Below are 71,659 nucleotides of genomic sequence, written 5' to 3' on the forward strand. Positions count from 1 at the left end.
GAGGTGTTCAGCAGTGTTAGCTGCTTCAGAGTTAGTCCAGAGGTAGCCAGAGGTGAGTAGAACTGAACTTTATGTTTAAAAATTAAATCAAATATTTTAAGCATGTTCATGCATCATGAATACCATGTTGTGTAATAGGTGGTTTGCATTAGAATTCACGAATATGATGCATTGCATAATACGATGATGATGATGTGGATGAATATTGAATGATCCTCTAGCCCTCTGTACGATATGACATGATATGATATGACATGAGATAGAAAGACCAGGTGTAGCCGTATCGCCCCTGACAATATGTTATATGTAAGAGAAGACCAGGCGTGGTCGTATCGCCCCTGGCATAGTTGGACACATTATGATATGAGCTATGTAAGAGAAGACCAGGTGTGGCCGTATCGCCCCTGGCATAGTTGGATATGTTATGATATGAGATATGTAGAGGGCTATTGGTGACAAGTTCATCCTTGATGTGTATTGTTTGTGATGTGATGCATTTCATGATGGCAAATGTTTAAATGTTTTCTTTATATAGTTCTGCTCACTGGGCTTTATAGCTCACCCCTCTCCCCTAACCCCAGGTTTACAGGGACAGAGATAGTTCAGGAGGTCAGCAGGTTATGGCTATGGTCGTGTTTATGTAATAGAATAGTAGTGGACATGATGTAATGTAAAGTTATGTAATGATGTAAAAGTATGTATTGTAATGTAAGGATATGTAATGACATGTCATGGTTAGAGTTGTGCTTTGCCCTAGTCATGTATGGTTAATCCCTTTTGACACATGATCTTTATGTATGTTTTATGATGAGATTTGTTGAACCAAGCTTGACGTATGATATGTTGACCCAACTGGAACATTTGATGAGGGCTCCAGTAAGGGGTTTTATGTTTACAGTTTTTGTGCATGCACAGGTTAAGTTTGGAAAATGAAAGAAAAAGTTTAAAGTTTTATGTTTTGTTGATCATGTACGGGATTATACCAGTTGTACAGGATGTATGTTAGGCTTGCTACGGGTCCCGGCGGCCTTAAACCGATCTGGATCCTAGCGCCGGTAGCGGTCTGGTTTCCGGATCGTTACACCAATGGTGCCAAGGGGCGTAGAATGGGCCTCACTGGTCTTTCTCTTAAACATAACATAACATAGCATATCCAATATACCAGGGGCGATTAGGCCACACCTGGTCTTTCTCTTACTCGGTGCCAAGAGCGATTAGGCCACACTTGGTCTTCTCTTAATCTGTGCCAGGGGCGATTAGGCCACACCTGGTCTTTCCATCTTGTATTATATCATATTACATCGAGGGCTAATGGGTCATCCAACATCCATCCACATCAACATCATAATATGCAATGCAACATATTCGTGAATTCTAATGCAAAACAACCTAATACATATCATGGCATTCGTGATGCATGAGTCATGCTAAAAAGGATTCATTGCTTTGAAAATAAAAGAAGTTATGTTCTACTCACCTCTGGCTAACGCTTTACTGACTCTGTAGCAGCTAGCTCACTGCTGACCTCCTCGGTCTCTCAGGTCCGATCCTACACAGGTGGACTCAAATGAGGGACCAAACATACTCTAACATAACTCTAAACATCTCTCCAAAAACCCCCTAAAACATCACAAAACATCCATAGAAAACATGCGAAGGAAGGCTGGACAGGGCACTTTCGGCGGCAGGTTCGGCGGCCGAAAGTCCCTCCAAAGCCAAAACTCAGGCACCTTCGGCGGCCGAAAGTCCCTTCCAGATCTAAAACTCATGCACTTTTGGCGGTAGGTTCGGCGGTCGAAACTCCCTTCCAGAGCCGAAAGTCCAACTTTCGGGGGCGAGTTTAGGTGGCCAAAACATGCCACCACAGGCAGGTTCGGCGGCCGAACATGGCTTCGGCTGCCGAACCTGAGTTCTTCCAGAATGGGAGAACTCAAGTCTCACATGCACATTTGCCTCCCAAACTCTCCAAACTCATACTAACTCATGCATAAACATACAAAAACACATTCTCAAGCATTTAGGGGCTTAAAACTAGCCTAAACCCCAACAAACATCACATTAAACATGCATTTACCAAAAAGGGTACATAAACCCTAACACTTTAAATATACTCTAAACATGCATCATATACCCTTAAAACCCCTCAAAACTTACTTAAAACATAAGAGAGGGTGAGGATCTACTCTTACCTATTGAAGATCGAGAGGAGAGGCGATCCAAACTTGGAGATGTAGAGAAACAAGCTCCTGAGGTCTCCAAGCTTCTAAAACCTTGATCTTAGCTTTAAAATCTTCAAAACATGGTAAAAACTCATAAAACCTCTGGGAGATTTGAAGGAAAACATAAAATCAACCATGGAGGGTCAAGAACTCACCTTTGCCCGAAAATGGAGAGAAAAACTCGCCCATTTTCGAACATGGGGCCTTTTATAGGTGGCTGGCCAGACCACCTTTGGAGGCCAAAGGTGCTTTCAAAACTCCACCATGTTCGGCAGCCGAACTTGACATTCGGCGGTAGCAAAAGGGAGCCACTTTCGGCGGCCGAACATGAGGTTCGGCGGCCGAACCTGGCATTTCCCTTCAAAACTTTCTTTTCTTTCAAAACTCAATTTTTCTTTCTTAATCAAACCATAAAACATGTAAAAACATTTTTGGAAAACCTTTATTTTACCCTTCTAGAAAATTCCGACATCCGAGAAATTCCGAATTCCAACGAAGAATTCGCCGGAGGTAGGAATTCCGGTGCTGGTGTCTAGCCGGGTATTACAAACATTATCCACTATAATAAGTAAATATCTAGCCCTATCAAGGGAGACTACTTTATAAGGACCCCAAACATCCACATGAAGTAAAAAAATATATGCAGCTTTAGTGGCTTTGTTAGGAAAATTTAATCTGCATTATTTAGCTAGAGGGCATATAAGATAGTATAGGTTTTGATTTTTAATAGCTAGAGAACCAAAATTAGGTAGATGTTGTAATTTTTTTTATAGAAATGTAGCCAAGTTTGGCATGTAGAGTATGTATGTCTACTTTGGCCATTATATACAAACAAGAAAAAAAAATCTCTTTATTTGTAATATTGGTAAAGAACCTGGTATTTACAGAGGTATTGTAGAGACTAGATGAATGCAGAGTTCCTAACTAAGCATTGATAATAGAAGGTAAGAATCCAGACTTATCTAACTTGTAGAGTCCATTCTGCTGCTGCACCACAGCCACAACCTTCCTTGTAATACCCGGCTAGACTCCGGTATCGGAATCCCTACCGTCCGGTGGGACCTCGGATGTCGGAAACCTCTAGAAGGGTAAAACTATGATTTTATGAAATGTTTTCATGTATTTCATGTTTTTAAGTAAGAAATTAAATGAGTTTTTACATGAAAAGTCTTTGGAGGAAAACCCAGGTTCGGCCGCCGAAAGTCAAGTTCGGCCGCCGAACATGCAGGTGTTTTGGAGGCACGTTAGGCCCCCGAAAGCATGAGTGAGGGAAGTCCAGGTTCGGCCGCCGAACCTCATGTTCGGCCGCCGAACCTTGCATGCATGCGGAGGCACTTTCGGCCCCCGAACGTGGTCTGGCCAGCCACTATAAAAGGGTCCCTTAGCCGAAAACGGGCGAGTTTTTCCCCATTTTCGGCCAAGGTGAGCTTTCCGCCGCCCCTCACCCATTTTTGATGTTCTTCCTCTAAATCTTTCAAGATTTTCACTTGTTTTCCCTTGGTTTTGAAGATTTAAGCTTTTGGAACAAGTTTGGAGCTTGGAAGTCTTGGAGCTAAATCCCTCCATTTTCCGAGCTAGGGTCGTCCTTCCTCTCGATCTTCAAGAAGGTAAGCTTCGATCTATGCTTCTTTTATGTTTTATGAAAGTTTTATGCAAGTTGATGGGGTAGAATGCATGTTTAGGTTTGTTGTTAGGTTTATGGGTTTATGTTGTGATTTGAGCAATGTATGTTGGAAATGTGTTGTTTGAAGTGTTGTAGTTGGGGTATATTATAGTTTGAGACCCCTAGGTGTGATGTATGATGTGTATGCATGTGTAGAAACAAGTTTATGCATGTTTTGAGGTGTTTTGGAGGCTGTGGACACAAGGAAGCCAAGTTTCTGCCCTTCGGCAGAAACTCAGGTTCGGCCGCCGAAGTGACTTTCGGCCGCCGAACCCCCTTGTGGAGGCAGTTTCGGCTGCCGAAGCCTGCCCCCGAAACTCGAGTTTCGTCTCTGTCTGGGAGGTTCGGCCGCCGAAAGTGCCGCCGAACCTGCATGACTTTCGGCTGCAGAGGGACTTTCGGCCGCCGAACCTGCCGCCGAAAGTGCCCTGTTCAGCCATTTCTTGCATGTTTTCAGGTGATGTTTTCAGGATGTTTTAGGGGGTTTTTGGGGAGTATTTTAGAGTCATTTTCAGGTATGTTTGGTCCCTCATTTGAGTCCACCTGTGTAGGTTCGGACCCGAGGAACCGAGACCCCCAGCAGTGAGCCAGCTGCTTCAGAGTCTCTTCAGAGCTAGCCAGAGGTGAGTGGAATAAACTTTCAGTTTTAAAGCAAATTAATGAAATGTTTTAGCATGATTCACGCATCATGAATGCCATGAGATATATCAGGTTGATTGCATTAGAATTCACGAATATGTTGCATCGCATACTTTGTTGTTGATGTGGATGAATGTTGAATGATCCATTAGCCCTTTTATGTCATGATAGCCTATGTGAGTCCAGGTGTGCCTGCTACGGCTCTACGCCCCTGGCACTATGACTGATTATGGAAGTCCGGGTGTGCCTGCTACGGCTCCACGCCCCCGGCATGTATAAGTAAGAAAGATAGGGGCTAAATGGTGACAAGTTCATCCTTGTTGTGAAATGTTTGTGTTATGGCGCATACATGAAAGCATGATTTAAATTGATATTTTATTATTCTGCTCACTGGGCTCTAGTAGCTCACCCCACTCCCTTTATCCCCAGAGTTGCAGGTACAGGATAGATCGGGAAGTCGGCTAGAGTGAAGTTAAGTCATGTATGTTGTAATAGATAGTAGTGGACATGAACATGATGTAATGAGTATTTATGACCATGATTATCCAAGCTGATATGTATGATGATGATACCCCATTGGAGTATTTGATGAGGACTCCAGTGTGGGGTTTATGTATGATTATGTGCATGCACAAGTTTTGCTTGGATAAGAGAAAAGAAAATTTTTTACAGATCATGTATATGTTGTTAAGTATGGGATTCCACAGGTTTACAGGAGGTATATAGGCTTGCTACGGGTCCCGGCGGCCTTAAGCCGACCTGGATCCTAGCGCCGGTAACGGGTCGGATTTCCGGGTCGTTACATTCCTAGTTTGAAGGTCCTGGAACTAACAACAAGTATATAAAAAAAATGTGAATAGCAACTGTTTTGTGCAATTTACTAACAAACAGCAACTGTTTTGTGCAATTTACTAACAAACAGCAATTGTTTTGTGCAATTTACTAACAAACAACAACTGTTTTGTGCAATTTACTAACAAACAACAACTGTTTTGTGCAATTTACTAACAAACAGCAACTGTTTTGTGCAATTTACTAACAAACAGTAGGTTATATTTAAACTTAGGTATAAAAAACATCATATAAAGGCATATATTCTAAGTGGATAGTGCTTATTTGAGAAACAATGTTAGTGGTACCATCAGATAGGAGAACAGGCAGAATTTAAAAAATGAAAAAGATTCTTAGCGAGAGACATGACTGTTTCTATGATCTAATATAGTAAAGCATCTTCATTTGAATAATGAGTGATAGAGTTACCAACCAAGGAGGTTGAATTCTGATAAAGAATTGGTGCCAAGGTTGTGGCTGCCATGGGAGAAGACATAGGAGACTTTCCTTTTGAGAGCCTCATGAGATCTTATTGTATGGAATCTAATATGACAGTCATATACTCAATATTTGCTCCTTGAGTCTTAAGAATAGTCTCTAGAGGAGAGTCCATCATATTGCTTGTAGATTTAAATTTGCCTTGCACAATATTTACAAATGGTTGTCTAGACTGATGTTGAGGCTTAATTTTTCTCTTCCACCAGTCTGGGTAACCAATCAATTTGAAACAATCTTTTTTTACATTACCATCAGTTTTACACAATAGCAATGTCATTTCTTAGGATTAGATTTTTTTAATGGCTTTAAGACCTTATCCTTTGGCCAGTAGAGCTTGTCCTTTGGCCAATAGGGCCATAGATCCAACGTTTTCAGAAAAATTGGACATGATTAACTTCTGAGCTTTAAATTTAAGTACCATGGAATAGGTTTTGTTAACAAAGGGGAAAAAATCCAATAAAAGAATCTGGTTCCTAACTTGTTCAAAGTTCTCATTGTAATACCCGGCTAGATTCCGGCATCGGAATCCCTACCTTCCGGAGGAATCTCCGTTGGAATCTGGAATTTTCGAAGATGCCAGAGGCTTCTAGAGGGGTAAAATGTGTTTTCTAAAATATTTTCACATGATTTCATGGTTTTAAATGAAAAAGAATTGAGTTTTGAAAAGAAAAGACCAAGGAGGCGTTTGCCAGGTTCGGCCGCCGAAAGTGAAGTTCGGCCGCCGAACATGGAAAGGCTTCGGGAGTGCTTTTGGGCCTCCGAAAGTCTTGTTTGAACGAGCCCAGGTTCGGCCGCCGAAAGTCAAGTTCGGCTGCCGAACTTGCATGAGTTTAGGGGGCACGTTAGGCCGCCGAAGGAGGTTTAGCTGACCGCCTATAAAAGGCTCTCAGACCGAAAATGGGCGAGTTTTCTCCCCATTCTCGTGCTCAGGTGTGTTCATGCCCTCCTTAAGTCGTTTTCATGCTTTTTCTTCAATCCTTCACGTTTTCATGAGTTTTATTCTTGGTTTTGAAGAGTTTTCAAGCTTAGATCGAAGTTTTGGGAGCTTGGAGCTTTTGGAGCTTGGATTCTCCACACCTCCGAGTTAGAGATCACACCACCCTCGATCTTCAAGAGGTAAGTGTAGATCTTTGCTTCCCTAGTGTTTTTATAAAGTTTTATGAAGGTTTTAATGGTAGAGTATGGGTAGATATGCATGTTAGGCTTTATGTGGGTTTTATGCCTAATGTATGTCAATGTATGATTATATGTGTTTATGTGATGATATGTTGTTAGTTTATGCTCCTTTATGCTTGTGGGAGTGAGTATGCATGATGGGAAGAGAGTATGTGAGGATTTGGGTTGTTTTGATGGTTTTGGCCTATGTGGGTCATAAACTATCTAGGTATGTTTTGATGTTGTTTTTGGAGTTTAATCAAGTTGTTAAGCTCCTTTGTGCATGGTTAAGGGTCTATGCATGTTTTGGTAAGGTTGGGTGTTTGTTTTGGGGTGTTGGAAGGTTTGGGAGGCTTAAATGCATGAGAAGCTGAGTTCTGCCCTTCTGGGAAGAACTCAGGTTCGGCCGCCGAAAGTGGCTTCGGCCGCCGAACCTGCCTTTGGATGCATGGATAGGCCGCCTAACCTTGCCCCCGAAAGTGGAGTTTTGGCTTGAAAGCAGACTTTCGGCCGCCGAAGGAAGGATTCGGCCGCCGAAAGTGCCTGACTTTCGTCTCTGGAGTGGGACTTTCGGCCGCCGAAGGTGCCGCCGAAAGTGCCCGAGTTTCGTCTCTGGAGAGAGGGTTCGGCCGCCGAAGGTGCCGCCGAAACTGCCCTGTCCAGCCTTTTCATGGTTGTTTTCTATGCATGTTTAAGTGATGTTCTAGGGGGTTTTTAGGGGTATGATTATGAGTTGTTTAGAGTGTGTTGGCACCTCATTCGAGTCCACCTGTGTAGGATCGGACCCGAGGGATCGAGGAGGCCATCAGTATTAGCAGTTGCAGAGTCAGTTCAGCGTCTGCCAGAGGTGAGTAGAACTAAACTTAATCTTTTATATACAAAATCAAATGCCTAAAGCATGTTCATGCATCATGTTTATATGTAATAGGGTTGATTGCACTAGTTTCACGAATATGGCGCATTGCATTATTTGATGTTGATTCAGGAGGTTTGGACCAAGGCGACTTCAATAGCCCATTTCTGTCATTGAGTCTTGGGTAAGTCCTTTGAGAGCCGGACAAGTACATATAGGAAAGTCCCTGTGAGCTCTCTGTGGACTAGGTACCCCGTCATGTATGTGAAAGTCCTGTGTGAGCTCCTTTGGGGGAGCCGGGCACCGACAGAGGGAATTTTGAGGTCATGTCCGATCCTTGAGAGTAAAGGATGCTAGCAAAAAGGGAACTCTCAAAAACAATCCGTGGGGAATATTTATCTGCTTGAGCCCCGAGACGGACCAGGTTATGTGATTTCTTTGTGTTCTGACGCATTTCATGAGAGCATGTGATTAATGAACTGTTTTCTCTGTTTCTACTCACTGAGCTTTTTAGCTCACCCCTCTCCCCTAACCCCAGTGTTGCAGGTTTGAGGTTGATCGGGAAGTCTCAGAGCAAAGGTTAAGCTTATGTAATAGTTTTAGATTAGCACTTTTAGTGTGGACATGTATTATAATTGAGATAATGCTTTGTAAGAGAATGTAATGTAAAGTTGAGCAGAGTTATGTTCATGGATTAGTACTGTGCTTGGCCCTAAGACTTGGTTAGTCCCTGTTCAATACATGATGTATGTTATGCTAGATGTTGAGTGGAGTTTGAACTAATCTTGTGGCATGTGTTGTTTACCACGTTATGTTATGGATGAGGACCCTAGTGGAGGTCTTATGTTTGTGGTTTGATGCATGCACAGGTTAGGTTCTAGTTCTTTGGATGTATCCCAGCTTGATGTATGTTATGTTGACCCGGCTAGAGTTTTGAGGGCTCTAGAAAATGGGGTTTCTTTATGTTTCCAGTTATGTTGCATACAGGACAAGCTCGGTTTATACACCATATGTTTCAGTTTTTATGTTAAAGTTTTGATCATGTATGGGATTTGACCAGGTGATAGGAGATATGTTTGGCTTGCTACGAGTCCCGGCGGCCTTAAGTCGATCTGGATCCTAGCGCCGGTGGCGGTTCGGGCCGTTACAGAGGGGTATCGGTTTCCGGGCTGTTACACTCATCTAGTCCTATAAGGAACTGTATGAGTTTGTTCCTAATTGTTACATCAATATATTCTTTAGTTGCACCGTAGGTGCAAGTAGTTAGACACTCAAAGGAGGCCAATTTATCCCATAATTTCTTGATGGTGGTAAAATAAGAAGAAACAAAAGCACTTTCTTGGCCAACTATGTTTAGTTTTTATCCCATAATTTCTTGATGGTGGTGAAATAAGAAGAAACAAAAGCACTTTCTTGGCCAACTATGTTTAGTTTTCTCTAGATCTAGATCTGGTAGATCAATAGTCCATTACTTTCTCTGTACTACTTAGTTATTTCATCCCATAGCTCTTTGGCAGAGGTAGTGTAGATGAAAGTATCACCTAACTCCTTTGAGATGGAGTTAAGAATCTATAATATGATCATATAGTCACATTGTTTTCATGTCTCATAAGTCTCAGATTTGGCATCCAGTTCTAAGGAAGAACCGTTCACGAAGCACAGCTTCTTTTGTGCGCCAAGTGCTATTTTCATAGCACGAAGTGATAAGAAACATATCTAGATAATCAAATCGAAGCAGGTTAAGAGATTTAGTAGTGATTTGACTATGGAGTGTTTTTTTTTGGATAGTAATTCCCATGATAATGTTTTGAAAGGTTACTAAAACAAATCCTGACTCGCTCCCTCTTCCTCTCCGATTCCTTTTCTCTCTCAATATCCTTTCTCCATCAATAAGGGATTGCTAAACATTATTCTGGTGAGAAATATATATATGTATTAGTATTATGCGCGGTTGGGTCGCCATAACAATGAATTTCACTTCTGAGATGTGTTTTCAATACTTATTTTTTAAAGTAAGAATGCTCAATTCCCTTCCAATATTTATTGCAAAAATTCAATTTAGCTATTTTGAAATTTTCCTCAACTTAGACTATAAATTTCAGTATAATATTTTAAATAAATAAACTTTATTTCAAATCAAAATTCATTCTAAATCATTTAAACCAGTTTTAAATGGATTATTGTAAAAAAAAAAATATTTGAGACTGATATAATTTTATATATTTTAGTTACTAATTTATATAAAATATAGTTTTAATGATAATTTATAAAGTTTAGAAATTTTACTTTAATAAAATATTTAAATTACGTTATTATAAAAGTACATTTTACATTTAAACAATTATCAATATAAATAATTGAATTAAAAATAGACAATTTACATTTAATATGAATATTATTTATTGGTTCTAAATTTAATCTAGACCCAATTATATATTATATAAATTTATTTTACCTTCATTAAGAAAAATAATTCAAATAAATTTCTACAAAATATCTAATTTTTTAAAATAAAAATTTTTAAATTATAAAAATATATTTTTATTTTAAATAAAAAATTATTACAAAAAATAATTGAATTTGACGTTTATAAACTTTTGAATTTGCGATCTCTTGCCTTACCTGGTCACGCCCATAGCCAATCAAATGTCCGTTTCCCTGGAATATGTAAAAGTTTCTAGATTGTTCCTGTATAACAAAATCAAAACGGCTTTGAGTTCTGATGAACGGTCCAGATGCAGCGGAACCTTCAAGACCAACTCCAACGATGATCACCTGATTAACCTAAACTCCAAACACTGATAGAGAGACTGCTCTGCTCCTCCACTTCAAGGAGAAACCTGCGCCTCTTATCCAGCCCTCAATTCTAAAACCCTAATCCATCTCTGCCTTCTCACTTACCGGTCAGCTCCTGAAACCCTGTAACCCTCCTTTTTGTACCCTAGTGTGCTTAGTGGGTGTATCAATGTCGCATGTGTTTTTGTTTTATGGTTGATGGGATATAAATTAATGGTTTTTTTAGCTTGGGAACTTCATTTGTTAATCCATCAAGTGAAACGAATTCGATTGAAGCTTGTTACTTTACAGCTCTTCTTTGGGTTGTTTATATTTGGGGAAATGGGTACAATGTAATTTATTTTGTTTTTATACTTCTACTTTGTGAAGTTTCGTCTGAAATTGAGTTGTTTTGCTGGTCTTGTTAATGGATGCTTGTAATGAGTTGTTTATATAGGGTTCGTTCCTCCATTTCTCAATTGAGTTTTATGCCTTTTTAGTTATTTGAATTGAGCTTTATAACGTTGGAAGGAAATTGCTCTGTGTACTGTAGCATAGAGTTTAATTTGAAATCTTGATAAGTCAATTGGTTACTAGACCAATTTGAAAATCCAGTTATTGGTGACTAAACTCCATGCGTTGGTACTTGAACTTATTGATAATTAATCAGTTGAATCCTCTTGAAATGATTCTTGTATTGTTTGTACTCAATCAAACCTTCAGCCATTTCTTTAAGGCTTAATAGGGAATAAATTATATACAAGAACAGAAATGAATTAGATTATCATACAGTGATGCTATTTTGGGCTTGATTTCTGTTTCTTTTAAAATGAACTTTTTAAATGTTAAAATAATTGGATTCTTTCACTTATAATGTTTATCTTCCCAAATATGAGAACTTGACCCGGAAAAAAAAAGAAAATTGAATTGAATCGAATTCTTGCAAATTTGTAGTTTCGAAAAAGGCAGTGGGAAAATTTCACTTCTGTTTGATCTAGACTTTCTTTTGAGGTTCCTTGATTATCACCCTCTCATATCTTTTATGTAATCACGCTTGTTATTATTGTGTTTTGAGAACTTTTGTCCTCTTCTGCCAAAGTTGAAGCTTTTAATTGGTTGTTCTCAGATATCAAACAGTAAATGGCCTTCACCTTTGCTGCCATGTCATCAGTTGGATCCTTGGCTGCAGCTAACGGCTGTGTGATGGATAAGAAACTTGCGTCTTCTTCAAATAGGTTGTCATCTTTTGCCTCCATTTCTGGGAGCTCATTTAGTAGGAGACAGAATGTAGTCTTACATAGATCACGGTCTCCTAAGATCTGTGCCATGGCCAAGGAGTTGCATTTTAACAAGGATGGAACAACAATTAAGAAATTGCAAGTGAGTTTTTGGATTGTGGTACTGCTGAGTTTCTGGCTTATGATTCTTGGTCCTTCTTTCTTTTTAATGTAATAATAATTTTTGTTCTTGTGCCACAGACTGGTGTGAACAAACTAGCGGATCTAGTTGGGGTTACACTTGGACCTAAGGGCCGGAATGTTGTACTTGAGAGCAAGTATGGCTCCCCAAAAATTGTTAATGACGGTGTTACTGTTGCTAAAGAGGTATGATATTTCTTGATTCTTGTAGTGTTTTGTTTTCTAGACAAATTGAAGCAAATGTTAGTTATCTAAGTTGGATATTTTGTGTGAATGCTAATATGAATACAGAAGTAGGTATTTTCCTTCTGACTTGTTTGATGGTAATGACATTTTAATTCTTCCATATATTCTCATCATTACAACTGTGGATATTTTTTATTCTGTGAGTTTCTTTCTTTTACTATCTTTAGGTGAAAATTCTTGTTTGAGATTATTGACCAAATGCTTTACCCAAATCTTATAGGTTGAATTGGAGGATCCAGTTGAGAATATTGGTGCCAAGTTGGTGAGACAGGCAGCAGCCAAGACAAATGACCTGGCTGGTGATGGTACTACAACATCTGTTGTTCTTGCTCAAGGTCTTATTGCTGAAGGTGTCAAGGTTTGTAGGATGACTTGTGATTTCTTCTGTATGAAGACTTGAAAGACATGGTAATTATGTGTGTTTATGTTCATTTTGATTTCAGGTTGTAGCTGCTGGTGCAAACCCTGTTCTGATTACTAGGGGTATTGAGAAGACCTCAAAGGCTTTAGTGAATGAACTCAAGTCAATGTCAAAGGAGGTATATATGAATGTTAACAACTCTTCATTCTAAATTTAACATTGCCATTGTGGTCTCTTCCGGTTATTAAATTTATGTTGAAGGTATTAACTTCAGTTTGCTATTGGCAGGTCGAAGACAGTGAGCTTGCTGATGTAGCAGCTGTCAGTGCTGGGAACAACTATGAAGTAGGGAATATGATTGCTGAAGCCATGAGTAAAGTGGGACGTAAGGGTGTGGTGACTCTTGAAGAGGGCAAAAGTGCAGAGAACAGCCTGTATGTCGTTGAGGGAATGCAATTTGACCGTGGTTATATATCACCTTATTTTGTCACTGACAGTGAAAAAATGGCAGTTGAATATGAGAACTGCAAGGTATGCTATCCATGAGGTCTTCTCCCTCTCTCTCTCTCTAAAAAAAAATCTCATGCTAATTTGAAATTAATTGTGTTTATATTGCCTGCAGTTGCTGCTTGTTGATAAGAAAATAACAAATGCAAGGGATCTTATTAACATTCTGGAAGATGCAATCAGGAGTGGATACCCAATTCTGATTATTGCTGAAGACATTGAGCAGGAAGCTCTGGCAACTCTTGTTGTGAATAAACTTAGGGGTGCTTTGAAGATTGCTGCTCTCAAAGCTCCTGGTTTTGGAGAGCGGAAGAGTCAATACCTTGATGACATTGCTATTTTAACCGGAGGTTAGTGGAAACGATGTACATCTTTTGCACTCTGAAAATTTGGTTCCTTTTTTCCTGTGTACATTTCCTTTATTATTATTGTATAATGTTTGAAAAATTTAACCTTTTTATCCCCTGCATCCACTCATCATTTTTTCTCACTTCATCGTCAATGAATTGCAGGAACTGTCATAAGAGATGAGGTGGGTCTTGCCTTGGACAAAGTTGGTAAGGAGGTCCTGGGTCATGCTTCCAAAGTGGTACTTACCAAGGATACTACTACAATTGTGGGTGATGGAAGCACCCAAGAAGCAGTAAACAAGAGAGTTGCGCAAATAAGAAATCTCATTGAGGTATGAAATTCCTCAGCCTTTTGGTAGCTCTTCCTGGGACAGTATACATACTGCCTTTTTATATTCTGAATGGATTGATATCTGTGCAGGCTGCTGAGCAAGATTATGAGAGGGAAAAACTCAATGAGAGAATTGCAAAATTGTCAGGGGGGGTTGCTGTGATACAGGTAACTTTCAGTTGCCTTTCAAGAAAGTAATGCAGGAAAACATATCCAGTATATCCTACAGAATTTTTCTGTATCCTATCTAAATCTAATTTTCACCAAACTTTAAGGTTGGAGCACAAACTGAGACGGAGCTTAAAGAAAAGAAATTGAGAGTTGAAGATGCTCTTAATGCAACAAAGGTATTTCTCAAAGTGCCACTGCTGTCTGTTGTTTTTGTACCTAAGGTAGGTCATATTGTTATGTTATCGTTGTTAATGGTTTTCAGGCAGCTGTGGAGGAAGGTATTGTGGTTGGTGGTGGATGCACCCTGTTGAGACTTGCATCAAAGGTAGATGCCATTAGAGATGGCCTTGACAATGATGAAGAAAAGGTAATCTGGATGTGATAAAGCATAATTATGCTTGCATGCAAATTAGAGTACTGCCTTAGAGTTGTTTGAAAGGATGCTTCTTTCTTAATTATTTATACTTGGTTTCAGGTTGGAGCAGATATTGTGAAGAGGGCATTGAGCTACCCACTCAAGTTAATTGCCAAGAATGCTGGTGTTAATGGAAGTGTGGTCAGTGAGAAGGTATTTAACTGATTGAACTTTCTAATTATTAATTAACAACTGTTTTGTTTGGTTTCATATTGGTTTCTACTGAAATCATCATTTCCTTTTACAGGTTCTTTCCAATGACAATCCAAAATTTGGATATAATGCTGCAACTGGGAACTATGAAGATCTAATTGCTGCTGGAATTATTGATCCAACCAAGGTGAGTTGATCTTACTTGTTTTGGAGCATCAGCTAGTTGTGCATTTCAATGGCAATATACTCTTCTCTTCCTCTTTTTTTTCGGGACTCGTAGTCTAGCAATAAAAAGAAAATATCTTGGAAGTGGGTTTTCCTTCTGTAGATGGAGAGAGCTTTGTATTTTTCCATTATGCTTTGTTCATTACAGCCCCAATGTTCATAAATTGTGTTTTCAGGTGGTTAGATGTTGCTTAGAGCATGCATCATCCGTAGCAAAGACATTCTTGATGTCGGATTGTGTAGTTGTGGAGATCAAGGAGCCTGAACCGGTTCCTGCTGGCAATCCCATGGACAATTCAGGTCTCTTCTGAACTTATCTGCTTTGGGTACATTCCAGCCGTTCTTTTACTGCAATTAGGTGCGTCATCTACCTTGTTACTGAAATTTGTGCTGTTTGAAACAGGATATGGGTACTAAGGTCATTGAGCAGCAAGGGGAGAGGAGCAAAGTGGACTAGAGTCAGTCGTCGGAGTAACGGTTGATTTGTTGGGAGAATGAGTGATATTTTTTATAAATTATAATCAAAGTCCCAAGTGAATGGGTGTTAGAAACAGTGGTGAGGATAGCTTTTACTAGAGAGCGGCGTGTATCTTGCAATTAAAAGGACAATTGCAATAATTTTCAAGTTCTAATCGTGAATTTACGCACTTCTGACGGCAAGTAGATGTACTTCTTACAAGTTTCGTTATTATAGAACGCACGATGGTTGTGGACGGCAGTAAAATACTGGACAGTGACAGCTGCAATATGGTGCTGTTACGTTCAGATGCTTCATAAACTTAGAATTCATAAAAGAAAACTCAAGAATTCATAAAAGAAAAGAGTTGTGTTCCAGTTCCATTTCCCCTGTTCAGATCTTCCTTGGAGAAGAATACCATCCTCCTGCGAAAACTTTTTCCAGCGCTTGAGCAGGCATTCTGCAAGTGCTGGTAGTCATTTATATTGATGGCATTGGCTTTGAGATGGGTTAATGAATTTAGAGTTAAAAGGTAAAAATTGATTAAAAATATAGAATCAAAATGATTCATGTATTATTTAAATGATAAAAAAATTGGATTTAAGATGTGTTGAAGTAAATTTTAAATAGATTTTAATCAGATGTAAAGCGAATTTGATTACTGAAAATACGTTTGAGTAGAGTGATTTTAATATCTCTAACCATGCATAGTATGTCCTGAGAGTTGGTAAATTTTGTGCACTTTCACTCACATAATATTAGTTTTTATTTCAATTATGAGAGGAGAGCATCCATTCATGAGACAAAGTGAAGAGAAATCATCAAGAAGGATAGGAACAATGGTAGAAGACAAGATTATGACTGAATACTTGCTTTATATGCACCAAAAGGAAAGTGAAAGAAGACAAGATTATGATTGAACACTTGAAGAGGGGTGGTGGATTCAAAACTGGATATTTAATTTATTTAAAGCATCTGATAATAACAAGACAATGGTCGGTGAAAAAGTATCTATTTTTTAAATAAAATATTATATTACATTGTTAATTTATTTATTTTTTTAATTAATTGCAGAGTCATAAAAGAAGTAAAAGGTTATATTAGAAACCATTTCATCAATTTAAATAATAATATTTTTAATACAATGAGTTAAAAGAATATAATTTTTTAATTTTTTTTTCTTAAAATTCAAATAAATTCAATTTAATCTTTAGATTATATAATTAAGGTTCTTTAACTTTGAATCCTAATAAATTTTAATATAATAAAATATTTTTTTTAATATATTTCAAATATTAAAAATTTTTTTATTTTTAAATTTTGATTTTTTATTTTAATTTCAAATATAAAAATATTTTTTTAATGTTTAAAATAAAAACTATTAAAATTTTATTAAATTATGACATATTCAGACTTAAAAATGATTAAAGAAAAGTTTAATTTTAGACTTTCACAAAAAGTTTATAGACTTATTTAAACTATTTATCCATTTAAAAAAAAAATTAAAATCTTTGCTCCTCTCTCCGTTTCCCAAATGCAAACAAAGGGTGAGAATTGATCTCAGTCTCTCTGCCGCCGGATAGACACGGAACCCGTTGGCCAGCGCTACTGGTTTTGATAGGAATACTTGAAGCTCTCTTCTCTGTGGTTTCCCCTGAAAAATTTCAGAGATGGCAATCTCAGTCTCGACCAGTTTTTACATAAGCAGCTATTCTTCTTCTACTCTTCCATCTCCAGGTTCCCATATATACTCTTCAAGATTGCTTCCCAAGAATCCATTTTTCATATGTTCAGAATAATTTCACTTTCGTTTAGTGCATCTTCATTTGAAAATTTTCAGGTATACAATGTAAATACTCTGCTCAATCAGTGGTAAACAAAACACCATTCCTCCACTCAGGCTCAGAATCAAATCCTAAATTCTAATTCCAATCCAATTCATTTCATTTCATTTTGGATAGAGAGCATTGCCCACAAGGATAATTACAGTTGGAAAGAAGAGGTCACATGGGATTCAATTATTAGTAGATGAGTATATCGGCAAACTCAGACACTATTGCTCTGTTGAGGATATTCAAATTCGCTCCAATCCTAAAAATGCTCGGTATCTTTTTTTTTTTGGGCTTTAGCTTTTATTGGTATTGTAATTTCCAATTATTGTTTTTATATGCTTGGTTTTATCTGTATCTTGCATTTCAGTGACTCGAGGGTTCAGGTTGATGATGAAGACATGGCAGCCATGAACCTTATAAGGTCTGATGATTGGGTATTGCCTCTTAACTACATTTCCAGGTTAATATATTTGTTGGAGTTGAGTTGTTTTTACTCTCAGATTATGTTGGAGAAAACTCAGTTTTGGATTTGTTAAATAGTCTTTAGAGTACATTGAGTCTCAAAGATTTATTGTGTTTCTCTAGATAATGCTCCTATTGTTTTGTTATATTTTTGTAACCCTTTTTTCCTTGAAGTGAAAATGCTTCTTATTATTCATAAAATTGGATGCCCTAACAGAAAAGTTTAATTTAGGGATGTGTAGCAGTCTCTGAAGTCTGCACATAATTGAAACTATGGTTTTTCTCTCCCTTGATATTTTTCTTATTATTTTTTGATGTATTTATCTTCCATGATGATGACTCATAGGTTGTGATGTTGGATGAGTATGGACTAGATATTGGGTCTGAGCAGATGGCTGAGTTGGTTGCAGATGCGGGAAATACTGTATGCATCTACTTTGTCTCTCTAATACTCTTCAAGAATATTTTGTTAGTTTTTCTAATTTGAGTAACAACTTATAGTTCATTCTCAAGTAGAAAAAGAATAGTAGTTTTTGCTTTTCTGCAGGGAGCTTTAAGGTTATCATTTTGTATCGGTGGACCTTATGGTCATGGACAGCGAATGCGAAAACGTGCTAATAAATCTATCAGATTATCCTCCATGGTTTTGAATCATCAGATTGCGTTGGTTGTTCTTCTTGAGCAGCTTTATAGGTAAGCATATGTTGATGTGTAAGCATATTGGATTATCGATCACATATTACTCGTTGCTCATGTCCATGCTAGTAGTATTCTTCATGTTTCTAAAGGATAAACATTTCTTGTCAGAGTTGTTGGTTTGCAAATATGTTTATAACTTTATATCAAGAAAATGCTTGCTTGAAACAAGATGACATGATGATAGAAACAATCTTTTATATTTGGACCAGCATTTTAAAGTAAGTTTGTGGCCCTTTGAAGTTGATTTAATCATGGAAAACTAGATTTAGGAATTATTTTTACTTTCAAGTTTTAATTATAAAATTAAGTTCTTCCATTATAATTCAGAGGTTTAGGTTTCTATTATTTAGGAATTTTATGTTGTTGTGTCTCTCAACATAATACGTTCCACTTCCAGCATGTCCAGTATTTACTTGGTTTAAGTTCCATATCTAGCATTTGTTGATGATGACATGATGTTACGTTTGCAAATATGTGTTTGTATCAAGAAAATGCTTGCTTGGAACAAGATGACATGATGGTAAAAGCACGCTTTTGTATATGGTTGGCATTTTAAAGTCAGTTTGTGGCCATTTGAAGTTGATGAATTAAAGGAAAACTAGATTTAGAATTTATTTTTACTTAAAATTTTGACAATATATTTAAGATATTTCATTCAGATATTATGCTATGTTTGGATACCAACATTTGAAATTCAGGATTTGGTTAGTAGAGATTATTAATAGATTATAGATTTCAAATTGCACCATTCTATTTATTAAAAACCTTTTAGGGTGGATTTAAAATAGCACTTTATAAATAATTTCAAATCCACATTTCAATAAGATACTCTCCTTGTTTGTAAGTCTAATATATATTCTTCACTCTAATCAATCAAATAAAACTTAAACTTTTACTAAATCAAATCTTATATTTCAAGTTCCTCCATCCAAGCACAAGGTTATATTATAGTCCGAAGGTTTAGTTTTTTTTTTATTTAGCAAATTTATTTTTGTTGTCTCTAAAATCCAAGTTGTGAATTTGCAGCTTGTTTCAAAAAAGAATTTAATGCTTATTTATCAAATTATTTTGTCTGTCGTATGCTCATAGTAGTTTCAGATCTATTAATTGTTAAACAAGAGTAGTATTTTGGTTCATACAATTTTCCTTAAATAGTTCTGCTTACTGCTTAAATGTTTCTTTATCCTATCAGGTTTCAGTTTGTTGCTTCCTCACCTTTTCCCCAAAAAAAGAATGAAATCAGTTATAAGAATAAATTGATAGATTTAGGTTCCATTTGTTTTGTGGAAAATAATACAAGTGAAAAAAATCTTCCGCAGCAAATATTTTTTTTAAGAATATAATTTTTTATTGTTTATTTGCAATCTTAAAAAATAAATGATATCAATTAATTTATATATAGAAAGTTAGAAAACAACTTTCTCTTAAAAGAATTAAGTCATTTTCCTTTTAATTTTCCCTTCATCTAGGAAAATGTTTTTCATTAATTAATTTTGTTGACTGTTCCAAATATTAAAAAATACAGAAAATGTGTTGCTTTCAGCACAACAAACAAATTTATATTTACTATTTAGCCCTTATATTATGAAAACATTCATTAGTTGGTTTATTGATTTTGAAAAATATATTAAAACATTCCTGAGATTTTAAAAAATTTATTGATTAATCCCTCCGTTAGTTTTAGTCATAAAGTGTTTTACTATTTAATTTTTGTAGTATGGAAAAATTTAGTAGTTAGTATTTTAGTTTTATAAAAATGTCTACTAATTAATCTCTCTATATTGAGAGCATTTTACTTAATGGTTAAAATTAATAAAAAGACTAATTATTAGACTTTTAAAACTTTAAGAATGTTTTAATATATTTTTCAAAACTGAAAAACTAACTAATGAGTTTTTTCATAATATAAGGAGCAAATAATAATTTTTTCATTGTTTTAACATCTTGTTGTTAAAGAATTCATTACTGTTTATGGTGCTGTGCACACTGCAGATTGGTAGATGACTTGACAATGTAGGATACGTCAACTGTGGTTGATTTGTGGTGGTGTAAAAAATATATTCTATTAATGGTGGTCATTCCACTTTTTAGGACATGGAAAGTTTAACTAACTAGTTCTCTTATCAGGATGTTTTTAGCAGCAAAGTAGAAGCTAACCATTTGATATTTATTACCATGTTGTTCAGTCACATGAACAGAGTGATAGGAGTTTATTATTGTTTGCTTCTCTTCTTCTCAGGTCATGGACTATTCTTAAAGGACAAAACTATCATCATTGATTATTTGTCACTTTGTTTTTGAATCATGCCTCAAGGCTAACATGTATTAATGCCATTTCAGAAAGAGAAAGTCTAATCAGAAACTAGTTGGCTACATGGTTTTCAAACTCTTGGCATAGACACCCTTTTTTTCTTTTTACTATTATTGTTATTTTTTGAGCTTGAAGGTGATATTTTATGTTGGTGGATTATAAATTCTTCTGATTGCATTTGTATTAAATTCTAAACACTTAGTGATTAAATTTCTTTTTTTTTTGAAATGAGGATTAGGGATCGAAGATAGAGGATTGGGGAATAAACTTGAGATCTCTCAAATTTATTCAGATGCACTTATTATTAGGTTAGGCTAAATCTGGGAGGGCTAGTGATTAAATATTTAATTTTAATAAAATATACTAGCACATTAATTGAGTGGTTTATACAAAATCAAAGAGTTTAATCAAGCCATGATTAACTTGTGTTGCAGTCTTGTGAATGTCCCGGATTTGTTCCTGGAGTTGTAAAATAAAAATAATTAATTTTAATAAAAAAAACAGAAATTTAATAATAATTTACCGGAAATGAATTAAAAAGAATATAAATATATGAAAATTGGAGTTAAAACTTACTATGAAATTTGCACAAGTGAAATACTATTTTTTAATTTTAGATTTCTTCATTTGTTTACATTTTCAACATTTTATATATATATGGGAAATTATCAAACTTGAAACAATAGAATTTCTATTGTATAGAAATTCAAATAAAAATTTGGACTTCAATATATATATATATATATAATTGAATTTACAATCCTAGATAAATACTACCATATTTATTTATAGAATTTAAAATTTTAAAATTATATAAACTTTTTAAAAAAATTATTTAAATAATAATATTTTTAATAATAAATAATATTTTTTTCGTTTTATAATTTTTACCTATTTTTTTAATCATTTTAAAATTATTATTATTTTTTTTACACTGTAATCACTTATAAATCGAATATATATATATATATACAAAAGAAAAGATCAAATATGAATTATAATTTTTCAAAAATACATAAATAATTATATATATATATAAAAGAAAATATATAGAAGCTCACATTAATTTCATTTTTGAAACTCATCAAATTATTTTAATTTAATTTTAAAAATCATGAATAAAATAGTATCTATATATATTATATATTAAAATTTTTGATAAATATATTTAGTATGAGAGTAGAAAAAAATAGATATATCATATAAATTAATCAGAAAATTTTTAATGTGAAGGGAATTTTTTTCGTTGTTTGAATAATTTATCATATTTTTAAAAATTTATGTCAGTTTAATTCTTTTAAACCTAATTTAATAACATACAATTAAAAATTTATTTTATTTTTAATAAACAATTTTCATTAATAAATGGTGGAGTTGAATATAAAGAAAATATTTTATGAAAGGAAAAAAGTGATAAGGGTGGAAATTATTTTTTTATTATTTAAATTAATAAATAATAATACATTATTATTATGTGACTATATTATTAAATTAATAAAAATATTGATATGATACAATATTCGTTCAAAGTATGTTATAAGTTGTCATCGCAATAGAGTCACGTGATAAGTTCCTAATAAACTGTAATACTCACTCACACAAATCTCACCCATAAAAAAAAAAATCAAGTCATCGTCGGTACTCGGAACCACAGAAGACTCATCGTCTTGTGATTGGTCGAACTTTTCATGACATCTAGGTTATCATTAAAGAACATTATACAACAACCAGATTTTTTATGCATTAATCGGTACTAATTAAATTTTTAGGAGATTTACCAACTAACTTCATCTTTTTATAATATAAAAGTAGAGCATATACAGAATTCAAGATACTATTCTTACACACTTTTTTTAAGTTCAAGCAATCTATTTACACTTGCTCTCTTTGATAATTTACTAACTTGAGCATTAAAGTGGCTATCCATAAGCGCCAACCACCTCAATTTTTCTTTTTGTTGAGTAACGGGTCATTTTGAGCTCATTTTTTGCCACATCATTTGGTTCCATTGTTGGGATCCCGTTGAGTTCTTCTTTGTTCATTTGGATAAATCTGGTCTAGCTTTCTATTTATCTTTTCACTCAAAATACTTTTTCATTTTTGTCACTTTACTCTTAAAATGGCTGAAAAATTACAAACTGTTGTATTTGCTACCAACAGGGGAGCCATCGTCTCGTCCACCCTTGACTGTGACAAGACACTCATCCCATGGTCAATGAGATAGACCTCAACGATCTAAATAATGAACAGATGGTACCATACATAAAAAAGTTGTAGGAAACTCTCAAGCAATATAAAGTTCGAGAGGAGACATCATTTATGGCTCCTAGAATAAGGGAAGAAGCTTCATTCAAGACCCCAAAGACTCAAACGGAGGTAATTCACACACAGTCTAAAGAAAAAGTCAAACTGGAGAATGAGGAATCATAGGACGAGGCCCTAAAAGACGTTGACTGGAAAATGGTTCGTGTTGTACAAAGGTACAAGAAAGAGTAAGAGGAAAATTATGGCTTGGACGATGTCTCACCCTTGTCATAGGAAATTCCTGCAAAGACTTTTTACACGAAATTCAAGCTGTCCAGTTTGAACAATTACAGTGAGATGGCAAACCCTAAAAGCCATCTAGCTATCTTCTGAACTACGATGCAGCTCCAGGATGTCAACAATTTCGTACTATGCCGAGTTTTTCCATCCACCCTCACAGCCTCATAGGTTTGGTCTAGAAATAGTACCAGCATCTGAGCCCAGGTTCCATCTATAGTTTTATACAACTTGTCATGTTATTTAAATATAAATTTATTACTTGTATATCTTCTAAAAAGCTCACCTCAAACTTGCAAAAAATTCGATAAAGAGAGGGTGAGTCTTTAAGGAGTCGAGGCTATCTTCTAAAGGAAGTTCAGAGACTCTTCCTCATCCTGCCATGGTTGGAACCTATCCTTTCTTAACTCCACATATAGGTTCCAGTCAGTCTGAAACCACCCAAATCCCCCCGATACTCAGTGGCGTAATATGAAGAATTTGTTCTTCTAACGTTTCATGGAAAAGGGTATCTAGTCGAAGAGTGTCTAGTGCTTTTTTCCACTTAAGAAACAAAATTCTTCTTTTGTTTTGGTACCCAGTTAGTACATCTGTGTAACGACCCGAAAATCGGACCGCTACCGGCGCTAGGATCCGGGTCGACTTAAGGCCGCCGGGACCCGTAGCAAGCCTGACATAAAACCTGTGAACCTGTATAATCCCATACATGATCAACAACATACATAAAAATTAAAACCTTTCTTTCCATGAACATCAACCAAACTCAACCTGTGCATAACATTAATATAAACATAACTTTGATCCCTCTGTGGGATCTCAACTGTGCCCTCAAAGGGTAACATAACCTGTGTTGAGCTGGTTTACATAAACATCATAACATAAGATCATGTACATACAAAAGGGATTAACAATATACTATGGTCAAGCACAACTCTATCCTCAATAACCTCATTACATAACATACTGAATATTTTTACATTTCATCATAATACAATTGTCATGTCCACAATCTAACTATTACATACTTATGACTTTTCTTTTTCTCTTCTTGCCTTCTCTATCTACCCCGTACCTGCAAACCTGGGGGTTAGGGGAGAGGGGTGAGCTAGATGCCCAGTGAGTAGAACTATAAAAAAGAATATTTAAAACATGCCATTATGAAATGCGTCACTGCGCAAACAAATCACACCACGGATGGACTGATTCAAAAATCCCTCAACTCCATGCCCGGCCCTATTATGGGCACCACAGGACTTCGTATTGCCCGACCCTATTATGGGCACCACAGGACTTCGTATTTGGAGTTATTGCCCGGCCCTATTATGGGCACCACAGGACTTCGTATTCAGAAGGCTAATGAATCATCCTAATGTCCATCCACTAACATTTATCACAACAATGCAATGCGGCATATTCGTGAATTCTAGTGCAACAACCTATAATATGATCATGATGCATGAAGCATGGTAAAAGCATTTCATTTCTTAATTTAAAAGGTTAAGTTTAGTTCCACTCACCTCTGGCTGACTCTGACAACTCTGTAGCAGCTGGCTCACTGCTGGGGTCCTTGGTTCCTCGGGTCCGAACCTACACAGGTGGACTCCAATGAGGGACCAAACATATATAAACATGACTCTAAAATATCCCCCAAAAACCCCCTAAAACATCATGAAAACATCACAGAAAATATGCATGAAATGGCTGAACAGGGCACTTTCGGCGGCACCTTCGGCGGCCGAAAGTCCTGGACAGAGACGAAACTCAGCTAGGTTCGGCGGCACCTTCGGCGGCCGAAAGTGCCAGACAGAGACGAAAGTCTCCTTTCGGGGGCAACTTCGGCAGCCGAAAGGCCTGCCTCCCCAGCCATGTTCGGCGGCCGAAAGTACCTTCGGCTGCCGAACCTGGTTTCTGCCAAAGGGCAGAAACTTGGCTCCCTTTGCACATTTCGTCTCCAAACCTTCCAAACATGCATATTTTTCAACCAAAGCATGCATACAAGTTCCTAGGGGCCTCAAACATGCATATACCCCATCTACAACACTTCAAACACACAAAATCCACACACATTGCTCAAATCATCAATATAACCCATAAACTCAACATATAACCTAACATGCATTCTACCCCTTAAAACTTCATAAAACTTGTTTAAATCATACATTGAGCTTAGGATCGGCTCTTACCTCTTGAAGGCCGTGGGTTGAGGAGATCTAAACTTGGAGATGGGAGAAGTTCCAACTTTTGGTCTCCAAGCTCCAAAACTCGTTCTAAGCTCAAAGATCTTCAAAACCAAAGTTATAAACTTGTAAAGATCACGGAAAAAGGAAGGAAAAACTCAAGATAGGGGAAGGATGGCGGAATGCTCACCTTGGCCGAAATGGGGAGAAAAAGCTCGCCCATTTTCGGCTACGGGACCCTTTTATAGGTGGCTGGCCAGACCACGTTCGGGGGCCGAATGTGCCTCCACATCCATGCAATGTTCGGCGGCCGAACTTGACTTTCGGCGGCCGAACCTGAACTTCCCTAACTCATGCTTTCGGGGGCCTAACGTGCCTCCAAAACGCATGCATGTTCGGCGGCCGAACTTGACTTTCGGCGGCCGAACCTGGGTTTTCCTCCAATGCTATTTTCATGCAAAAACTCATTTAATTTCATACTTAAAACCATTAAAAACATGAAAACGTTTTTATAAAACATGGTTCTACCCTTCTAGAGATCTCCGACATCCGAGATTCTACCGGACGGTAGGAATCCCGATACCGGAGTCTAGCCGGGTATTACATTCTCCCTCCCTTAAGAACATTCGTCCCCGAATGTTCCTCAACTAGCACATGCATAGCATAACAACATAACATACACACATAAACACATAGAGACTAACCTTAAAAGAGATGAGGATATTGCCGGAGCATAGACTCCCGTGTCTCCCAAGTGCATTCCTCTATATTGTGGTGGTTCCACAGGACTTTCACCATCGGGATTTCCTTGTTTCTCAGCTTCCTGATCTGGGTGTCTAGGATCCGTACTGGCTGCTCAACATAGGTGAGATCCTCTTGGATCTCCACATCAGGTTCACTAAGAACCTTGCCCGGATCTGACACGAATTTTCTCAACATAGAAACATGGAAAACCGGATGGATTCTCTCCATTGAAGCAGGTAAATCCAGCTTGTACGATACATTCCCAATCTTTTGTAGGACTTCGAAGGGTCCGATGTATCGCGGAGCCAGCTTACCCTTCTTCCCGAACCGAACCACTCCTTTTATTGGAGACACCTTAAGCAATACCAGATCCCCCTCCTGAAACTCTACTAGTCTTCTGCGGATGTCTGCATAACTCTTCTGTCTGCTTGCAGCTGTCTTGATTCTTTCTCTGATTAAGGGTACCACCCTGCTGGTAATCTCTACTAGTTCAGGCCCTGCCAAGGCCTTTTCTCCAACTTCCTCCCAGCAAACAGGTGACCTGCACTTCCTTCCATATAAAGCTTCATATGGAGCCATCCCGATGCTAGCATGATGGCTGTTATTGTAGGCAAACTCCACCAAAGGTAGATGTTGCCTCCAAGAACCGCCAAAGTCCAGCACACACATTCTCAGCATATCCTCTATGGTCTGGATGGTCCTCTCTGACTGTCCGTCCGTCTGGGGGTGGAAGGCAGTGCTGAAATCCAATCTAGTACCCATGGCATCCTGCAGACTCCGCCAAAACCTGGAGGTGAACTGGGGTCCTCTATCTGACACAATAGAAACAGGGACCCCATGCAGTCTGACTATCTCATCAACGTATACCTGCGCTAACTTGTCCACAGAATAGCCACTCCTGACAGGGATGAAGTGAGCAGATTTGGTGAGTCTGTCCACAATCACCCATATGGAGTCCAATCTGTTGGACGTCGCCGGTAACCCCACTACGAAGTCCATAGCTATATTCTCCCATTTCCACTCTGGAATAGGTAGCGGGTTAAGCATTCCAGCCGGCTTCTGGTGTTCCAGCTTCAACCTCTGACAAACTTCGCAGGCTGACACAAACTGTGCCACTTCTTTCTTCATAGCTGGCCACCAATAAACTTTCTTCAGATCCTGATACATTTTGGTGGCTCCGGGGTGAATGCTGTATCTTGCATTATGAGCCTCCCTCATAATGTCTCCTTTTAGCCCTATGTCATCTGGTACACATAAACGACTCCCATAGCGGAGGATCCCCTTGCTGTCGAATCTGAACTCGCTGTCTTTGCCTGACTGAACAGTCCTGGCAATCCTCACTAACTCTGGGTCCTCATGCTGTTTCTGAGCCACTTGCTCCAGAAACACAGGTGTCACTTTCATCTGAGCAACTAAGGCGCCTGTACCAGACAACTCCAACTGTAGACCTTCCTCAATGAGCTTATAAAACTCCTTCACCACTGGTCTCCTCTCTGCCGTGATGTGGGATAGACTGCCTAGTGACTTCCGGCTTAAAGCGTCTGCCACGACATTCGCCTTACCCGGATGATACTGAATCTTGCAATCGTAGTCACTTAGCAACTCTACCCATCTCCTCTGTCTCAAATTCAAATCTCTTTGACTCAGGATGTACTGCAGGCTTTTATGATCGGTGAAGATCTCACATTTTTCCCCATAGAGGTAGTGCCTCCACATCTTGAGTGCAAAGATTACTGCTGCCATCTCAAGGTCATGTGTGGGGTAATTCAACTCATGCTTCTTTAGCTGCCTAGAAGCATAAGCAATCACCCTCTCATTCTGCATAAGCACACAACCCAGTCCCACACGGGATGCATCACAAAAGACTGTAAAGTCCCCTCCACTAGATGGCAGGGCTAAAACTGGTGCTGAAGTCAACCTCTTCTTAAGCTCTTCAAAACTCTCCTCGCACTGGTCGGTCCACAGATACTTCTGATTCTTCCTGGTTAGTCTGGTCAGAGGAGCTGCTATCTTTGAGAAGTCCTGAACGAACCTCCTGTAGTAACCTGCCAAACCCAAGAAACTCCTGATCTCTATCACTGAAGTGGGTCGAGGCCAGTTAGCCACAGTCTCTGTCTTCTTGGGGTCTACCTCTATACCATTCTCTGACACTACATGCCCCAAGAACGAAATGCTCCTTAGCCAGAACTCACACTTGGAGAACTTGGCATACAAGCCATGTTCCCTCAAGGTCTGCAGAACCAACCTCAGATGATGGGCATGCTCCTCTGTATTCCTGGAATACACTAAGATATCATCTATGAAGACAATAACGAAGTGATCCAGGTACTGGCTAAACACTCTATTCATGAGATCCATGAATGCTGCAGGGGCGTTGGTCAACCCGAACGGCATTACCAGGAACTCAAAATGCCCATATCTGGTCCTGAAAGCTGTCTTTGGCACGTCTTCTTCCCTGATCCTCAGCTGATGGTACCCCGATCTCAGATCTATTTTGGAGAAACAACCCGCTCCTGCTAGCTGGTCGAATAGATCGTCGATCCTTGGCAATGGGTACTTGTTCTTGGTAGTGACTTTGTTCAACTGCCTGTAGTCGATACAAAGTCTAAGGGATCCATCCTTCTTTCTCACAAACAAAACCGGAGCACCCCAGGGTGAGGTACTCGGTCGGATGAAGCCCTTGTCTACCAGCTCCTGCAACTGCTCCTTCAACTCTTTCAATTCTGCTGGCGCCATCCTGTAGGGAGGGATAGAGATCGGTCGGGTTCCAGGCATCAGTTCTATCTCGAACTCTATCTCCCTAGCAGGTGGTAAACCTGGCAGCTCGTCTGGGAACACATCTAAGAACTCTCTAACCACTGGCACCGAGGCGGGATCTCTAACCTGACTATTAAGCTCTCTCACATGAGCCAAATACCCCTGACATCCCTTCCTGAGCAACCTACGAGCCTGAAGAGCTGATATCAGACCTCTAGGTGTACCCCTCCTGTCTCCTCTGAAGACAACCTCAGACCCATCCTGACCTCTGAACCTGACTACCTTGTCCCTGCAGTCCAAGGTAGCACCATGGGTAGATAACCAGTCCATCCCTAGAATGACATCAAAATCTGTCAAATCTAGAACAACCAGGTCGGCGGACAAGCATCTTCCCTCAACAAATACAGGACTACACTAGCAGACTGACTCTGCCACAGATGGATCACACTTGGGTCCACTGACCCAGAGAGGACACTCTAACCCAGAAGTCATCAGACCTAACCTCCCCACGGCTCTCGGAGCGATAAAAAAATGAGATGCACCAGGGTCCATCAAGGCATACACATCTGAACAACCAATAATTAAGTTACCTGCCACCACGGTGTTGGATGCATCTGCCTCCTGCTGTGTCATTGTGAAGATCCGTGCTGGAGCTGATGGACCTTCACCTCTGAAACCCGCTGAAGAAGAGGCTGCTCCTCTCCCTCTGCCTCTGCCACTGGCCTGAGTCATGGCTGGAGCTGCTGGCTGCGCTACACTGCCTGAAGCTGTCTGCTGGGACTGAGCCATCGGGACTGCTCTTGGACAATCTCGAGCCATATGCCCCTCCTGACCACATCTGAAACAGGCGTTCGTCCCAAACCGACATGCTCCCCTGTGTGGCTTACCACACCTCGCACAAACTGCATTATCCGCACCAGAGCTTGAGCCACTCCCAAATCCCAGACTGGACTTGACCTTGTTCCAGAACTTGTTCTTCTTACCCTTGGGCTTAACCCATCTCTTGCTGCCTGAAGCTGCTGCACTCAGGGTAGAGGGATCTAACCTTCCCCCACCCGGAGTTTTGGAACCAGAAGCTTGTGCCACTGTCTGCTTAATCGTCCCCTGAACGATAGCACTAGCCTCCATTCTCCTAGCCATGTCTACTATGGCGTGAAAACTCTCTCTATCTGCTGACTGTACCAAGGAGGAATACCTGGGATGGAGCTTCATGATATACCTCCTCGACTTCTTCTGATCTGTGCTAAGGTCCTGCCCAGCAAATGGCAGCAACTCCATAAACCTGTCAGTATATTCGTCTACACTCATGTCATCAGTTTGCCTCAACTGTTCGAATTCTATCATCTTCAATTCCCTTGAACTATCAGGGAAAGCCCATCCTGCAAATTCATTAGCAAACTCCTCCCAAGTCATGCTGTCCACTCTCGGGTTCACATAATTTTTGAACCACTCCCGTGCCTTCTTGCACTTAAGCGTGAACCCGGCCATTTGAATGGCTCTACTGTCATCAGCCCCAACCTCATCTGTAATTGCCTTGACCCGCTCCAAGTACACGAACGGATCATTACCGGTCTCGAACTGGGGAGCACCCAGCTTCATATAGTCTGTCATCTTGACCTTGCTCCCACTGGCTGAGCTAGATCTAGGAGGTTGAGCAACTGGGGCTGCTGGTTCTGCAGGTGGTGGAGGTGGTGTAATATTTTCTGATGTAGGGTTTTCTGGATTTGGACAGTAAGGTGGAGGTGGATACATTGGGTACTGAGAGTACGGTGGGTAGTATGGTGGGTATGGCATCTGTGTGGGATAAGGGGTGAAACTAGGGTAATCCGATGTACCTCCCATCGAATACCCGGGATGTTGTGAGAAATGTGGGTAGTGAGGTGGCTGTACAAATCCCGAGGCCTGAGTGCCTCCTTGGGACTCTCCCATTCCTTCTTCTGCCATATTGACTCCCAAACTGCCATCCCTCCTCTGTTCTACGTCCATATCATCCCCCATATCCTCTGACGCTCCTCCCTGAACTGTTCCTCTGACTGACCTGCTCCTACCCAGATCCAGAGACCTTCTAGGGTCTCTTGCTACTCTGTCCCTGTTGGACCTGCTAGACATTGCCCTAGGCAATGCTGGAGGACGGGCGCTCATGCCCTCATCCTCAGGTGGTACTCCAGTCAATCTTGCAGATCGACGAGTTCCTCTCATCCTGTTTTCTGAAAAACAGTACACATAGCACATAAACATTAGCATCATATGGTTCATGTGGGCACACATGAACCCGCATCACATACATCACATATCAGCATATCATAAATGCACATGCATATTATCATGGCATTTCACATCATCATGCAAGACAGGACTCCACATCCTATCCTAGTGGACATGATCTTTTCCTATTGTGCTTGACCTTCTATAACATCTATGAGCCCGACACTCTAGGTCCGACCATATGAACCTAGGGCTCTGATACCATTCTGTAACGACCCGAAAATCGGACCGCTACCGGCGCTAGGATCCGGGTCGACTTAAGGCCGCCGGGACCCGTAGCAAGCCTGACATAAAACCTGTGAACCTGTATAATCCCATACATGATCAACAACATACATAAAAATTAAAACCTTTCTTTCCATGAACATCAACCAAACTCAACCTGTGCATAACATTAATATAAACATAACTTTGATCCCTCTGTGGGATCTCAACTGTGCCCTCAAAGGGTAACATAACCTGTGTTGAGCTGGTTTACATAAACATCATAACATAAGATCATGTACATACAAAAGGGATTAACAATATACTATGGTCAAGCACAACTCTATCCTCAATAACCTCATTACATAACATACTGAATATTTTTACATTTCATCATAATACAATTGTCATGTCCACAATCTAACTATTACATACTTATGACTTTTCTTTTTCTCTTCTTGCCTTCTCTATCTACCCCGTACCTGCAAACCTGGGGGTTAGGGGAGAGGGGTGAGCTAGATGCCCAGTGAGTAGAACTATAAAAAAGAATATTTAAAACATGCCATTATGAAATGCGTCACTGCGCAAACAAATCACACCACGGATGGACTGATTCAAAAATCCCTCAACTCCATGCCCGGCCCTATTATGGGCACCACAGGACTTCGTATTGCCCGACCCTATTATGGGCACCACAGGACTTCGTATTTGGAGTTATTGCCCGGCCCTATTATGGGCACCACAGGACTTCGTATTCAGAAGGCTAATGAATCATCCTAATGTCCATCCACTAACATTTATCACAACAATGCAATGCGGCATATTCGTGAATTCTAGTGCAACAACCTATAATATGATCATGATGCATGAAGCATGGTAAAAGCATTTCATTTCTTAATTTAAAAGGTTAAGTTTAGTTCCACTCACCTCTGGCTGACTCTGACAACTCTGTAGCAGCTGGCTCACTGCTGGGGTCCTTGGTTCCTCGGGTCCGAACCTACACAGGTGGACTCCAATGAGGGACCAAACATATATAAACATGACTCTAAAATATCCCCCAAAAACCCCCTAAAACATCATGAAAACATCAAAGAAAATATGCATGAAATGGCTGAACAGGGCACTTTCGGCGGCACCTTCGGCGGCCGAAAGTCCTGGACAGAGACGAAACTCAGCTAGGTTCGGCGGCACCTTCGGCGGCCGAAAGTGCCAGACAGAGACGAAAGTCTCCTTTCGGGGGCAACTTCGGCAGCCGAAAGGCCTGCCTCCCCAGCCATGTTCGGCGGCCGAAAGTACCTTCGGCTGCCGAACCTGGTTTCTGCCAAAGGGCAGAAACTTGGCTCCCTTTGCACATTTCGTCTCCAAACCTTCCAAACATGCATATTTTTCAACCAAAGCATGCATACAAGTTCCTAGGGGCCTCAAACATGCATATACCCCATCTACAACACTTCAAACACACAAAATCCACACACATTGCTCAAATCATCAATATAACCCATAAACTCAACATATAACCTAACATGCATTCTACCCCTTAAAACTTCATAAAACTTGTTTAAATCATACATTGAGCTTAGGATCGGCTCTTACCTCTTGAAGGCCGTGGGTTGAGGAGATCTAAACTTGGAGATGGGAGAAGTTCCAACTTTTGGTCTCCAAGCTCCAAAACTCGTTCTAAGCTCAAAGATCTTCAAAACCAAAGTTATAAACTTATAAAGATCACGGAAAAAGGAAGGAAAAACTCAAGATAGGGGAAGGATGGCGGAATGCTCACCTTGGCCGAAATGGGGAGAAAAAGCTCGCCCATTTTCGGCTAAGGGACCCTTTTATAGGTGGCTGGCCAGACCACGTTCGGGGGCCGAATGTGCCTCCGCATCCATGCAATGTTCGGCGGCCGAACTTGACTTTCGGCGGCCGAACCTGAACTTCCCTAACTCATGCTTTCGGGGGCCTAACGTGCCTCCAAAACGCATGCATGTTCGGCGGCCGAACTTGACTTTCGGCGGCCGAACCTGGGTTTTCCTCCAATGCTATTTTCATGCAAAAACTCATTTAATTTCATACTTAAAACCATTAAAAACATGAAAACGTTTTTATAAAACATGGTTCTACCCTTCTAGAGATCTCCGACATCCGAGATTCTACCGGACGGTAGGAATCCCGATACCGGAGTCTAGCCGGGTATTACAATCTGGGAGAAGAGTGCTACACTTAACTCGATGTTGTTATTGAAGTAAAAAAATCAGAAGGCCACCAGGATTCTCTGACTGTTCGAATGTAGCTGGGCGACTGAAAGCTTGTAAAACCACAGGACTTCGGTGAAGAATGGATTCATAGGGAACCGAAGACCTGCCTTTAGTTGTTCTTCACAGACTATGATTGTATTCTCGGCAGGGATCTAGTCGTCCACACGAATATTCGAGATTGGAGCATAAACTCGAAAAGGGTCTTTAGAAATCTGGTAAAGGTTGTACACGTCCTTCTCAGTCAGCACGGACGAGATATCATTCAATAGAAGACCCTCATTTTCATGATTAATCCTTAATGGGGCGATCGAAGCAGGAGCATGGATGGGGCCAACAAAGAAAGAGCTCGAGGTAGAACTTCTTTCGAAAGAATACGACGAAGTAGACACATTCATTTTTCTTTTGGAAAAGTGAAAAATAGAACAAAAGATACCTTCAAAAATGGGGGATCTTTGAGACTGAGTAGGTCGAGTCTTTTGAGAGAATTAGAAAGCAGATGTGAGTAAAAGTGGTATTCGGAGAAGAAGAAGGATTTATATACAGATTATGTAGGCGGCTGGCATAAATGCAGCTCGAAAAGTGAGGCAAATAACATTTATTCATAGAGCAAGCGAAAAGATGAGGGTATGGAGAGCCAATGCAAGCATGCCACACGTACCGAACCATAGAAACGGTTATAACCTTCAAATCTGAAGAATCAAATGGTAGTAGGAGGACATCTAATGCGACATAATAGTCACCCAAAGCAAGCCATAAGCTATCACCATAATATAGGGGCATGTGGTAAGAGTCTAATAAGTTGATATACTGTCGCAAAGGTCTCACCCATAAAAGAAGCCCATAACACCATAATACTCGGTGCATCACCAAGACTCGCCCTCTCCTGAACGGGTCGAGTCTTCATGAAAAGTTACCGTTAACGAATATAATTCAGCAGATCCTCATTACACCTGTTATCGCGGGATCTCCTATCCACTAGTTAGTACCAATCGGATTTCTTTGAGATTTGATAACCAAATCCATCTTCTTACAATATAAAAGCAAAACATATACAAAATTCTAGGTACACGTTCTTATATACTCATTCTAAACTCAAAATAATTTATTATATTTGCCCATTCTATCAGTTTTTTAACTTGAATATTGGAGTGACTGCCTATAAACATCAACCACCTCACATCTTTTCTTTTACAGATCAACCAAAATGTAATTCAACTCTATTTCTAGTCATATAAATATTAATATTATCTATTGAGTTTAATTATTTAGTATTATTTAAATTCTCTCTTTTTTGGATGTGTTGCATATTACTTATACTCATTATTTATTTTTTTTTCTATATAATTTGAAAATTTTAAATAAATTATTTACTAAATTTTAAAACTTATAAAAAAAATATCTTACAAAAACAAAAGGCAAGAACAAAAACATATTAATTAATATTGAACATATATTTTAATAATATTAGTAAAATAAAATTTGAAATTTTGAAATAGATCAATAAAAATGCGGAGATTACATCACTACCTAAAAAAAAATCAAATTTATAAAATTAATAAAAAAAAATCAGTCTAATTAATAAACAAAGATCACAAATTAAATACAATATATTTTTATTAATTGATAAAATAAAAGGCCTTAGAAGAAATATATGCCAACAAAAAAGTTGAAGATTTTTTAATTTATGTATTTTCTAATTTCTTATAATATAAAAGTCATAAATAAAAATGCTTTTTTATTTTCTTTTAGTTATTTTTGTTATAAACATTTGTTTTTAAAACATGAAATATTAGGCTTGAAAAACGTAATTTTTAGCTTTTATTTAATTATTTTGAAATTTTTATTTTGTGTGATAAAAAATTTAACCAAGCAATAATTATTGAGTAGGATTAAGAAGTTTAAATTTATACTTAACTCAAAAATTAACTCAAATATTGAAATATATAATTATAAACAATATAAATAATAAAGGCATCTAGTAATTCAAAAGTTGAATTATCTTGATGATATGGTCTCTATGTACCTGCTAATTATCAGAATTAACTCAGTTTAGAGGTGTTTCTTGATAAAATTAATAGTATTATTTTCATCTCTCCACTCATTCTAAGAACTTTTAGATCAATTAATTTTAATATAGTAAATTACATTGTGACAAGTCTTCCAGTTTCGATTGTGGAGAAGGATTCATAACTGGACTACTGAATTTCTTTCACGAGTAGACAAACAAGTATTAACTAAATAAGTTGCACTAAGTCATTTCTATTACTATTTATGAGGAATTATGAATTCTTTTTGGTGAGATAAAGCGATAATATATATTGGCTTGTCTTAGAAAAAATATGTATGAAGAAAGACAATGATGAGTTGAATTTTAAAAATTTCCATTGCTTCAAATTGATAACGCTCGAAAAACAAAGATGACGATTTATTGCTAATTTATAGTCTCTTTCGAATAAATTATTTAAAGCTAAATATTTTCAAAATGAATTTTTATTTAAAGTCTCTTTCAGTGTGAGATTTAGGTGAATGTTATGTGAAAATGCAATGCATGATATATAGGATTGTCCTTCACCCAAGGAGGTGTGGAGCCTTTTAAGAGTTGCATTGTAATGTGGAGTCTATGGTGGCATCGAAATTGAGCAATCTGGGAAAGCAAGACTTTCTCACCTGGTGATATAAATAGGCATGTGCAATTGGTCTACTCTGACAGTCTTACGGTGAAAGAGGAAGCTCGAGTTAATGCTGGGACGAGGAGAAGCCGGAATCAATAGACTGACTGAGGGAAGGGAGATTGAAGTGTAATGCGGATGGTGCATTATTCAAAGAAGAAAAGAGAATTACAATTGTAAACAAATTAATTAAATATAAATTAACCATATTATTATAATTTATTAAAACAAATAAAAATATTTTAATTTGTAATTAATTCTACTGAATATAATTTACCTAAAATGATAAAATCAATTTTTTTAAATTTATTAATTTATAGAACTTCATAATATAGCTAATAAAATTTAGACTATATTTGTTAAAATTTATTTTATTTTTTATTTTTTTTTAATAAACTATTAACGATGTAACTAATTTATATTTAATTGTTATGATCTTATAAATTTAATTTTGATATTCAATTGGCTAATAATAATTAATATAAAAATATAAGGATATATCTAGATTTTTTATACTATACAACGATATTTCAAAATAAATTATGAGTTGTTACCAAGATGATGTGATAAGAATTTTATAAGTAAAAAATGCAGTTCAGTCCGAAAAAAAAAAGATTTGGACACTTTAATATTCAGTTTATTCTCAAAAACTCACTTTTCTCTTAACATATCAAATTTCGGTACAAGCACAATCCAACATATTTATATTATGTCTGAAATTGTGGGATTAATTAATGTATTTCTATTACGCTTGAAATTATAAAATTACCAATATATTAGTTGGTAATGTTTTATATTTAGCAACCAGCTACATCAACGCTTATTATAAAAAAATATCATATTTATCTTCATCCCTTACAGTATAAAAAAAAAAGAATCACATAAATAAATATATGTTATTTTCAAACACTACTCAAATACTAAACAAATCATTATATTCTCTCTATGTTTTTAATACTAATTTGAATATTGAAATTATTGTTACACCCATTACCACTTCAGATTTGTTCTTTGCGGTTTAAGCCAATCACATAGTATTTTCTTTCCGACCACTTTATTAATTTAATTTTCACAATATCAATTTTATATATATTGATATATTCTATTAAATTAAAATAATAATAATTTATTTTTGTTATGGTTCATTAAGATGAAAATATTTCTCATATAATCTAGTTAATATTAGTGGCTTTCATGATTAAAATTTTATGTACACTATTTTTCCATATAATATAAACATGAAGTTTCACATAAATAAAATAGATTAATTTTTTTTTGTTGTAATTAAATCAGAAAATCTAAAATATAAAATTAAAATATAAAATATTAATGTAAATTAAATTAAAGGCGTGCATGTGACATTAATGGATTAAAAATATGTGTAATTATAATTAACTATATATAGATATGCACGAAAGAGAAAAATCAGCAAATATTGATCTAAAATAGGAAGATTTTAGGATTAAGAGAAACAATTTTTCAAACGTAATGGCAAATAAATTTCTAAATTGGGGGTGAAATAAATTCTCAAATATATTTTATTTATTTTTTAAATAATAATTATAATTAAAAGCTTTAGGAAATATTCAATTTAATTATTTGATATAACTGATAAGGAATAAATATTTAAACAATTAAATCATTTTTTCTGATAAACTTTTAAAAAATTCTTTTTAAAAAAAAAACTTCTAAAAAATTAACTGATAACTTATAGATAATTAATATGAAATTTATTAATTATATTTCAAATAAATGGTATAATTACATCTTCTAATAGTTGAATTAACTTTATTTTCTAATATGTTATTTTTAAAAATTTATTAATTATAATTTATTCAATTAAATTTTTATTAATTATTTAAAACTATAAAAATACTTATAGGATAAAAAATTATGTATATTCATAAAAAGTAATTATACAAATTATGTATATTAATTAAACGCTGAATTAAATTTGTGAGTGTACATTTTTATTTATTATATATATTTTATAATAAATTATTAATTATCAATAACAGTAATCATTATCGATTTTTTTTTTTGAAATAGAGGGTTGGGAGAGTCGAACCTTAGACCTTTCAAGATTACAAGATGTACTTTCCACCAGTTAAGTCTTGGAGTGCAATCATTATCGATTATATTTAATAATTAAACTAATTAAATAGAAAAATATTAACCTAATAGTAATAAAATCACTAAATAGTAAAATTAATAAAATTTTAATTTTATTATTAAAAAATAATAATATTTTAAAATAAAACTGTAAGCTTCAGCATAAAAATACATAAAAAAATATTAAATTAAGGAGTAATGCCGTCTAACTAAAATAATAATAAAAATTAAAAAGAGAAACAGAGAATAGTTTGGTTTAGTGAGCAAGAAAACCAAGGAAAGACATTTTCTTTGGCGTTTCTCAACAACCAACCGGAGTTAAGTTAGTTCAGTTTACTTGGAAGCGGCAAAGGAAGTTGAGTGGAAGATGAAAAATTAATAAATAAAAGGAAAAATTACAATTTAGTCCCTATAATTTAATAAAATTAACTTTTAAATTTTTTATTTTAAATAATCTCTTTCTTTTTATATTGTTAACTATTTAGTTTATATTATTAATTATAGAAATTAAATAGCTGTTTATTTTGAAATTATATAGATCAAATAGATATTATTTTAAAATTATAGTATATTGCAATCAAATAGATAGATTTTCAAATTACTTAAAATGAAAAAGGTTAAGTAATTAATAATTTTAAATATTATGGACTAATTAATTAAGTTTTTATTTTTTTGAAATGGAAATTGAAGAGTAGAATTTGAGATCTCTAAGATTTATTTAAATGTACTTATTATCAGATTAAATCTATAATTAATTAAATGTTTTTATATAAAATGAAACTTTTTAATTGATTGATAGTCAATTTATTTAAAGTCATAGGTATAAAATAAAATAAAATAATATAAATAATTTAAGACAATTGAATTTTTTTTAATAGTAGAATTAAAGAGTTAGATAATTAAATGATTTCAAAATAAAAAAAAATAAATAAATTTTATAAAAATTTAAGGACTTAATAATAATTTATCTAATAATATATATACAGGAAAGACATAGCAGAATTAATTAATATATGGTAAAAAAGAATATAAAATAGGAAATAGAATTATTTTAAGCACTTAGAAAAAAGGTGATGACCCAAAGCCAAAACGTACCAAAACACAAGAAAAGCACGAAAAAAAAAAAGAAAGGAAAGAAAAGCATAAGCATTGCATTCCATATTTATATATATATAATATTTACATTAACATTCAGTCCATGCATGGATGATTCATGAGATGAGATGGGGGGTTATGGTAGTATTTGTGTAGTTGATGTGTTTGTTTGTTTGGTGCTTTTGTAATTCTACACCAATTCCATCTCTTTACTCTCCTCTCTCTCTCTCTCTTTCTCTCTCTCTCTCTCTCTCAATTCCCCTGTCCTGGGTCATTTTGTGAGCCTCTCCTTCTTCTTCACGCCGCCTCTCTCCCTGACCTTATTACCAACAACACTTGCACTCTCTTTGCATTCTCTGAATTTTCACAGATAGAGCATATTTATTTGTATATCTAAGGAAAAACAGAAATCCCGATCGTCTTTTCTGGAATTTTGTTTATTGTTGTTGTTTTTGTTTCCCTTTCTTCACTTTTGCCGTGGCTTCATTGTGATGCTGACGACTCTGTTACTGGTATGTATGATCACTAGTTCAGTCTTTTCTTCTTCCTGCATTGTTATTTAATCCCTTTAACTGAATTGGGTTTGTCTGTTTGATGTGTATGTGTTGTCAAGATTGGTTTTTTAGTTCTCTGATTTTTGAATTTTGGTTTTTGATCATCGGAGTTTTGATTTTCTGGGTTTTGGCTCTTTATAAGAGTTTGATTGAATTTCGAGGGTCTTTCGTTTAGTGCAATCTCTTAGGCAATGGGATTTCTGTGTCTTTATTCTTTGGACGTAGAAATCGAGGAAAGGTGTTTCAAATGGTCTGATCATGTTAACGTAGATGATCATGGCTCTAGAGTGATCCGTGAACACTTTTTCTGAACTGGGGTTTTTGTATTGATTGATTTTCTAGTTTAGAATCTGTTGTTGTGGACTGATTCTTTGATGGATGTTCATCTTCTTCGTGTTATTGTTTCTTCTTTTATTATATTTTGGTTTTTTAAAATCTAAAATTTACGGGGTGGAGTTTGTTGTGATAACCGCTTTGGCTGAAGAAAAAATTTGTTACCAAAATTTACGGAAAGCTGGACACTAGCTGCATATTCTGATGGATTTGGCTTATGGATGATACACTTTGACAATGTGACAATGTGAGACTTTGTTTTTATTGAAACCATAAACTCTTAGCTTGAATATTGAAGTTGAAAATTATTTTAAGTCGAGTTTTGGTAGATGTAACACATTCCTTTGTTTTTCATTACATTAATTTGCTTACTGATGGTTTCTTATGATTTAGAATTTCTCTGCAGCTTATGTGTTCCTTGTGGTTTAAAATTTCTCTGCATTGAAGGGCTTGTCTGTGGATCTACGTTGCCTTGAAGACATTCTTTGTTTGTCAGAAAAAGAATTCTCAATAACTTCACACTTTAGAAAATGGAAGTTGGAAGAACTGAAGTAGACTATGATGAATTTGAGAAGCTTCTTGGAGAGATACCGAATGCTACTTCTGGGAATCCACACTCTGAGGAAGCTGTGTCTAAAACTGTGTCTCTAAATGATAGCTTGGCACCCATTTGTGTGAATTCCTATAAGGGGCCTTTGACTGAAAAACTCCAAAGCAGTGCAGGCTTGGATGAAAGAAAACGATTAATTAATAAAACTCAAGGATCTCCCATCAGGAGAGTCCAATCAGAGGAAGCAAATCTGCTGGACGTTCAATCCTTGACATCTGATTTTGCAGATTTGAGCTTCAATAGCAGTAGTGTCTCAGCAAATTTTATATCACCAAGTCATGCTGTTTCATTGGATTGCAAACTCACAAGCAGCATGAAGAATTTGGTCCCCAGCATGAATTCATCAGTCACAGGTGCTCCATCTTTCCAATTGCCAAATTCCATGCCTTGTGATTTTGATGGGTTTAATGTATCAAAAATTGTACAAGAAAGTTCAAATTTGTTGAAACTTAATGCTCAAGAACCAAAGCAGATGCCAATTGGTTATTGTCAGCCACAAACAATTGAAAATTTCTCTACTGCCTTGCCAATTGCTCATGCGGTGCAAGGTTATCAGTTCCTTTCCAATGTGGCTGTGCCTGGTGTAGATTTTCCTTTAATGTCTGAACAGCGGCCATACTTTACGGACATGCAACATCTGCTTTCTTGCATGCATTCACAACCATTGAACCAGCCTCACATCAGTTGGAGGAATATGGAGGAGGAGCAATTTTATAGGATGCATCAACAGTACCTGTATCTGCAGCAGCTGCGTACTCAACGGTTGGAAGCTCAGCATCCTGTTCAGGGAAATGGAAATGTTGCAATGAAGCTGGTGAATCGGAATGTCAGACAACCATATTTTGAGGTTCCAATCTCTCATCAACTTCAACAATCTAATCAAGAACCATTTTGGAACAATTATGCAATAACCAGGGGTCTGAATCAATCGCACAATGGTATAAGTGTGTTGGATAAATTAGGAAAACAGACTTTTCCTGAAAAAATTCTGACAAGATCACAAGGGCTGAACACACTTAAAGCTGTGAAATATGGTTCAGTGGGAGGAAATGAATCAGTTGCAAATCTCAATCAGAGTGGGAAGGTTTTATCAAATGGTCACATCCGCCATAACTTATCTACTCCTAGTGCTGGATGCTTTCAGTTAGATCACTTGAGCTCATGGAATTTGTCTGCTGAGGTTACAGATCTGAAAAGCACTAATCTTAGGCCCCAGCCTCAGAAATATAATTCTGTGGATGAAGTCACTGGCAGAGTATATCTAATGGCGAAAGACCAACATGGTTGCCGCTTCTTGCAAAGAAAGTTTTCTGAGGGCACTCCACAAGATGTTGAAAAGATTTTCCTTGAGGTCATTGATCATATTGTTGAGCTTATGACAGACCCTTTCGGGAATTACCTCGTCCAAAAGTTGCTTGAAGTTTGCAATGAGGATCAGCAAATGCAAATACTTTGTGCCATCACTAGAAAGCCTGGGGAACTTGTTAGGATTTCATGTGACATGCATGGGTTCGATCTATCTCTCTTTTTCTTGTAGTCTTTCAATGCATGTGTGTGTATGCTTGGATGTATGTGCTTGCTTTTCTCTTTTACCATCAAGAAACTTTCTAATATTCCTATCTTAAATTACCTAAAGAATTGCACTTCTTAACACAGGACTCGGGCTGTTCAGAAGGTAATTGAAAACCTCAAGACTCCAGAGCAGTTTTGCATGGTTGTGTCCTCATTGAAGCCTGGTATAGTGACTTTGATAAAAAATATGAATGGTAACCATGTTGCACAGCGCTGCTTGCAGTATTTAACACCTGAGTACAGTGAGGTAAGATATATTCATCTATGTATTTACAATTACCTGTGCATTTGTATCCTTTTCTAAAATTTCTCAGATAATTTATTCTTTATTTTCTCTTAAGCCCTCAAAATTATTGAAATGAAGGAGCAAGGTTAGATATGGTCTATTTGAATCTGGTTTAGCGAAAACATTGGGGTGAAACAGGTATTACAGAGAGAAGTGCAGGGAGGGGAGGGTGGGTTGCAGGAAAAAGTAGCATTGGTTCATGCTCCTCCAATGAAAGAGATATATTCTTTTAGATTGTATCTCATTATTATGCTCCTAGCAGAACTTTTTGTTTTTGCTTTTGGTTATATTATTTTTTTTTTCTTAGATTTCTGGCTTTATTTCACAATCAGGACGTGCTGAACTTTTGCACAGCCCATTATGTAATCTATTCTTTGGAAGTACTTCCTTTGAACTCCCCAGACTAATTGTTCTAATTTGATTATCTTTTCTATTTGAAGAGATCAAATAGGAGTCAAGACTCATGACCTCCCCTTCTGTATTCTGCATTATGCCAAACCTAAAAATAATTAGGAAAATTTACTTTTTAGTTCTATGGTATAGGAAAACTCATTAGTTGGTCTCTCGGTTTTGAAAAATATACTAAAACATCTCTAACGTTTTAAAAAATCCATTAATTAGTCTGTCCGTTAATTTTAATTTTAGCTATTAAATATTGCAAAAAAATCTAAATTGCTCTTGGTGCTGAGGGACTAATTAGTAGATTTTTTACAAAATTGAGAGACCAACTAATAAGTTTTTTCAAATCATAAAAACTAAATAGTAAAACATTTAACGGCTAAAATTAACGGAAAGATTAACTAGTAGACTTTCTAAAATGTCAAAGACATTTTAATGTATCTTTCAAAACTGAGAAATCAACTAACGAGTTTATTCGTACCATAGGAATAAAGTAGTAATTTTTTTCAAATAATTATATTTGTCTATCAAAGTATGATTTGCCAGCAGAATGAGTCTACATAATGTTTACATCATATTGGGTATTTTCTAATTTGTTTTCAGAGGTCATGATTCACTTTTGATAATGAAGTGAACATTGATCCTTTTAAGAAAGGGGGAAAAAGTCAAATTGCACAAATGTAATTTAGCATGATGAAATCTTATTTGTTTATTTGGTTTCTCCCTTGAGTGCCATGAAACAGAAAGTGGAATATTTTTGGATTTAGTAGCTTTGAGAAAATGCCTGACTGAAATTGTTCTTCACTAATTACTAAGCTATTTGCCATGCAAGTTTTGTCAATGATATTTCATTTAGAATAATCTTATTGAATATGGTGTAAAGAAAGCATATGAGGACCTGATGCAACACTGTTAATGATTTGTTGTGCAGTTCCTTTTCGAAGCTGCAACTGCTAACTGTGTTGAGCTTGCTACTGATCGCCATGGCTGTTGTGTACTTCAAAAATGCCTTAGCCATTCAGAGGGTGAGCAAAGGCGCCGCTTAATATGCGAGATAACATCAAATGCTCTAATTCTTTCCCAAGATCCATTTGGGTACTGAACCTATCTTTTCTTATCTTATTTTATTTTTAAATAGATACTGTGTTTTCCTTTGATCACACCAATGCAAGAAAATTTGCGTGATTTTTGGACTATACCATGACCAAACATGATTTTGAAATACAGATGAAAGCTTGTAAATGAAAAGAAAAAGAATTGTTATGTGAATGACTGGAAACTTTTGCTAAAGATGGCTTATAATAAAAAATGAATACAGACATATCTTGATAAAATTGTATGTATCCCTTCCTTAGACATTATATTGATTTTTGAGGATGAGAATATTGTATTTGGCAAACTATTATGGAGCATCAGTAAGAAATCCTTGGTTACAAAAGGACCTGTTCTGTAAACTTTCTAGTGGAAAGAAAAGTTTTTGTATCGTCTCAAGATTGTTCAGAACCATTTGAGACATTTCCATTTTTTTTTTCTGGTTTCTCGCACCTGTATGTTTTTGAAATTCGGTTGCTGTGCTATGAGAATTAGCATTTTGGATCATAAGATTAGGTTTGAGCAGCTCGCCTGCTGTGTTTGTAATAATGTTCTGAAATATTTAGGGTGAATTAAGAAAGCCAGACCAAACAGGTACTTTGTATCTTGAAGATAGATTGGATGGTGTAATTTGCTTGTAACTGTTACGGCCCTGAGTCTGATATCAGGTAAAGGGGTGTCACACAAAAATCTAATACTTGTTAGTTTGGCCACCTTTGTTAACTAGTGTGAACGTGAAGCCAAGGTTTGTTAGAGAGATTTTTCAGATCTCTGAGTGTTTAGAGTCTCAACCTTGAATATAACTGGAAATGAATTATTATATTTTTAACTGCACTCTAAACAGGAGTATACTCATTTGTTAAGTAGGAATATATTGCCCTAAACTTTTTTTTCCTGCTTAACTAGTATTACTATAGTTAGGAACACTAAAGACTACTTGAATTAGGAAAAGCTTAATAAGGAAAAGGCGAAATCCTAATAAACTATGGACAGAAATCTGAATAAACTAAGGAAACAGATCAATTTTATACAGGTAAGCGTTGCTCCTTTTTCCCATGTGAGAATCTCTTGTAGGCTTGCTGAAAATCTCTGGTTTACTGTTTATTCATAGCAGTATCGTCTGAGCTTTTTCAATCTTACAGGAACTATGTTGTCCAATTTGTCTTTGAGCTTCGTCTTCCTTGGGCCACAGCTGATATTCTTGATCAGCTGGAAGGCAACTATGGGGACTTATCGATGCAGAAATATAGCAGTAATGTGGTAGAAAAGTGCCTAAAATCTGCAAGTGAGGATCGTCGCACTCATATTATCCAAGAGTTGATAAATAATGCTCACTTGGATCAAATCATGCAAGATCCTTATGGAAATTATGTTATTCAAGCTGCACTTCATCGGTCGAAGGTTAATAATTTCATTGTTCAACTTCTTTATTCTTCTTCCGATAACTGTTTTTTTGTCTTAACTTGCTTGAGCTATGCAACTGTAATATGAGATTTGTGCTGGAAATATTTGAAATTACTATCTGATTTTGGATCATGTGACCAGCCGACCATCCCTTCTTCGCTGTAACAATTTGGTTTTCTCATCTTGTAAGAAAGAACCAAATTTAACAGTTTTTTTGGTACATGTGGTTCCGATCAGAACTCAAACTTGAGATCTCACAACTCTAAAGATAAATCCATTACCATTGAGCTAAAATTCATATTTTACGGTTAAATGAAGATTTTTGTTTGAGTTGCTTTTGAAACTATTCAAAAAGAAAAGAAATCCAAGAAATTCTTTTGGCAATTTTTTTTTCTTGAAATATTTACATAATAAAGTGCATTATATTCGTACAATCTCAAGGTGCTAAAGTGAAAAAGGAAAAAGAGCCTTTGTAATTATCATTTCTTCTGATATTGTGTTAATATGTTGAGCAGGGAGCTCTTCATGCTGCACTGGTAGAGGCCATAAGACCCCATGTACCTGTGCTTCGAACTAGTCCATATGGGAAGAAGGTCCTGTCTAGTAATAGCTTGAAGAAATAATCTGTAGGTACGCACACAACTCTTTTTGCTTGACATCCTATATATTCTGCTTGACCATTTATATTTTTCCTTCTGGTGAGGCCAACACGGGCTTTACCTTTAGTTCGTCAAGAAATTATGTAAATTCCATTTTAAGCAGGGAAAGAAAAGCTCTGAACTTGGCTTTATGGTTTTGGTATTTTTGAAGCTTAGACCGGGAAAGAAAATGGAGAAAAGATGCCTTTTAACAGCTTATCCGAAGCGATGAAAGGGGAAATTTTGGACGTTTTATTTATGCTACTGTTTAATTCAACTCTGTCCTTAGGACTCTTAATTCCTAAGAGGCAAATTCTGCTTAACATGGGATCCCTATGATTGTAGATCAGCAATTTTTGTTTCTCCTCGCTTTTGCATAGAATAAAGGAAATGTGGAAGATGTAGAGTTCCCAGAGGCTTAAGGGGTTATTTGTAATATGGGTTTTTTTGTGGATCCAAGCTGAATGCTTGGTGGGCAACTGCAGGTTGTAATGGCTTATATGAGCTACCTGGTTTTGCATATTTGGCATTCATTTTTATGGTGTACATTTCATGTTCATAGATTGCCAAGACTCGAATCGTATTTATTACATACATATTTATGATTCTCTGTCAAGTTTCCCATCCTTGTGAGTTTTATCCTTTTCAACTTATATATATGTTTATATCTTTGTGAATGATGAGATTGTTGGTTTAGTTGAAGTTCAAAAGTTGCAAATCTTGCTGGTGCTCCATGCAGTTGGAATTGGTAGGAAGGTGATGTTTAGCTATTTCATTTTCCAGTCTGAATCCTGCATGGGAGATAGGTATGTTATTTGATAAAATTAGATATTCCAGAAGCCTCCAAGGTCCACACTCTTGCTATTCAAATACCCAATTTCCAATGGAACCTGGAATGATCGGCCAAACCTTCTGTTTACAAGTTTACTCTCGGTTTTATCTTAAAACATGCCAATGAATTCTAACCACAGCCCTCCAGTCTTGAGACCAATTACTAATATAATTCACCCTCCTATAAACTCTTCATCTCTGTTTATAGGATCATCTTGCCAAGTCGATCTTTCTTGCCAGGTGAAATTCAGTAGTGATTTTCTTTTTTTGTAGAGTAAATCTTATTCCGTGTATAACTGCCATTAGACAATAGGGAAATATAAAAAGGTATAAACATAAGTACTTGGAGAAGCCACTATTTCATATTTATTCCTTTGGCATACAAAACAATGTCTTGTATATTCTCTAATTGACTTAGAAAGTCCCGTCCAATACACCATAGAAGGGAGTCTCTTATCAGCAGTTGAGACTCCTGGATGGTCCTCAAGAGCAGAGTCATGATAGAGCTCAAGTAGTTTCCGCTTAAATGCTGCTGAATTCCTTATAACCAGCTTCACTTTCATTCTTAATTGATTATCTACATAAGTGTAATGTGGGTGAGAGGCTGAGTCCTTTTGTAGCTTAGTTTGTGACCTTCTGAAGAGTAGAATATATTGGAGTGTTTGATTTAAAATCGAATCAAACTGAATAAATTGAAAATTAAAATTTTAGTATTATGAAAATCAAATCGATTTTAAGTAGAAATCGATTTGAATTAAATTAGTTTGATTTAATTTGATTCGATTTGATTTGATCGGTTGGACTTTTTAATAGACTTTTTATTTTTTTCATAAAATTTAATTGAAATATTTCAACTTTAATATGGTCCAACATTTCTACATTATCAAAAATAATATATTATTATCACTAATCGATTCTTTTTATTTTTCTGATCAAAATCGAATTGAAATGAAACAGTTAAAATTTTTAAAATTAAAAATCAAATTGAACCGAAATGAATAAAATAAAAATCAAATTGAACCGAAATGAATAAAAAATTAAACTAAACTTTTAAATTATTCAATTCAGTCAATTTTTTCAATTTAAATCGAATATCGCGTACTGTTAAGATATGTCTGCTACAATTTTTTAATAACAGAGAAAAGCTGGTCTGGTCTGGAATAGGATGTGTAGTAATTACAATAACTGAAATGGGGCCCTAGATAATGAATTGACTGCTCGTTATCTTCCCCATTCTATATTGAATCTCATAATCATAGTGTTGAAGCTTAATAAACCAGGTTTGCTTTGCTGTAGTAGTAAGCTTTTGTTCCAACAAGAATTTTAAGCTTTTGTGGTCTATTCTAACAATGAAGTGTCTTTACAACAAATAATATTCTCATATATTTACTGCAAATACTATTGGTAATAGCTCCTCCTTCTCAAGTGTTTATCAAATAAAGCCTTACTAATGAAAGCAATTGGATTCCTATCCACATTAGAACAGTCCCTAATCCTTTTCTAGATGCATCTGTTTCAATTATAAATGTTTTGGATAAATGTAATAATGTCAGTTTGTTTCTGCAACAATTCTTACAGCACAACAATTAAAAGGTCCATACTTAAAAGTGTACCAACTTGGCTGGCTGATCAGTTTTCGATTAAAAATTAAAAATTAGACTGAATTGAACCTAATTGATCAGTTTCATTATTTGATTTATTCAGTTTGCTTTGATTTTTAATATCTTAACATATATGATGAGAGCACATCCAGAACCAAGTAGATTTGATCATTTAGATGACATTAGCCATTCTTTCCATCTTGTATGCATCTTTGAAGGTTGTCGCTATAAAGCCCCTCTTACAGATCCTTGGTGGTTCATGCTTTATGTCTTCTCACTCACTCACATCTCTATTCATAGATCTTGTAGATTTCGATGCACAAGCCTCTGGATGTTGGGAATTTAGGATGCTAGCTTTGTGGATTGATATTGTAAATTAGAAATTTGAGATTCTAATTTCTGTGGCTGATACTGTGAATTATGCATTTAGAGTTCTAGTTTTGTAAACTTGAGAATAGCTTATTTCAATTAGTATAATTTTGATTTGTCGTGAGATTTGTTGATTTTCTTTTCATTGGGTTGATTTTCTTTTTCGTTTGGGTTGATTCAGTCTGCTTGAGATTTCTTAATTCAACATTGGGATTCTCAAGAGCTTGCCCACCAAACCTAGCCCCAAGATCTCTAAATTCTCAAAAATTTAGAGAGAACTATATTTCATTGGCCAAGCCTGATTCTCATTTGCAGAGGACAAATATTTATAACCAATTTGGCTATTTTCCGTCTATTCCAGCTCTCAACAACTCTAAGCCGCTTGGATTACATCTAGACAAATAGAAGCGGGGGACGAGCAATGACATGAAATGCACGCCGCAGTGAAAAAATATGAGTACGTATATTTCCCAACAAACCAGTTATTTTAAGACTTACAGAAATACGTATAGGTTCGGAGAAATGATCTTTCGAATATTAAGTAGCTGTCATTAAATCAGGTAGAATACTTTATGAAATGGGTGGAGTAGCCAAAAATATAGCGAGAAAAGCTATTTCAATAGCAGCATAAAAAATGCTTATACGAACTCAATTCATTATATATAGAACCAAAAGAAAAAGACATTTTGAATGCAAAAAAATAGTAAGTTTCTTTTTTTTTGGGACAAATAATATATCCTTTTTTTCCTTTGCATTAAAATAACATATTAAAAAAAATGATATGATCCAATCTCATACCCATTTGAATGTAGCGGATAACAGCGAGATAGCAGATAACAGCAGAGAGCTCAAGAATTAATGTATATTCAAATCATAGGAACTAGTAATCGTGGATATGCTCATATCAGTGATGTTATTGTTGCTGTGATTAAGCAGCACTAAATTCATCTCTAGAAAAATCAGAAGTAATCAGAGCTGTAATTGTACGTACTTGTAAAGAACTCAAACGTGATAATGGTATGATAACATGATATGATGACAACGGTGCAATTATCATTGATCAAGAAGGAAATCCAAAGGGAACTCGAATTTTTGGTGCAATCGCATGGGAATTGAAATAGTTAAATTTTACTAAAATAGTTTTATTAGCATCTGAAATGTTATAAGACAAAAAATTATAAAATATACGATGAGATATAACATTATAAAATTAAAATATTACATTTTGATTTAGTATAGTCTATTTATTTATATATTAAATTCATGATAAATTAAGCCTAAGTTTTTTTGGGTTATGGTAGTGAGAGAATGATGATACGAGTGTGCCTTAAGATGCCATATGAATATTGGTAGGGCATTGCCAATACTTCATGCATGGGTGGAGCTACAGTTTTTATCCTAATGGACGAATCCACCAATTGGATATGTTAATGAAGGATTTTGGTAAGATTGAAAGCAGATCCAAATTTCAGTTTTTTACAATGGAGGGCAATATCGTTGAGTCTACTATTTAAGGAGCAACATCCCTCTATTTTGAGAGTGAGAAGTGTGAAAGGTGCGCAAAGTGAAAAGCATTGTGATTGTTGTTTTTTCTCTACCATTGTTAATTTGTAATCGAGATTGTGCTCGTGTGTGGATATTCTCTCTCTGTAACTTTTCGTGAATAAATGATTCCCTCTTCCGAAATGTAGGATGATCCACAAAGATCGATCCGAACTCGTAAAACCTTTTATGTTCTTTCTTTCTTTTCTTTATTTTCTTATTTTTCCATTACGTTGCTCACCGAAAATCAGAATTATGGTATTAGAGCAACTACAAGTGGTATCAAAGCACGGTTTGTGAGCGGATAGATTCGTTGTCGATCAATTTTTTTGAAGTCCAGTTGAGAAAAGAATTGCGTTGATGATGCACGAACTTGATGTTGAGAAGTTTGATGGGAGAGGAGATTTCATGCTTTGAAAGGAAAAAATCGAGATAAGTCTTGAGATCATGAGACTGAAAGATGCTTTTAATGATGATATAGAGACATGAAATTTTAAGGAAGAGAATGAATCAAAGAAACCAAGAACTCTAGTCCAGAAAAAAATCCTTTCTTTAACTCCATAAAAAAAATATTTTCTTTAACTCTAGAAATCTCGAAATCTTCTGGGGCTGCTTCAATCATTACCTCGAATCAAGAAACAAGATTAAAAGAGAAAGAGATCGAGGAATCAGTTAAATGGTTAAGAAGAGAAAGAAGTAAGAATATTAAGAACTTAATAATTCTGTCTCTCGGATTATATTCTCAGAAAAGTGATCCATGAGAAGACTACTTTTGCAATGTAGAGACTTTTGGAGAAACTCTACTTGGAACAATCTTTACCTAACAATGTACTTGATATAAAAGGTTTTGAGTTTCAAAGTGGATGACGAAAAGCCCATCGAAAAGAAATTGGACATGTTTCAGAAGATGCTGTCTGACTTGTAAAATCTTCCGATTAAGGTGGAGGAAAAATTTCATGCAGTATATTTATTAGATTTTTTTACTTTTTTCTTATAAATAGTTGAGAGAAGCTATGAAATATTCAAAAACTAACGTCAGGTCTGAAAAGATAAAGACTAATTTAAAGAAACATAATTCAATACTCGAAAGGTGCAAAAAATTTGGATGAAGATATAGTTAATTAATTTTTATTTTTTAAAAAAAATCAATTAAATAATTTATTTGATTTTTATTTAAAATACTAGAATTTAATTAGAAATAAAAAGAGAATATATACAAGTGTTACCGCAAATCTATTATTGCAGATAAAATGAGTTTTTATATTTTTTAAATAGAAATGGAAAGAGGTGCTATGTTACACAATAAAGTTTATGTATTTTACTGTTACACCCTTTTATGTTATGTAGAGTTTGTATAAATTAGCCAAAAGAAGTGACGTTTTCAAAGGTTAATATGTCATTTTAGGGAGGAGATTGACGTGAGCTTGAGTCTTGCCCATTGCTTGTTCATTAGGCTTTGAGTAATGGATTGGGGTTTAGTGGGCTTTGCTTGGATGACTAAAAAGTAGGAGTTGGGAATTATGACGATACGGATTCGATTTTTTTATAATTTCAGTTAGATTTTTATGAATATAATTTTTTATATTTCACTTTCAATTAAATTTAAATTATAAAGGGTTAGTTTTAATTTTGATTTTTAAAATATTATTATAATAATTTTGGTAAATTAGTATATATATTTAGCCCATATTTTTTAAAAATTTTAATTAAAATATTGGCATATTTTACAAAAGTAAATTCTTTATTTAGATATTCTGTTATATTTTTATCAAAAACATATCAGTCAACTTGTTTTGCCTAGACAGAAAAAACTAAATATTATAGATGATTAAAATTATAGGAATTAAATAATATAAATATTTAAATTTAAAATAAAACATAAAAATTAAATAATTTGATTTAATATATAAATATTTTAATTGGATTTTAAAATTTTATAAAGAGTAAGTAATTAATTTTAATAAAAAAAATTAATTAAATTTGTATATTTTTACTAAGGCTAAATAAATCTAATTCATTTTCTTATTCTTCTATTTATTTTAAGGTTATATGTGCCTTAGATTGGAGTGCTTGCTGGGACATATTTTGTGAACAAAGGAAAAAAAATTGTCATTCCTATTGATAAGTCTAAATTAATTGATATTGGCTTCAACAACTAGATTAATGCTAAACATATTGTTAGAATTTCTATTAAAATTATTAAAATCGTTTTTTTGATTTTCTTATTAAAATCGAGCTAAAAAAACTAAATTTTTAAAATTAAAAAATAATTAAATCAAAATAAATAATCAAACCAAATTTTAAATTAAATTAATTTGATAATTATTTTACTTTGAACCGTGGCTAGTCCCAGTAAGCTATATTATCATATGCAAGATGCATTGCTGCTCTCCACCTAACTAAAGTGGAATATATGTTGATTTCAGTGTTTGAGCTGAGCCTTTATGCTCCATTCATAATATTTTTATATTTATATTTCTCCTTTTTTTTTTTTTAATTTTATTTTAGGTTTTAAGTTTTAAATCTGAGTGTATCGAGAAGTCTGGCCTTAAATTTAATATAAAATTAATTTTTATTAAAAATTAAATTAAACAAAAATTTATAAATAATATGAAAAAAAGAAATTCTATAACAACAAAATTGATTTCTAATTAAACCGTAATTCTTATGGGCGGATTTACAATGGGCAATGGGTCATTTGCCCTTACTATTTTAGAAATCTTTTATATTACTATATTTATCAAATTTGTTCCACAGTTTACTAAATTAATTAATATTGCCCTTTAATTTATTTTCTCTTTTAAGTTACCTATTTATTGTACTTTTAAATTAAATATAAAAAATTAATTTTAATTTTAATTAATATACTACTCAAACTTATAAAATAAATAAAATTATCACTAAATGAAATTAATTTATTTATTATAAATTTATAAAAATTAAATCAAATTAATTTTAATTAAAAATCAAAACCATCTTTAAAACGAAAGTCTTTTTCCCCGTTGACTTCCCGTCAGTGAAAAATTTGTCCAAGAAGTGATTAACTATTTGGATGTGCCAAAGATTAAGCAATTCCTAATTTGTTTCTTTCTTTCTTCCATTCTTTTTCAAACAAGGGATCCCTATGGTAGATACTAATAATAATAATCATTGACTAAACCAACAAAGACTTTAGACTAAAAATAATCTATTTATCATTGACTAAATTAACAAAGATTATCATTCACTAAATTAACAAAGATTTTTAAAAAAATGCGTAAAATATTATGGATGATAATCCAGTTGATTTAATTTAAAATTAAATTAAATAATTTTAAAATTAAAATTTTAGTATTTATGAAAATTAAATTAAATTGATTAAATTTGTCTGATTCCATTTAATTTAATCGGTTAGATTTTTTAATATAATTTTTATTTTTAATATTTTAAAATTTAATTAAAATCTTTTAATTTTTATTATAATTTAATCTCTATATTATTAAAAATAATATATTATTATCATTAGATTTAATTTTTTTATTAAAAATAAATTAAATTAAAATAATTAAAATTTTTAAAATTAAAAATAAATCCAACAGATATGAATAAAAAAAATAATTTGAATTATGCAATCCTTTGAAATGAAATTATTTTTATTTTTTTTAGAATAGAAATTATTTTGTTCCCTATCCAAAGACAAAAACAATTAAACTAATAATAACGGAAGGAAAATAATGCTACTCTACCAAAAAGGTCAAAAAGTCAAGTAAACACACGTCACCTACCTCAACATTGATATTCCACTAAAACAGTCAATCCACTACAGGCCACTGACTTAGAATTGCTGAACCATTGACTTCCATTGTGAACTTCTCTATTAATTTTTAGCACCCATTAACTCCAACTTCATCATCAACCCAACAATGGCCAAGCTCATCTTGATTTTCCTATTTTTCATATTCTTGATCACTCCCACTTCTCTTTCCTGCCCAGATGATCAGAAACAAGCCCTTCTCCAGTTCAAATCCTTGGTCTTCAATATCATTAACTCATCTTCTTCTGATTATTATTACTCTCCTCTTGGCTTAGATTCATGGAATTCAAGTTCAGATTGTTGCTATTGGGAGATGGTGACCTGCAATTCTCGCTCGAGTTCAAGATCAGTTACAGCTCTTGATCTCCATTCTCTCTTTCCACTTGGACCTCAGGGGCCTATGCCAGTACCTTCTTCTGTCTTGTCACCTCTCTCTCGCATTAAATCCTTGATGTTTCTCGATATATCCTCAAATTACATAGTGGGTGAGATTCCTGTTGATATGCTTGCCAACCTCAGCAGATTGGTTCATCTAGATTTGATGTTCAACAATTTTAGTGGCTTCATCCCTTCTCAGATTTTTCACTTCAAGTATCTTCAGTATCTTGATATCAGTAGCAATTTTCTGACGGGTATGTTAAGCGAGGAAGTGGGTGCTCTTAAAAACTTGAGGGTACTGAAATTGGATTATAATTCTTTAGCAGGAAATATTCCTGGAGAGATTGGAAACCTCACGAAATTGCAGCGGTTAAGTCTTCGCGGAAACAGTTTTGTTGGGAGGATTCCATCTTCTGTTTTGTATCTGAAGGAACTGCAAGAATTGGACTTGAGGGACAATGCTTTATCAATGGAGATTCCTGCTAATATAGGTGAGCTTACCAACCTGACAACTCTGGCTTTGAGCAATAACAGGCTAACTGGAGGAATACCATCATCTATACAGAAGCTGAATAAGTTGCAAATTCTCCGGTTGCAAGACAACTTGCTTGCCGGAGGAATTCCGACATGGTTGTTTGACATCAAGAGCCTGAAGGAGCTGTTTGTTGGAGGGAATAATCTGACTTGGGATAACAATGTGGACTTAATGCCAAAATGTATGTTATCTTAGTTGTCTATGAGATCATGCAGGCTTGAAGGAAGAATCCCAGATTGGATTTCGACACAGAAGACTCTTAATCTCTTGGATTTGAGTGAGAACATGCTCCAAGGACCCTTCCCTCAGTGGCTAGCTGAGATTGACCTGGGCGCCATTGTCCTGTCTGATAACAAGCTCACAGGTTCTCTTCCTCCGCGTCTGTTTGAATCTCTGAGTTTATCTGTACTTGCCTTATCAAGGAACAACTTCTCTGGAGAATTGCCAGAAAATATTGGGAATGCCAATTCTATTATAATTCTCATGTTGTCTAGTAACAACTTTTCTGGGCAGATTCCAGCTTCCATCTCTGAGATTTATCGCCTTATTCTGCTAGATTTTTCAGGAAATAGATTCTCAGGGAAAATCCCAATTTTTAAACCTGACGCATTGCTAGCTTTCATTGATTTCTCATCTAATGAGTTCTCAGGTGATGTTCCTGTGTCATTTTCAGAAGAAACCATGATTCTTTCACTAGGAAACAATAAGTTTTCCGGCATATTACCAAAAAACCTCACTAACTTGAGCAAGCTTCAACATCTTGATCTCCATGACAATAACATTACAGGAAACTTGCCATCTTCCCTCTCCCAAATTTCCAATCTTCAAGTCCTGAACTTACGCAACAACTCCTTGGAAGGCTCTATTCCTGACACTATTTCCAACCTCACAAGCCTTCGAATTCTTGATCTGTCAAACAACAACCTCAACGGAGAAATCACTGTCAAGCTTGGAAATCTACTAGGAATGATAGAAACACCCAATACCTTCGCATTAACTGATCTATTCATCATTCCCATCGAGTTCAAAGACTTGGTTGTAAATTGGAAGAACGCAAAGCGAGGTCTTTCAAGCCACAGCCTGGACATCTACTCCTTGCTAGATTTGTCAGAGAACCAACTTTCTGGCAAAATCCCATCTTCACTAGGTCACTTAAAGGGCCTAAAAATATTGAATATTTCATATAACCACATATCTGGCAAGATACCTGAAACATTTGGTGGTTTAAAGAGTGTAGAAAGCCTGGACTTGTCACACAACAGACTCTCAGGAACGATTCCTGAGACCCTGTCGAAGTTGCAGGAACTTTCTACTCTGGACGTGAGCAACAACAAGCTGGAGGGTAAGATTCCGGTGGGAGGCCAAATGGATACGATGAATGATCCAAGCTATTTTGCCAACAACAGTGGGTTGTGTGGTGTGCAAATTATGGTGGCATGCTCACCGGAGCAGTCACCTCCACCTGTAGAGACACCAGAAGAGGAAGCATGGTTTTCTTGGGCAGGAATGGGGTTTGGATATGCTGTTGGGCTTTTAGCAACGGTGTTAGTAATAGGTTTCACTAGATTTGGTGAGAGGCTGCCGCCTCGAAATCGCCCAGGCCGGCATAGGAGGAGAAGAGTTTAGGATTTGGCATGAAATGATCTTTGTTATCATCAAAAGTCGGAAATATTTGCTAGCTAATTTTATTTCTTTTAGTATATCATATGTTCAGTGAGGTAGTCGATCGATATTACATAGTTCATTTCTAATTAAGTACTTCAAATCAAGAGTGAGCTTGCAATTGATTTGAAGGCCTACTCAAATAGATTAGAACATAACCAAGCCACTATTTCAGATGCTGCGGAGCTTGCAAATTGCAATAAAAACCAACCAAATAAACAATAGTATAGGCAAGTAGAAATAATCACTCTAGCAAATGAAGATTTAGTTGAAAAGGTAATAAATAGCACGCCAATATCAAATTCAATACATCAAATATGGAATCAGATACAATGCAAAATAATGCAAGCAGACCAATAGCAAGGACCCATTTTAAACCTTCACAAGAGCTAGGCAGCACCATCACAAGTTACCCCTCAACACTTCTTCATCTTCACTTTAACCAAATGTGGGCATCCATTAGCAAGCGCTTCCATTCCATGATATGCAATCAGGCAACTTTTATTACATAGTTTTTTCAATGCTACACATTTAGCAGTGACACAAGAAATACCCTCACTGAAAAGCACAACTATAGGAAACCACAAAATCCAAAAAAGAAACTATTTACATTAAATACGCTGGTTGGAAAGAGTAAATTCACGCTGGGCTAAGAGAGGCTCCCACCCATCCAGAGGAGGGAGGGAAATCGACATGAGTAGCAAAAAGAGAAAAACCAACATCAACGGTAAACGAAGAGCTTATAACCCAAAAGTAAACGAGAGAATTCTCCATCTCTCTAAAAACTATAAACTAAATCAAGGCACTTGAACTTCAGCATCCAAGTATAAACACATGATGGAGGAGAATTTTCAAAACTTTGGCCTTCCTTTGACAAGCACGAGATCGGTCTTAATGTAATTTTTTTTTTAAGTTCACAATTTTATTTACTATAAAACCTTGCTCATCTTCTTAATATATATATATTCTTGTAAAGTATTGCATTTTTTTAAAATAAAATTTCGACTGCATTAGAAAAAGAGTAAATTATTTTAAACTCTCAATAATTGACTAAAAAATCATTTATGAAATGTAAATATTAACTTTCAAAAACAATGCTTATATTTTAACTTTAAGATGTTTGTAAAAAAAGTTGCTACATGGTATTTTTTATTTTAATTTTTTTCTTTTATAAAATGTAAATTAATTTAAAAGATAGGTCAAATAATTAAAAAAGACTCAACCTTTATGCCATTTTATATTTTAATTTAAACATTTAAATTTATGAATTGGCTCAATGTTTGCATTTAAATATAATTTTAATTAGTTTTTAAAAATTAAAATGTAAGAGTTCAAAGAGAACGTTAACTGTAATTTTTTATTATTTTTTAAAGTTAAACTAATTTTATATATAAAAATAATATTAATTCATAATTAACATAGTTAAACGCAATAGTAATCTCCATTTCAAAAAAAAAAAGCAATAGTAATCTAACCGTTAAATATGCAATCGAAAGATCCAACAATAGATAGATTTTGTTTTGCACTAAGAATTATGAAAATTTTATAACAGATATATTATTCTTAATTATTTTATATATGCTGCTATTTTGGATTAAACATGTCTGCTATAACATATTAATAAAAAAAAAAAGAAAACAACAAAAGAAGATAGAAAGAATTCCCTTGATCTGTTTTATTGTAATGGGATGAATATACACATATATAAATACTTAAAATTTAGGAGAAAAATTAGAGCAACAGTTAAGCTAATTTACTGAGCATAATAGAAGCCTAAATTCTAGGTGTATAGCATAATATAAGCTAAAAACTAGGTATTTACATGTGATATTGTAATATATAAGGAAACAACTATATAAAAAGGTAACATATCTTTAAGATCCCCCCTAAAGTTTGGAACATGAAGATCCTAAATGCCTAACTTGCAAAGCAGAAAATGGAAGTGATTACGACTCAAAGCTTTAGTTAAGATATTTGCCAATTGAAGTTGAGTTGAAACATATTGTGTAGCAGTGACATTAGATTGCAAATATTTATGGATGAAATAGCAGTCAATCTCAATGTGTTTAGAGTGCTTATGGAAAATTGAATTAGCAGCAATGTGGAGAGCTGATTGATTGTTACAATGTAAAAGCATTGGTGAAGAAAGAGATTATGAAAGATCAACAAAAAGACCATGTAACCATATCAATTCACAAGTTGTAGCAGCCATAGAATGATATTCTGATTCTGCAAAGGAACGTAAGACTATGGGCTGCTTCTTGGATTTCCAAGAGATAGGAGCATCACCAAGAAAGATAATGTAATACCCGGCTAGACTCCGGTATCGGAATTCCTACCGTCCGGTAGAATCTCGGATGTCGGAAGCCTCTAGTAGGGTAGAAACATGTTTTCATAAAATGTTTTAATGTATTTCATGATTTTAAGTAAAAAGGAAATGAGTTTTTGCATGAAAACAACCTTGGAGGAAAACTCAGGCTCGGCCGCCAAACCTCAAGTTCGGCCGCCGAATATGCATGCGCTTCGAGTGTGCCTTGGGCCCCCAAAAGCATAAGTGAGGGAAGTCCAGGTTCGGCCGCCAAACCTCAAGTTCTGCCGCCGAACATGGCATGCATGCGGAGGCACTTTCGGCTCCCGAATGTGGCCTGGCCAGCCACCTATAAAGGGGTCCCTTAGCCGAAATGGGCGAGCTTTTCTCCCCATTTTCGGCCAAGGTGAGCTCTCCGCCGTCCCTCACCGATCTTGAGTTTCTTCCTTCCATTCTTCATGATTTTTATGAGTTTGCAACCTTGTTTTGAAGGTTTTGAGCTTTTGAGCAAGTTTTGGAGCTTGGAGGTTCAAGGAACTCTCTCTCTCCCATTTTCCGAGCTAGGGTCGTTCTTCTCTCGATCTTCAAGAGGTAAGGACCGATCTTGAGCTTATGGCATGTTTTAAGTAAGTTTTAAGTAGATCTATGGGGTAGAATGCCTGTTTAGCTCATGGTTAGGTTTATGGGTTTCATATGTGTTTATGAGCAATGTGGATGCTTGATGTGTTGTAGATGAGGTTTAAGGTAGTTTGATGCCCCTAGGACTTGCATGCTTGAGTATGTATGTTGTAGATTAGGAGAAATGCATGTTTGGATGGTTTTGGGAGGCAATATGCATGAGGAACCAGGTTTCTGCCCTTTGGCAGAAACCAGGTTCTGCAGCCGAACCTGCCTGGGAGGCAAGCCTTTCGGCTGCCGAAGCCTGCCCCCGAAAGAGGACTTTCGTCTCTGTCTGGGAGTTTCGGCCGCCGAACATGCATGAGTTTCGTCTCTGTCTGGGAGTTTCGGCCGCCGAACCTGCCTGACTTTCGGCTCTGGAGGGACTTTCGGCCGCCGAACCTGCCGCCGAAAGTGCCCTGTCCAGCCTTCCTTCGCATGTTTTTGTATGGATGATTTGAGGTGTTTTAGAGGGTTTTTGGGGGATGTTTTCAGAGTCATGTTATGGTATGTTGGTCCCTCATTTGAGTCCACCTGTGTAGGTTCAGACCCGAGGAACCGAGGACCTCAGCAGTGAGTCAGCTGCTTCAGTCAGTGTCAGAGCTGGCCAGAGGTGAGTAGAATAACTCCTTATGTTTCAAGTAAATAAATTAGTTTTGAGCATGTTCATACATCACGGATGCCATGTGATATTTTAGGTTGTTGCATTAGAATCACGAATATGTTGCATTGCATAATATGTTGTTGATGTGGATGAATGTTGAATGATCCATTAGCCCTCATATGTTATGATATGATATGGAAGTCCAGGTGTGGCCTGCACTACGCCCCTGGCACTATGTAAGAGAAAGACCGGATGTGGCCTGCACTACGCCCCCGGCACCAATGGTTATGTATGTTATGTTATGTATATGAGAAAGACCAGGTGTGGCCTGCACTACGCCCCTGGCATGATTGGAATATGTAGAGGGCTAAATGGTGACAAATTCATCCTTGATATGATTAGTTGTCATGTGACGCATTCCATGAACCTTTAATATAACTATTTTATTATTCTGCTCACTGGGCTCTTGTAGCTCACCCCTTTTCCCCTTAACCCCTAGGTTTGCAGGTACAGGGTAGACCAGGAGGTCCGCAAGAGTAATGAAGTCATGTGTTTGTAATAGATAGCGTGTGGACATGACGAAATTGTAATGTAATGTCTTATATAGTTAGGTCATGTAATAATGATATTGAGGATTAGAGATTGTGCTTGACTCTATGTGTAAGGTCTCCCTTTTAATACATGATCTTAGATGTTTATGTCAACCAACTCAACATATATTGTATCGCCCATTGGGGTATTGATGAGATCCCACAGAGGGGTCATGGTTATGATTACGACTATGTTTAGTGCATGCACAAGTTGAGTTTGGTGTATGAATGTAAGGAAAGGTTTTAAATTTTTATGTATGTTGTTGATCATGTATGGGATTAAACAGGTTTACAGGTTGCATGTCAGGCTTGCTACGGGTCCCGGCGGCCTTAAGCCGACCTGGATCCTAGCGCCGGTAGCGGTCCGATTTTTGGGTCGTTACAGAGTGGTTTCATCCTTGATATGATTAGTTGTGATGTGACGCATTCCATGAACCTTTAATATAAATGTTTTATTATTCTGCTCACTGGGCTCTTGTAGCTCACCTCTTTTCCCCTTAACCCCCAGGTTTGCAGGTACAGGGTAGACCAGGAGGTCCGCAAGAGTAATGAAGTCATGTGTTTGTAATAGATATCGTGTGGACATGACGAAATTGTAATGTAATGTCTTATATAGTTAGGTCATGTAATAATGATATTGAGGATTAGAGATTGTGCTTGACTCTATGTGTAAGGTCTCCCTTTTAATACTTGATCTTAGATGTTTATGTCAACCAACTCAACATATATTGTATCGCCCATTGGGGCATTGATGAGATCCCACAGAGGGGTCATGGTTATGATTACGACTATGTTTAGTGCATGCACAGGTTGAGTTTGGTGTATGAATGTAAGGAAAGGTTTTAAATTTTTATGTATGTTATTGATCATCCATGGGATTAAACAGGTTTATAGGTTGCATGTCAGGCTTGCTACGGGTCCTGGCGGCCTTAAGCCGATCTGGATCCTAGCGCCGGTAGCGGTCCGATTTTCGGGTCGTTACAGAGTGGTATCAGAGCCCTAGGTTCATATGGTCGGACCTAGAGTGTCGGGCTCATAGATGTTATAGAAGGTCAAGCACAATAGGAAAGATCATGTCCACTAGGATAGGATGTGGAGTCTTGTCTTGTATAATGATGTGAAATGCCATGATAATATGCATGTGCATTAATGTTATGATTGCTATGATATGTATGTGATGCAGGTTTATGTGTTCCCACATGAACCATATGATGCTAATGTTTATGTGTTTTGTGCTGTTTTTCAGAAAAACAGGATGAGAGGAACTCGTCGATCTGCACGATTGACTGGAGTGCCACCTAAGGATGAGGGCATGAGCGCCCGTCCTCCTACATTGCCTAGGGCAATGTCTAGTAGGTCTAACAGAGAAAGAGCTGTAAGAGACCCTAGAAGGTCTCTGGATCTGGGTAGGAGCAGATCAGTGAGGGGAACAGTTCAGGGAGGAATGTCAGAGAACATGGGGGATGATATGGATGTAGAGCAGAGGAGGGATGGCAGTCTGGGACTTAGCATGTCAGAAGAGGGAATGGGAGAGTCCCAAGGAGGCACTCAGGCCTCGGGATTTGTTCAACCACCCCACTACCCACACTTCTCACAAAATCCCGGGTATTCGATGGGAGGTACATCGGATTACCCTAACTTTACCCCTTATCCCACACAGATGTCATACCCACCCTACTACCCACCATATTCATAATACCCAATGTATCCACCCCCACCTTACTATCCAAATCCAGCAAACCCTACCTCAGAAAATGTTGCACCTCCTCCACCATCAGCAGAACCCACAGTTCCAACAACCCATATGCCTAAGCCTAGCTCATCTGGTGGGAGCAAGGTCAAGATGACCGACTACATGAAGCTGGGTGCTCCCCAGTTTGAAATCGGTGATGACTCGTTTGTGTACCTTGAAAGGGTCAAAACAATTACATATGAGATAGGAGCTGATGACAGTAGAGCCATTCAGATGGCTGGGTTCACACTCAAATGCAAAAAGGCCCGTGAGTGGTTTAAGAATTATGTGAGCCCGAGGTTGGACAGCCTATCATGGGAGGAGTTTGCAAATGAATTTGCAGGATGGGCTTTTCCTGACAGTTCAAGAGAATTGAAGATGATTGATTTTGAACAGTTAAGGCAGACAGAGGAAATGAGTGTAGAGGAGTACACCGACAGATTCTTGGAGCTATTGCTGTTTGCAGGGCAAACTCTTGACACAGACCAGAAGAAGTCAAGGAGGTATATCATGAAGCTTCACTCCAAGTATTCCTCCTTGATCCAGTCCGCAGATAGGGAGAGCTTCCATGCCATAGTGGATATGGCTAGGAGGATGGAGGCTAGTGCTATCATCGAGGGGAAAGTCAAGCAGTCAGTGGCACAGCCTTCTGGTTCTAAGACCCCAGGCTCTTCTTCTCTGAGTGCAGCAGCTTCAGGTAGTAAAAAGTGGGACAGAGGCCCTAGAAAGTCGAAGAAGAAAGAGTTCTGGAACAAGGTTAAGTCCAGTCTGGGATTTGGAGGTGGCTCAAGCTCTGGTACGGATAATGCAGTTTGTGTAAGGTGTGGTAAGCCACACAGGGGAGTATGTCGGTTTGGGATGACAGCCTGTTACAAATATGGTCAGGAGGGGCATATGTCTCGAGAATGTCCAAGAGCAGCCCCGATGGCACAGTCCTAGCAGACAGCTTCAGGTAGTGTAGCGCAGCCAGCAGCTCCAGCCACGACTCAGGCCAGTGGCAGAGGTAGAGGGAGAGGGGCAGCCTCTTCTTCAGCGGGTTTCAGAGGCGAAGGTCCATCAGCTCCAGCACGGATCTTCATAATGACACAGCAGGAGGCAGATGTATCTAACACCGTGGTGGCAGGTAACTTAATCATTGGTTGTTCAGATGTGTATGCCTTGATGGACCCTGGTGCATCTCATTCTTTTATTGCTTCGAGAGCCGTTGAGAGGTTGGGGTTGATGATCTCTGGGTTAGAGTGTCCTCTCTGGGTCAGTGGACCCAAGTGTGATCCATCAGTGGCAGAGTCAGTCTGCCAGTGTAGTCCTGTTTTTATTGAGGAAAGATGCTTGTCCGCCGACCTGGTGGTTCTAGATTTGACAGATTTTGACGTCATTCTAGGGATGGACTGGTTATCTACCCATGGTGCTACCTTGGACTGCAGGGACAAGGAAGTCAGGTTCAGAGGTCAGGATGGGTCAGAGGTAGTCTTCAGAGGAGACAGGAGGGGTACACCTAGAGGTCTGATATCAGCTCTTCAGGCTCGTAGGTTGCTTAGGAGGGGATGTCAGGGGTATTTGGCTCATGTGAGAGAGCTTAGCAGTCAGGTTAGAGAGCTCGTCTTGGTGCCGGTGGTCAGAGAGTTTTTGGATGTGTTCCCAGACGAACTGCCAGGTTTACCACCTGCTAGGGAGATAGAGTTCGAGATAGAACTGATGCCTGGAACCCGACCGATTTCTATCCCTCCTTACAGGATGGCACCAGCAGAATTGAAAGAGTTGAAAGAACAGTTGCAAGAGCTGGTAGACAAGGGCTTCATCCGACCGAGTACCTCACCCTGGGGTGCTCCAGTCTTGTTTGTCAGAAAGAAGGATGGATCCCTTAGACTTTGTATCGACTACAGGCAGTGGAACAAAGTCACTACCAAGAATAGGTACCCTTTACCAAGGATCGATGATCTATTCGACCAGCGAGCAGGAGCAGGTTGTTTCTCCAAAATAGATCTGAGGTCCGGGTATCATCAGCTGAGGATCAGGGAGGAAGATGTGCCAAAGACAGCTTTCAGGACCAGATATGGGCATTTTGAGTTCCTTGTAATGCCGTTCGGGTTAACCAACGCCCCTGCAGCATTCATGGATCTCATGAACAAAGTGTTTAGCCAGTACCTGGATCACTTCGTTATTGTCTTCATAGATGATATCTTGGTGTATTCCAGGAATGCAGAAGAGCATGCCCATCATCTGAGGATGGTTCTACAGACCTTGAGGGAGCATGGCTTGTATGCCAAGTTCTCCAAGTGTGAGTTCTGGCTGAGGAACATTTCATTCTTGGGGCATGTTGTGACAGAAAATGGGATAGAGGTGGACCCCAAGAAGATAGAAGCTGTGGCTAACTGGCCTAGACCCACTTCAGTGTCAGAGATCAGAAGTTTCTTGGGTTTGGCAGGTTACTACAGGAGGTTCGTTCAGGACTTCTCAAAAATTGCAGCTCCTCTGACCAGACTAACCAGGAAGAATCAGACGTTTGTGTGGACCGACCAGTGCGAAGAGAGTTTTGAAGAGCTTAAGAAGAGGTTAACATCAGCACCAGTGTTAGCTTTGCCAGCTAACAATGAGGATTTCACAGTTTTCTGTGATGCGTCCCGTGTGGGACTAGGTTGTGTGTTAATGCAAAATGAAAGGGTGATTGCTTATGCTTCTAGACAGCTGAAGAAGCATGAGTTGAATTACCCCACACATGACCTGGAGATGGCAGCAGTAATCTTTGCACTCAAAATGTGGAGGCACTACCTCTATGGGGTTAAATGTGAGATCTTCACGGATCATAAGAGCCTACAGTACATCTTGAGTCAAAGAGATTTGAACTTGAGACAGAGAAGATGGGTGGAGTTGCTGAGTGACTATGATTGCAAGATTCAGTACCATCCGAGTAAGGCGAATGTTGTGGCAGACGCCTTAAGCCGAAAATCACTCGGCAGTTTATCCCACATATCGGCAGAGAGGAGGCCAGTGGTGAAGGAGTTTTACAAGCTCATTGAGGAAGGTCTACAGTTGGAGTTGTCTGGTACAGGTGCTTTGGTAGCCCAGATGAGAGTGGCACCCGTGTTTCTGGAGCAGGTGGCTCAGAAACAGCATGAGGACCCAGAGTTAGTGAAGATTGCCAGGACTGTTCAGTCAGGCAAAGATAGTGAGTTCAGATTCGACAGCAAAGGGATCCTCCGCTATGGGAGCAGACTATGTGTACCAAATGACATAGGGCTAAAAGGAGACATTATGAGAGAGGCTCATAATGCAAGATACAGCGTTCACCCCGGAGCCACCAAGATGTATCAAGATCTGAAGAAGGTTTATTGGTGGCCAGCTATGAAGAAAGAAGTGGCACAGTTTGTGTCAGCCTGCGAAGTGTGTCAGAGGGTGAAGCTGGAACATCAGAAGCCGGCTGGAATGCTTAACCTGCTACCTATTCCAGAGTGGAAATGGGAGAATATAGCTATGGACTTCGTAGTGGGGTTACCGGCGACGTCCAACAGATTGGACTCCATATGGGTGATTGTGGACAGACTCACCAAATCTGCTCACTTCATCCCTGTCAGGAGTGGCTATTCTGTGGACAAGTTGGCGCAGGTGTATGTCGATGAGATCGTCAGACTGTATGGGGTTCCTGTTTCGATAGTGTCCGATAGAGGGCCCCAGTTCACCTCCAGATTTTGGCGGAGTCTGCAGAACGCCATGGGTACCAGGTTGGAATTTAGCACTGCTTTCCATCCACAAACGGACGGACAATCAGAAAGGACCATCCAGACCATAGAGGATATGCTTAGAATGTGTGTGCTGGACTTTGGCGGTTCTTGGAGGCAGCATCTACCCTTAGTGGAGTTTGCCTACAATAACAGCCATCATGCTAGCATCGGGATGGCTCCATATGAAGCTTTGTATGGGAGGAAGTGCAGATCACCTGTTTGCTGGGAAGAAGTTGGAGAAAAGGCCTTGGCAGGGCCTGAGCTAGTAGAGATTACCAGCAGGGTAGTACCCATAATCAGAGAAAGGATCAAGACTGCTGCAAGCAGACAGAAGAGTTATGCAGACATCCGCAGAAGACAGGTAGAGTTTCAGGAGGGGGATCTGGTATTGCTCAAGGTGTCTCCTATGAAAGGAGTGGTTCGCTTCGGGAAGAAAGGTAAGCTGGCTCCACGGTACATCGGACCCTTCGAAATCTTGCAAAAGATTGGGAATGTGTCGTACAAGCTGGATTTACCTGCTTCAATGGAAAGAATCCATCCGGTTTTCCATGTTTCAATGTTGAGGAAGTTTGTGTCAGATCCAAGCAAGGTTCTTAGTGAGCCTGATGTGGAGATCCAAGAGGATCTCACCTATGTTGAGCAGCCAGTACGGATCATAGACACCCAGATCAGAAAGCTAAGGAACAAGGAAATCCCGATGGTGAAAGTCCTTTGGAACCACCACAATATGGAAGAATGCACCTGGGAGACACGGGAGTCCATGCTCCAGCAATACCCTTATCCTTTCTAAGGTTAGTTTCTTATATGTTTCATGTGTTTTATGTGTATAATATGTTGTATGCCTTGCATGTGCTAGTTGAGGAACATTCAGGGACGAATGTTCTTAAGGGGGGGAGAATGTAATACCCGGCTAGACTCCGGTATCGGAATTCCTACCGTCCGGTGGAATCTCGGATGTCGGAAGCCTCTAGTAGGGTAGAAACATATTTTCATAAAATGTTTTAATGTATTTCATGATTTTAAGTAAAAAGGAAATGAGTTTTTGCATGAAAACAACCTTGGAGGAAAACTCAGGTTCGGCCGCCGAACCTCAAGTTCGGCCGCCGAACATGCATGTGCTTCGGGTGTGCCTTGGGCCCCCGAAAGCATAAGTGAGGGAAGTCCAGGTTCGGCCGCCGAACCTCAAGTTCGGCCGCCGAACATGGCATGCATGCGGAGGCACTTTCGGCTCCCGAACGTGGCCTGGCCAGCCACCTATAAAGGGGTCCCTTAGCCGAAATGGGCGAGCTTTTCTCCCCATTTTCGGCCAAGGTGAGCTCTCCGCCGTCCCTCACCGATCTTGAGTTTCTTCCTTCCATTCTTCATGATTTTTATGAGTTTGCAACCTTGTTTTGAAGGTTTTGAGCTTTTGAGCAAGTTTTGGAGCTTGGAGGTTCAAGGAACTCTCTCTCTCCCATTTTCTGAGCTAGGGTCGTTCTTCTCTCGATCTTCAAGAGGTAAGGACCGATCTTGAGCTTATGGCATGTTTTAAGTAAGTTTTAAGTAGATCTATGGGGTAGAATGCCTGTTTAGCTCATGGTTAGGTTTATGGGTTTTATATGTGTTTATGAGTAATGTGGATGCTTGATGTGTTGTAGATGGGGTTTAAGGTAGTTTGATGCCCCTAGGACTTGCATGCTTGAGTATGTATGTTGTAGATTAGGAGAAATGCATGTTTGGATGGTTTTGGGAGGCAATATGTAATACCCGGCTAGACTCTGGTATCGGAATTTCTACCGTCCGGTGGAATCTCGGATGTCGGAGACCTCTAGAAGGGTAAAACCATGTTTTCATGAAGTGTTTTAATGTTTTTGATGATTTTAAGTAAAGAGGAAATGAGTTTTTGAATAAAAACACCCTTGGAGGAAAAACTCAGGTTCGGCCGCCGAAACTCAAAGTTCGGCCGCCGAACATGCATGCGTTTCGGGTGTGCCTTAGGCCCCCGAAGGCATGAGTGAGGGAAGTCCAGGTTCGGCCGCCGAACCTCAAGTTCGGCCGCCGAACATGGCATGCATGCGGAGGCACTTTCGGCCCCCGAACGTGGCCTGGCCAGCCACTATAAAAGGGTCCCTTAGCCAAAAACGGGCGAGCTTTTCCCCATTTTCGGCCAAGGTGAGTCCTTCCGCCATTCCTCACCATCCTTGAGTTCTTCCCTTCAAATCTTTCAAGTTTTTCACAAGTTTTTACGTTGTTTTGAAGATTTTCGAGTTTAAAGCAAGTTTTGGAGCTTTGAGGTTCAAGAACTCAAAATCTCCCACCTTCGAGTTTAGGACGTCTCTCTCTCGATCTTCAAGAGGTAAGAGCCGATCTTAAGCTCATTTCATGTTTAAAGTAAGTTTTATGCAAGATCTATGGGGTAGAATGCATGTTTAGCTTATAGTTAGGTTTTTGAGTTAATGTTATGTTTTGAGCAATGTATGTTGGATTTGTGTTGTTATTGTGTGTTGTAATTGGGGTTTAAGTTAGTTTGAAGCCCCTAGGAGCCAATGTATGTATATTTGCATGATTTGGATGAGTTATATGCATGTTGAGGGATTTGGGAGGCAAATGTGCATAAAGGAGCCAAGTTTCTGCCCTTTGGCAGAAACCAGGTTCGGCAGCCGAAGGAACTTTCGGCCGCCGAACATGGCTGGGGAGGCAGGCCTTTCGGCTGCCGAAGTTGCCCCCGAAAAGAAACTTTCGTCTCTGTCTGGGACTTTCGGCCGCCGAAGGTGCCGCCGAACCTGCCTGGGTTTCGGCTCTGGAGGGACTTTCGGCCGCCGAAGGTGCCGCCGAACCTGCCCTGTTCTGCCTTCCTTTGCATGTTTTTGCATGATCGTTTGAGGTGTTTTAGGGGGGGTTTTTGGGGGATGTTTTTAGAGTTATGTTCTAGTTGTTTGGTCCCTCATTTGAGTCCACCTGTGTAGGTTCGGACCCGAGGAACCGAGGACCCCAGCAGTGAGTTCAGCTGCTTCTGAGTCGGTAGAGCTTCAGCCAGAGGTGAGTGGAATGACTTTTATGCTTTAAATAAATAAATCAGTTTTAGCATGATTCACGCATCATGAATGCCATAAGATATAATAGGATGTTTGCATTAGACTCACGAATATGTTGCATTGCATATTATGTTGATGATGTGGATGAATGTTGAATGATCCTTTAGTCCCCATATGTTATGATGATGATGATACGGTACGGAAGACCAGTGAGGCCCATTCTACGCCCCTGGCACCATGTAAGAGAAAAACCAGTGAGGCCCATTCTACGCCCCTGGCACAGTTTGTAACGACCCGGAAATCCGACCCGTTACCGGCGCTAGGATCCAGATCGGCTTAAGGCCGCCGGGACCCGTAGCAAGCCTACATACCTCCTGTAAACCTGTGGAATCCCATACATAATAACATATACATGATCTGTAAAAATTTTTCTTTTCTCTTATCCAAGCAAAACCTGTGCATGCACAAAATCATACATAAACCCTACACTGGAGTCCTCATCAAATACTCCAATGGGGTATCATCATCATACATATCAGCTTGGATAATCATGGTCATTAACATCATTACTCATTAAACACTCTGTACATAATGGGGATTCACACACCTCTAGGTCAAGCACTACTATAATCCTCAATACATCATCAATCATTCATTACATTACATGGTCATAAATACTCGTTACATCATGTTCATGTCCACTACTATCTACTGCAACATACATGACTTAACTTCACTCTAGCCGACTTCCCGATCTATCCTGTACCTGCAACTCTGGGGATAAAGGGAGTGGGGTGAGCTACTAGAGCCCAGTGAGCAGAATAATAAAACATCAATTTAAATCATGCTTTCATGTATGCGCCATAACACAAACATTTCACAACAAGGATGAACTTGTCACCATTTAGCCCCTATCTTTCTTACTTGTACATGCCGGGGGCGTAGAGCCGTAGCAGTCACACCCGGACTCACATAATCAATCATAGTGCCAGGGGCGTAGAGCCGTAGCAGGCACACCTGGACTCACATAGGCTATCATGACATAAAAGGGCTAATGGATCATTCAACATTCATCCACATCAACAACAAAGTATGCGATGCAACATATTCGTGAATTCTAATGCAATCAACCTGATATATCTCATGGAATTCATGATGCGTGAATCATGCTAAACATTTCATTAATTTGCTTTAAAACTTAAAGTTTATTCCACTCACCTCTGGCTAGCTCTGAAGAGACTCTGAAGCAGCTGGCTCACTGCTGGGGGTCTCGGTTCCTCGGGTCCGAACCTACACAGGTGGACTCAAATGAGGGACCAAACATACCTGAATATGACTTCTAAAATACTCCCCAAAAACCCCCTAAAACATCCTGAAAACATCACATGAAAACATGCAAGAAATGGCTGAACAGGGCACTTTCGGCGGCAGGTTCGGCGGCCGAAAGTCCCTCTGCAGCCGAAAGTCATGCAGGTTCGGCGGCACTTTCGACGGCCGAACCTCCCAGACAGAGACGAAACTTGAGTTTCGGGGGCAGGCTTCGGCAGCCGAAACTGCCTCCACAAGGGGGTTCGGCGGCTGAAAGTCACTTCGGCGGCCGAACCTGAGTTTCTGCCGAAGGGCAGAAACTTGGCTCCCTTGTGTCCACAGCCTCCAAAACGCCTCAAAACATGCATAAACTTGTTTCTACACATGCAAACACATCATACATCACACCTAGGGGTCTCAAACCATAATATACCCCAACTACAACACTTCAAACAACACATTTCCAACATACATTGTTCAAAGCACAACATAAACCCATAAACCTAACAACAAGCCTAAACATGCATTCTACCCCATCAACTTGCATAAAACTTTCATAAAACATAAAAGAAGTATAGATCGAAGCTTACCTCTTGAAGATCGAGAGGAAGAACGACCCTAGCTCGGAAAATGGAGGGATTTAGCTCCAAGACTTCCAAGCTCCAAAACTTGTTTCAAAAGCTTAAATCTTCAAAACCAAGGGAAAACAAGTGAAAATCTTGAAAGATTTAGAGGAAGAACATC

General features: G+C 37.4%; 5 protein-coding genes across 14 annotated transcripts; all 5 read left to right on the forward strand.

Annotated features, from left to right (window-relative positions):
• Positions 1-10,594: 10,594 nt before the first annotated feature.
• On the forward strand, positions 10,595-15,489 carry LOC110611762 (chaperonin 60 subunit beta 2, chloroplastic). The gene is made up of 15 exons (XM_021752220.2): positions 10,595-10,761; positions 11,760-12,013; positions 12,112-12,237; positions 12,518-12,655; positions 12,741-12,836; positions 12,947-13,189; positions 13,281-13,515; positions 13,678-13,847; positions 13,937-14,014; positions 14,122-14,193; positions 14,280-14,384; positions 14,493-14,585; positions 14,680-14,772; positions 14,987-15,110; positions 15,214-15,489. Exons 2-15 carry the CDS (start codon positions 11,774-11,776, stop codon positions 15,225-15,227), a joined length of 1,827 nt encoding a protein of 608 aa, XP_021607912.1. The 5' UTR covers positions 10,595-10,761; positions 11,760-11,773; the 3' UTR covers positions 15,228-15,489.
• A 1,266-nt stretch (positions 15,490-16,755) lies between these two features.
• LOC110610618 (putative RNA methyltransferase At5g10620) lies at positions 16,756-20,759 on the forward strand. Of its 3 annotated transcripts, XM_021750620.2 has the most exons (7): positions 16,756-17,004; positions 17,108-17,139; positions 17,229-17,371; positions 17,467-17,533; positions 17,908-17,985; positions 18,109-18,254; positions 20,500-20,759. In XM_021750620.2, exons 1-7 carry the CDS (start codon positions 16,938-16,940, stop codon positions 20,537-20,539), a joined length of 573 nt encoding a protein of 190 aa, XP_021606312.1. In that variant the 5' UTR covers positions 16,756-16,937; the 3' UTR covers positions 20,540-20,759. The 3 variants fall into 3 exon arrangements, with proteins under 3 accessions (XP_021606312.1, XP_021606315.1, XP_021606314.1); XM_021750623.2 differs by lacking the exon at positions 17,108-17,139 and having other exon boundaries at positions 16,972-17,107; XM_021750622.2 differs by lacking the exon at positions 16,756-17,004 and having other exon boundaries at positions 17,039-17,116.
• An 18,688-nt stretch (positions 20,760-39,447) lies between these two features.
• On the forward strand, positions 39,448-46,888 carry LOC110610504 (pumilio homolog 12). 8 transcript variants are annotated; one of them, XM_021750445.2, is made up of 7 exons: positions 39,448-39,896; positions 40,665-42,390; positions 42,538-42,700; positions 44,070-44,233; positions 45,373-45,631; positions 46,150-46,264; positions 46,397-46,888. In XM_021750445.2, the coding sequence occupies exons 2-6, from the start codon at positions 40,802-40,804 to the stop codon at positions 46,255-46,257; spliced, it is 2,283 nt and encodes a 760-aa protein (XP_021606137.1). In that variant the 5' UTR covers positions 39,448-39,896; positions 40,665-40,801; the 3' UTR covers positions 46,258-46,264; positions 46,397-46,888. The 8 variants fall into 8 exon arrangements, with proteins under 8 accessions (XP_021606137.1, XP_021606139.1, XP_021606138.1 ...); XM_021750447.2 differs by having other exon boundaries at positions 46,150-46,260; XM_021750446.2 differs by having other exon boundaries at positions 46,150-46,260; positions 46,450-46,888.
• Positions 46,889-54,517: 7,629 nt separating this feature from the next.
• Positions 54,518-55,833, forward strand: LOC110610999 (receptor-like protein 46). The gene has a single exon (XM_043954617.1). The coding sequence runs from the start codon at positions 54,518-54,520 to the stop codon at positions 55,514-55,516; it is 999 nt and encodes a 332-aa protein (XP_043810552.1). The 3' UTR covers positions 55,517-55,833.
• On the forward strand, positions 55,523-57,281 carry LOC110611543 (receptor-like protein 46). Its single transcript, XM_021751933.2, has one exon. The coding sequence runs from the start codon at positions 55,523-55,525 to the stop codon at positions 56,945-56,947; it is 1,425 nt and encodes a 474-aa protein (XP_021607625.1). The 3' UTR covers positions 56,948-57,281.
• The last annotated feature ends 14,378 nt before the right edge of the window (positions 57,282-71,659 follow it).

This window comes from Manihot esculenta, chromosome 3 (genome assembly GCF_001659605.2).
Source record: "Manihot esculenta cultivar AM560-2 chromosome 3, M.esculenta_v8, whole genome shotgun sequence".
Taxonomy (NCBI): Eukaryota; Viridiplantae; Streptophyta; class Magnoliopsida; order Malpighiales; family Euphorbiaceae; genus Manihot; species Manihot esculenta.

Bases quoted from the DNA above. Each gene is read 5' to 3' on its own strand.
- LOC110611762 (XM_021752220.2), top strand. From the start codon at position 11,774: ATGGCCTTCACCTTTGCTGCCATGTCATCAGTTGGATCCTTGGCTGCA. The intron at 12,656-12,740 runs GTTTGTAGGATG...TTTTGATTTCAG, and splicing joins TTATTGCTGAAGGTGTCAAG to GTTGTAGCTGCTGGTGCAAA. The intron at 14,586-14,679 runs GTATTTAACTGA...TTCCTTTTACAG, and splicing joins GAAGTGTGGTCAGTGAGAAG to GTTCTTTCCAATGACAATCC.
- LOC110610618 (XM_021750620.2), top strand. From the start codon at position 16,938: ATGGCAATCTCAGTCTCGACCAGTTTTTACATAAGCAGCTATTCTTCT. The intron at 17,372-17,466 runs GTATCTTTTTTT...CTTGCATTTCAG, and splicing joins TCCAATCCTAAAAATGCTCG to TGACTCGAGGGTTCAGGTTG. The intron at 17,534-17,907 runs GTATTGCCTCTT...GATGACTCATAG, and splicing joins TTATAAGGTCTGATGATTGG to GTTGTGATGTTGGATGAGTA.
- LOC110610504 (XM_021750445.2), top strand. From the start codon at position 40,802: ATGGAAGTTGGAAGAACTGAAGTAGACTATGATGAATTTGAGAAGCTT. The intron at 42,391-42,537 runs GTTCGATCTATC...TTCTTAACACAG, and splicing joins ATTTCATGTGACATGCATGG to GACTCGGGCTGTTCAGAAGG. The intron at 44,234-45,372 runs GTACTGAACCTA...TCAATCTTACAG, and splicing joins CTTTCCCAAGATCCATTTGG to GAACTATGTTGTCCAATTTG.
- LOC110610999 (XM_043954617.1), top strand. From the start codon at position 54,518: ATGGCCAAGCTCATCTTGATTTTCCTATTTTTCATATTCTTGATCACT.
- LOC110611543 (XM_021751933.2), top strand. From the start codon at position 55,523: ATGAGATCATGCAGGCTTGAAGGAAGAATCCCAGATTGGATTTCGACA.